Source organism: Cervus elaphus, chromosome 22 (assembly GCF_910594005.1).
Source record: "Cervus elaphus chromosome 22, mCerEla1.1, whole genome shotgun sequence".
In the NCBI taxonomy this organism is placed as follows: domain Eukaryota; kingdom Metazoa; phylum Chordata; class Mammalia; order Artiodactyla; family Cervidae; genus Cervus; species Cervus elaphus.
This window is the reverse complement of record NC_057836.1, coordinates 64819860-64890708: the sequence shown is the minus strand read 5'-3', so window position 1 is coordinate 64890708 and position 70849 is coordinate 64819860.

Below are 70849 nucleotides of genomic sequence, written 5' to 3'. Positions count from 1 at the left end.
GTGGGGAACTAGGTCTTTCTCTGTGGTCTCCACAGGGGATTCAGACATCCTTTCGTTTTGGGATATGCAAGACGAGCCTGCATTCTAGTCAGTGCAGGGATATCCGGCCTTATTTCGAGTCAGGGCATCGCAATGTCCATTCCACTTGAGGCCGCAAACTCAGGGTCCCTCTCACATACCTAGAGCTGCGAGAAGCCTCCTATTGAGGTGCTTGTGGTAAGGTTGTGTTCCTCTGGAGTCGAAGCCAGGGACTAACCTCTCATCTCGAGTTGATTATTGGTCCACGGAGCTCTTTCGTGCTGCTACAGTGACCTCAGGATCGCTCTAGAATTGAAACAGTGTTCTTGGGGTTTCTCTGGAGTGCCATCAAGGAAATCAAGGCTCCTTTCATGTTTGATGTGTAACTCGGAATTGTTTTGCATGCAGTGCAGGGGAATCGGGCCTCATCTCGCGCCGAGGGGGAAGTCTCATGGTTTTTCTCGAGTTGCGGCGGGAACCTGGTGTATATTCTCGAGTTACGACGGGAATGGCCCTTCCACCCACGTGTTTGTTCAGCGACGTCAGGACTCCTGCCTAGTTGCGAGGGACAACTCGGGATTCTCCTCGAGGCTTGGCAGGGCAATTGGGACGCCTCTCCAGCTGAGGTGGGAGACCAAGTGTCCCTTTCCACGTGCCACAGGAATTCTGGAACTCCTATCAAGTTTCACGAGGAGTCAGGCATCGTCTCCTTTGGAAGCACTGATCTCCGTGTACCTCTGGAGTTTTCAAAGGATGTGAGGCCTCCGGTCACGATGAGGTGGGGAACTAGGTCTTTCTCTGTGGTCTCCACAGGGGATTCAGTCATCCTTTCGTCTTAGGAGATGCAGGAGAAGCCTGCATAAAAGTCACTGCAGGGCTATCCGGCCTTATTTCAAGTCAGGGCATCGCAGTGTCCATTCCACTTGAGGCCGCAAAATTAGGGTCCCTCTCACATACCTAGAGCTGAGAGAAGCCTCCTCTTGAGGTGCTTCTGGTAAGGTGGTATTCCTCTGGAGTCGAAACCAGGGACTAACCTCTCATCTCGAGTTGATTTTTGGTCCACGGAGCTCTTTTGTGTTGCTACAGTGACCTCAGGATCACTCTAGCCTTGAAACAGTGTTCTTGGGGTTTCTCTGGAGTGCCATCAAGGAAATCAAGGCTCCTTTCATGTGTGATGTGCAACACGGAATTGCTCTGCACGCAGTGCAGGGGAATCGGGCCTCATCCCGCGGGGAGGGGGACGTCTCATGGTTTTTCTCGAGTTGCGGCGGGAACCTGGGCTATATTCTCGAGTTACGACGGGGATGGCCATTCCAGCCACGTGTTTGTTCAGCGACGTCAGGACTCCTGCCTAGTTGCGAGGGACAACTCGGGATTCTCCTCGAGGCTTGCAGGGCAATTGGGACGCCTCTCCAGCTGAGGCGGGAGACCAAGGGTCCCTTTCCACGTGCCACAGGAATCCTGGGACTCCTATCAAGTTTCACGAGGAGTCAGGCATCGTCTCCTTTGGAGGCACTGATCTCCGCGTACCTCTGGAGTTTTCAAAGGATGTGAGGCCTCTGGTCGCGATGAGGTGGGGAACTAGGTCTTTCTCTGTGGTCTCCACAGGGGATTCAGACATTCTTTCGTCTTGTGAGATGCAAGACGAGCCTGCATTCAAGTCACTGCAGGGATATCCGGCCTTATTTCGAGTCAGGGCATCGCGGTGTCCATTCCACTTGAGGCCCCAAACTCAGGGTCGCTCTCACATACCTAGAGCTGAGAGAAGCCTCCTCTTGAGGTGCTTGTGGTAAGGTGGTATTCCTCTGGAGTCGAAGCCAGGGACTACCCTCTCATCTCGAGTTGATTTTTGGTCCACGGAGCTCTTTAGTGTTGCTACAGTGACCTTAGGATCCCTCTAGCCTTGAAACAGTGTTCTTGGGGTTTCTCTGGAGTGCCATCAAGGAAATCAAGGCTCCTCTCATGTGTGATGTGCAACACGGAATTGTTCTGCACGCAGTGCAGGGTATCGGGCCTCATTTTGCGGCGAGGGGGAAGTCTCATGGTTTTTCTCGACTTGCAATGGGAACCTGGGGTATATTCTCAAGTTATGACGGGGAAGGCCCTTCCACCCACGTGTTTGTTCAGCGACGTCAGACTCCTGCCTAGTTGCGAGGGACAACTCGGGATTCTCCTCGAGGCTTGGCAGGGCAATTGGGACGCCTCTGCAGCTGAGGCGGGAGACCAAGGGTCCCTTTCCACGTGCCACAGGAATCCTGGGACTCCTATCAAGTTTCACGAGGAGTCAGGCATCGTCTCCTTTGGAGGCACTGATCTCCGCGTACCTCTGGAGTTTTCAAAGGATGTGAGGCCTCCGGTCGCGATGAGGTGGGGAACTAGGTCTTTCTCTGTGGTCTCCACAGGGGATAGAGACAACCTTTCGTCTTGGGAGATGCAGGACGAGCCTGCATAAAAGTCACTGCAGGGATATCCGGCCTTATTTCGAGTCAGGGCATCGCGGTGTCCATTCCACTTGAGGCTGCAAACTCAGGGTCCCTCTCACATACCTAGAGCTGAGAGAAGCCTCCTCTTGAGGTGCTTGTGGTAAGGAGGTATTCCTCTGGAGTCGAAGCCAGGGACGAACCTCTCATCTCGAGTTGATTTATGATCCACGGAGCTCTTTCGTGTTGCTCCAGTGACCTCAGGATCCCTCTAGCCTTGAAACAGTGTTCTTGGGGTTTCTCTGGAGTGCCATTAAGGAAATCAAGGCTCCTTTCATGTTTGATATGCAATACGGAATTGCTCTGCATGCAGTGCAGGGGAATCGGGCGTCATCTCACAGCGAGGGGGAAGTCTCATGGTTTTTCTCGAGTTCCGGCGAGAACCTGGGGTATATTCACGAGTTACGACGGGGATGGCCCTTCCACCCACGTGTTTATTCAGCGACGTCAGGCCTCCTGCCTACTTGCTATTGACAGCTCGGGATTCTCCTCGAGGCTTGGCAGGGCAATTGGAACGCCTCTCCAGCTGAGGCCGGAGACCAAGGGTCCCTTTTAATGTGCCACAGGAATCCTGGGACTCCTATCAAGTTTCACGAGGAGTCAGGCATCGTCTCCTTTAGAGGCTCTGATCTCCGCGTACCTCTGGAGTTTTCAAAGGATGTGATGCCTCCGGTCGCGATGATGTGGGGAACTAGGTCTTTCTCTGTGGTCTCCACAGGGGATTCAGACAACCTATCGTCTTGGGAGATGCAAAACGAGCCTGCATTCAAGTCACTGCAGGGATATCCGGCCTTATTTCGAGTCAGGGCATCGCAGTGTCCATTCCACTTGAGGCCGCAAACTCAGGGTTCCTCTCACATACCTAGAGCTGAGAGAAGCCTCCTCTTGAGGTGCTTGTGGTAAGGTGGTATTCCTCTGGAGTCGAAGCCAGGGACTAACCTCTCATCTCGAGTTGATTTTTGGTCCACGGAGCTCTTTCATGTTGCTACAGTGACCTCAGGATCCCTCTAGCCTTGAAACAGTGTTCTTGGGCTTTCTCTGGAGTGCCATCAAGGAAATCAAGGCTCCTTTCATGTGTGATGTGCAACACGGAATTTCTCTGCACGCAGTGCAGGGGAATCGGGCCTCATCTCGCGGCGAGGGGGAAGTCTCATGGTTTTTCTCGAGTTGCGGCGGGATCCTGGGGTATATTCTCGAGTTACGATGGGGATGGCCCTTCCACACACGTGTTTGTTCAGCGACGTCAGGACTCCTGCCTAGTTGCGAGGGACAACTCGGGATTCTCCTCGAGGCTTGGCAGGGCAATTGGGACGCCTCTCCAGCTGAGGCGGGAGACCAAGGGTCCCCTTCCACGTGCCACAGGAATCCTGGGACTCCTATCACGTTTCACGAGGAGTCAGGCATCGTCTCCTTTGGAGGCACTGATCTCCGCGTACCTCTGGAGTTTTCAAAGGATGTGAGGCTTCCGGTCGCGATGTGGTGGGGAACTAGGTCTTTCTCTGTTTTCTCCACAAGGGATTCAGACAACCTTTCGTCTTGGGAAATGCAAGACGAGCCTGCATTCAAGTCACTGCTGGGATATCCGGCCTTATTTCGAGGCAGGGCTTCGCAGTGTCCATTCCACTTGAGGCCGCAAACTCAGGGTCCCTCTCACATACCTAAAGCTGAGAGAAGCCTCCTCTTGAGGTGCTTGTGGTAAGGTGGTATACCTCTGGAGTCGAAGCCAGGGACTAACCTCTCATCTCGAGTTGATTTTTGGTTCACGGAGTTCTTTCATGTTGCTACAGTGACCTCAGGATCCCTCTATCCTTGAAACAGTGTTCTTGGGGTTTCACTGGAGTGCCATCAAGGAAATCAAGGCTCCTTTCATGTGTGATGTGCAACACGGAATTGCTCTGCACGCAGTGCAGGGGAATCGGGCCTCATCTCGCGGCGAGGGGGAAGTCTCATGGTTTTTCTCGAGTTGCGGCGGCAACATGGGGTATATTCTCGAGTTACGACGGGAATGGCCCTTCCACACACGTGTTTGTTCAGCGACGTCAGGACTCCTGCCTAGTTTCGAGGGACAACTCGGGATTCTCCTCGAGGCTTGGCAGGGCAATTGGGACGCCTCTCCAGCTGAGGCGGGAGACCAAGGGTCCCTTTCCACGTGCCACAGGAATCCTGGGACTCCTATCAAGTTTCACGAGGAGTCAGGCATCGTCTCCTTTGGAGGCACTGATCTCCGCGTACCTCTGGAGTTTCAAAGGATGTGACGCCTCCGGTCGCGATGAGGTGGGGAACTAGGTCTTTCTCTGTGGTCTCCACAGGGGATGCAGACATCCTTTCGTCTTGGGAGATGCAAGACGAGCCTGCATTCAAGTCACTGCAGGGATATCCGGCCTTATTTCGAGTCAGGGCATCGCAATGTCCATTCCACTTGAGGCCGCAAACTCAGGGTCCCTCTCACATACCTAGAGCTGAGAGAAGCCTCCTCTTGAGGTGCTGGTGGTAAGGTGGTATTTCTCTGGAGTCGAAGCCAGGGACTAACCTCTCATATCGAGTTGATTTTTGGTCCACGGAGCTCTTCCGTGTTGCTACAGTGACCTCAGGATCGCTCTAGCCTTGAAACAGTGTTCTTGGGTTTTCTCTGGAGTGCCATCAAGGAAATCAAGGCTCCTTTCATGTGTGATGTGCAACACGGAATTGCTCTGCACGCAGTGCAGGGGAATCGGGCCTCATCTCGCGGTGAGGGGGAAGACTCATGGTTTTTCTCGAGATGCGGCGGGAACCTGAGGTATATTCTCGAGTTACGACGGGGATGGTCCTTCCACCCACGTATTTGTTCAGCGACGTCAGGACCCCTGCCTAGTTGCGAGGGCCAACTCGGGTTTCTCCTCGAGGCATGGCAGAACAATTGGGACGCCTCTCCAGCTGAGGCGGGAGACCAAGAGTCCCTTTCCACGTGCCGCAGGAATCCTGGGACTCCTATCAAGTTTCACGAGGAGTCAGTCATCGTCTCCTTTGGAGGCACTGATCTCCGCGTACCTCTGGAGTTTTCAAAGGATGTGAGGCCTCCGGTCGCCATGAGGTGGGGAACTAGGTCTTTCTCTGTGGTCTCCACAGGGGATTCAGAAATCCTTTCATCTTGGGAGATGCAAGACGAGCCTGCATTCAAGTCACTGCAGGGATATCCGGCCTTATTTCGAGTCAGGGCATCGCGGTGTCCATTCCACTTGAGGCCGCAAACTCAGGGTCCCTCTCACATAGCTAGAGCTGAGAGAAGCCTCCTCTTGAGGTGCTTGTGGTAACGTGGTATTCCTCTGGAGTCGAAGCCAGGGACTAACCTCTCATCTCGAGTTGATTTTTGGACCACGGAGCACTTTCGTGGGGCTACAGTGACCTCAGGATCCCTCTAGCCTTGAAACAGTGTTCTTGGGGTTTCTCTGGAGTGCCATCAAGGAAATCAAGGCTCCTTTCATGTGTGATGTGCAACACGGAATTGCTCTGCACGCAGTGCAGGGGAATCGGGCCTCATCTCGCGGCGAGGGGGAAGTCTCATGGTTTTTTTCGAGTTGCTGCGGGAACCTGGGGTATATTCTCGAGTTACGACGGGGATGGCCCGTCCACCCACGTGTTTGTTCAGCGACGTCAGGACTCCTGCCTAGTTGCGAGGTACAACTCTGGATTCTCCTCGAGGCTTGGCAGGGCAATTGGGACCCCGCTCCAAGTGAGGCGGTAGGCCAAGGGTCCCTTTCCACGTGCCACAGGAATCCTGGGACTCCTATCAAGTTTCACGAGGAGTCAGGCATCGTCTCCTTTGGAGGCACTGATCTCCGCGTACCTCTGGAGTTTTCAAAGGATGTGAGGCCTCCGGTCGCCATGAGGGGGGAACTAGGTCTTTCTCTGTGGTCTTCACAGGGGATGCAGACATCCTTTCGTCTTGGGAAATGCAAGACGAGCCTGCATTCAAGTCACTGCAGGGATATCCGGCCTTATTTCGAGTCAGGGCATCGCAATGTCCATTCCACATGAGGCCGCAAACTCAGGGTCCCTCTCACATACCTAGAGCTGCGAGAAGCCTCCTCTTGAGGTGCTTGTGGTAAGGTGGTATTCCTCTGGAGTCGAAGCCAGGGACTAACCTTTCATCTCGAGTTGATTTTTGGTCCATGGAGCTCTTTCGTGTTGCTACAGTGACCTCAGGATCGCTCTAGCCTTGAAACAGTGTTCTTGGGGTTTCTCTGGAGTGCCATCAAGGAAATCAAGACTCCTTTCATGTGTGATGTGCAACACGAAATTGCTCTGCACGCAGTGCAGGGGAATCGGGCCTCATCTCGCGGCGAGGGGGAAGTCTCATGGTTTTTCTCGAGTTGCGGCGGGAACCTGGTGTATATTCTCGAGTTACGACGGGGATGGCCCTTCCACCCACGTGTTTGTTCAGCGACGTCAGGACTCCTGCCTAGTTGCGAGGGACAACTCGGGATTCTCCTCGAGGCTTGCAGGGCAATTGGGACGCCTCTCCAGCTGAGGCGGGAGACCAAGTGTCCCTTTCCACGTGCCACAGGAATCCTGGGACTCCTATCAAGTTTCACGAGGAGTCAGTCATTTTCTCCTTGGGAGGCACTGATATCTGCATACCTCTGGAGTTTTCAAAGGATGTGAGGCCCCCTGTCACGATTAGGTGTGGAACTAGGTCTTTCTCTGTGGTCTCCACAGGGGATTCAGACATCCTTTCGTCTTGGGAGATGCAAGACGAGCCTGCATTCAAGTCACTGCAGGGATATCCGGCCTTATTACGAGTCAGGGCATCGCGGTGTCCATTCCACTTGAGGCCGCAAACTCAGGGTCCCACTCACATACCTAGAGCTGAGAGAAGCCTCCTCTTGAGGTGCTTGTGGTAAGGTGATATTCCTCTGGAGTCGAAGTCAAGGACTAACCTCTCATCTCTAGTTGATTTTTGGTCCACGGAGCTCTTTCGTGTGGCTACAGTGACCTCAGGATCCCTCTAGCCTTGAAACAGTGTTCTTGGGGTTTCTCTGGAGTGCCATCAAGGAAATCAAGGCTCTTTTCATGTGTGATGTGCAACACGGAATTGCTCTGCACGCAGTCACGGGAATCGGGCCTCATCTCGCGGCGAGGGGGAATTCTCATGGTTTTTCTCGAGTTGCGGCGGAAACCTGGGGTATATTCTCGAGTTACGACGGGGATGGCCCTTCTACACACGTGCTTGTTCAGCGACGTCAGGACTCCTGCCTAGTTGTGAGGGACAACTCGGGATTCTCCTCGAGGCTTGGCAGGGCAATTGGGACCCTTCTCCAGCTGAGGCGGGAGACCAAGGGTCCCTTTCCACGTGCCACAAGAATCCTGGGACTCCTATCAAGTTTCACGAGGAGTCAGGCATCGTTTCCTTTGGAGGCACTGATCTCCGCGTACCTCTGGAGTTTTCAAAGGATGTGAGGCCTCCGGTCGCGATGAGGTGGGGAACTAGGTCTTTCTCTGTGGTCTCCACAGGGGATTCAGACATCCTTTCGTTTTGGGATATGCAAGACGAGCCTGCATTCTAGTCAGTGCAGGGATATCCGGCCTTATTTCGAGTCAGGGCATCGCAATGTCCATTCCACTTGAGGCCGCAAACTCAGGGTCCCTCTCACATACCTAGAGCTGCGAGAAGCCTCCTATTGAGGTGCTTGTGGTAAGGTTGTGTTCCTCTGGAGTCGAAGCCAGGGACTAACCTCTCATCTCGAGTTGATTATTGGTCCACGGAGCTCTTTCGTGCTGCTACAGTGACCTCAGGATCGCTCTAGAATTGAAACAGTGTTCTTGGGGTTTCTCTGGAGTGCCATCAAGGAAATCAAGGCTCCTTTCATGTTTGATGTGTAACTCGGAATTGTTTTGCATGCAGTGCAGGGGAATCGGGCCTCATCTCGCGCCGAGGGGGAAGTCTCATGGTTTTTCTCGATTTGCGGCGGGAACCTGGTGTATATTCTCGAGTTACGACGGGAATGGCCCTTCCACCCACGTGTTTGTTCAGCGACGTCAGGACTCCTGCCTAGTTGCGAGGGACAACTCGGGATTCTCCTCGAGGCTTGGCAGGGCAATTGGGACGCCTCTCCAGCTGAGGTGGGAGACCAAGTGTCCCTTTCCACGTGCCACAGGAATTCTGGAACTCCTATCAAGTTTCACGAGGAGTCAGGCATCGTCTCCTTTGGAAGCACTGATCTCCGTGTACCTCTGGAGTTTTCAAAGGATGTGAGGCCTCCGGTCACGATGAGGTGGGGAACTAGGTCTTTCTCTGTGGTCTCCACAGGGGATTCAGTCATCCTTTCGTCTTAGGAGATGCAGGAGAAGCCTGCATAAAAGTCACTGCAGGGCTATCCGGCCTTATTTCAAGTCAGGGCATCGCAGTGTCCATTCCACTTGAGGCCGCAAAATTAGGGTCCCTCTCACATACCTAGAGCTGAGAGAAGCCTCCTCTTGAGGTGCTTCTGGTAAGGTGGTATTCCTCTGGAGTCGAAACCAGGGACTAACCTCTCATCTCGAGTTGATTTTTGGTCCACGGAGCTCTTTTGTGTTGCTACAGTGACCTCAGGATCACTCTAGCCTTGAAACAGTGTTCTTGGGGTTTCTCTGGAGTGCCATCAAGGAAATCAAGGCTCCTTTCATGTGTGATGTGCAACACGGAATTGCTCTGCACGCAGTGCAGGGGAATCGGGCCTCATCCCGCGGGGAGGGGAACGTCTCATGGTTTTTCTCGAGTTGCGGCGGGAACCTGGGCTATATTCTCGAGTTACGACGGGGATGGCCATTCCAGCCACGTGTTTGTTCAGCGACGTCAGGACTCCTGCCTAGTTGCGAGGGACAACTCGGGATTCTCCTCGAGGCTTGCAGGGCAATTGGGACGCCTCTCCAGCTGAGGCGGGAGACCAAGGGTCCCTTTCCACGTGCCACAGGAATCCTGGGACTCCTATCAAGTTTCACGAGGAGTCAGGCATCGTCTCCTTTGGAGGCACTGATCTCCGCGTACCTCTGGAGTTTTCAAAGGATGTGAGGCCTCCGGTCGCGATGAGGTGGGGAACTAGGTCTTTCTCTGTGGTCTCCACAGGGGATAGAGACACCCTTTCGTCTTGGGAGATGCAGGACGAGCCTGCATAAAAGTCACTGCAGGGATATCCGGCCTTATTTCGAGTCAGGGCATCGCGGTGTCCATTCCACTTGAGGCTGCAAACTCAGGGTCCCTCTCACATACCTAGAGCTGAGAGAAGCCTCCTCTTGAGGTGCTTGTGGTAAGGAGGTATTCCTCTGGAGTCGAAGCCAGGGACGAACCTCTCATCTCGAGTTGATTTATGATCCACGGAGCTCTTTCGTGTTGCTCCAGTGACCTCAGGATCCCTCTAGCCTTGAAACAGTGTTCTTGGGGTTTCTCTGGAGTGCCATTAAGGAAATCAAGGCTCCTTTCATGTTTGATATGCAATACGGAATTGCTCTGCATGCAGTGCAGGGGAATCGGGCGTCATCTCACAGCGAGGGGGAAGTCTCATGGTTTTTCTCGAGTTCCGGCGAGAACCTGGGGTATATTCACGAGTTACGACGGGGATGGCCCTTTCACCCACGTGTTTATTCAGCGACGTCCGGCCTCCTGCCTACTTGCTATTGACAGCTCGGGATTCTCCTCGAGGCTTGGCAGGGCAATTGGAACGCCTCTCCAGCTGAGGCCGGAGACCAAGGGTCCCTTTTAATGTGCCACAGGAATCCTGGGACTCCTATCAAGTTTCACGAGGAGTCAGGCATCGTCTCCTTTAGAGGCTCTGATCTCCGCGTACCTCTGGAGTTTTCAAAGGATGTGATGCCTCCGGTCGCGATGATGTGGGGAACTAGGTCTTTCTCTGTGGTCTCCACAGGGGATTCAGACAACCTATCGTCTTGGGAGATGCAAAACGAGCCTGCATTCAAGTCACTGCAGGGATATCCGGCCTTATTTCGAGTCAGGGCATCGCAGTGTCCATTCCACTTGAGGCCGCAAACTCAGGGTTCCTCTCACATACCTAGAGCTGAGAGAAGCCTCCTCTTGAGGTGCTTGTGGTAAGGTGGTATTCCTCTGGAGTCGAAGCCAGGGACTAACCTCTCATCTCGAGTTGATTTTTGGTCCACGGAGCTCTTTCATGTTGCTACAGTGACCTCAGGATCCCTCTAGCCTTGAAACAGTGTTCTTGGGCTTTCTCTGGAGTGCCATCAAGGAAATCAAGGCTCCTTTCATGTGTGATGTGCAACACGGAATTTCTCTGCACGCAGTGCAGGGGAATCGGGCCTCATCTCGCGGCGAGGGGGAAGTCTCATGGTTTTTCTCGAGTTGCGGCGGGAGCCTGGGGTATATTCTCGAGTTACGATGGGGATGGCCCTTCCACACACGTGTTTGTTCAGCGACGTCAGGACTCCTGCCTAGTTGCGAGGGACAACTCGGGATTCTCCTCGAGGCTTGGCAGGGCAATTGGGACGCCTCTCCAGCTGAGGCGGGAGACCAAGGGTCCCCTTCCACGTGCCACAGGAATCCTGGGACTCCTATCACGTTTCACGAGGAGTCAGGCATCGTCTCCTTTGGAGGCACTGATCTCCGCGTACCTCTGGAGTTTTCAAAGGATGTGAGGCTTCCGGTCGCGATGTGGTGGGGAACTAGGTCTTTCTCTGTTGTCTCCACAGGGGATTCAGACAACCTTTCGTCTTGGGAAATGCAAGACGAGCCTGCATTCAAGTCACTGCTGGGATATCCGGCCTTATTTCGAGGCAGGGCTTCGCAGTGTCCATTCCACTTGAGGCCGCAAACTCAGGGTCCCTCTCACATACCTAAAGCTGAGAGAAGCCTCCTCTTGAGGTGCTTGTGGTAAGGTGGTATACCTCTGGAGTCGAAGCCAGGGACTAACCTCTCATCTCGAGTTGATTTTTGGTTCACGGAGTTCTTTCATGTTGCTACAGTGACCTCAGGATCCCTCTATCCTTGAAACAGTGTTCTTGGGGTTTCACTGGAGTGCCATCAAGGAAATCAAGGCTCCTTTCATGTGTGATGTGCAACACGGAATTGCTCTGCACGCAGTGCAGGGGAATCGGGCCTCATCTCGCGGCGAGGGGGAAGTCTCATGGTTTTTCTCGAGTTGCGGCGGCAACATGGGGTATATTCTCGAGTTACGACGGGAATGGCCCTTCCACACACGTGTTTGTTCAGCGACGTCAGGACTCCTGCCTAGTTTCGAGGGACAACTCGGGATTCTCCTCGAGGCTTGGCAGGGCAATTGGGACGCCTCTCCAGCTGAGGCGGGAGACCAAGGGTCCCTTTCCACGTGCCACAGGAATCCTGGGACTCCTATCAAGTTTCACGAGGAGTCAGGCATCGTCTCCTTTGGAGGCACTGATCTCCGCGTACCTCTGGAGTTTTCAAAGGATGTGAGGCCTCTGGTCGCGATGAGGTGGGGAACTAGGTCTTTCTCTGTGGTCTCCACAGGGGATTCAGACATCCTTTCGTCTTGGGAGATGCAAGAGGAGCCTGCATTCAAGTCACTGCAGGGATATCCGGCCTTATTTCGAGTCAGGGCATCGCGGTGTCCATTCCACTTGAGGCCGCAAACTCAGGGTCCCTCTCACATACCTAGAGCTGAGAGAAGCCTCCTCTTGAGGTGCTTGTGGTAAGGTGGTATTCCTCTGGAGTCGAAGCTAGGGACCAACCTCTCATCTCGATTTGATTTTTGGTCCACGGAGCTCTTTCGTGTTGCTACAGTGACCTCAGGATCCCACTAGCCTTGAAACAGTGTTCTTTGGGTTTCTCTGGAGTGCCATCAAGGAAATCAAGGCTCCTTTCATGTTTGATGTGCAACACGGAATTGCTCTGCATGCAGTGCAGGGGAATCGGGCCTCATCTCGCGGCGAAGGGGAAGTCTCATGGTTTTTCTCGAGTTGCGGCGAGAACCTGGGGTATATTCTCGAGTTACGAGGGGGATGGCCCTTCCACCCAAGTGTTTGTTCAGCGACGTCAGGACTCCTGCCTAGTTGCGAGGGACAACTCGGGATTCTCCTCGGGGCTTGGCAGGGCAATTGGGACGCCTCTCCAGCTGAGGCGGGAGACCAAGTGTCCCTTTCCACGTGCCACAGGAATTCTGGAACTCCTATCAAGTTTCACGAGGAGTCAGGCATCGTCTCCTTTGGAGGCACTGATCTCCGAGTACCTCTGGAGTTTTCAAAGGATGTGACTCCTCCGGTCGCGATGAGGTGGGGAACTAGGTCTTTCTCTGTGGTCTCCACAGGGGATTCAGACAACCTTTCGTCTTGGGAGATGCAAGACGAGCCTGCATTCAAGTCACTGCAGGGATATCCGGCCTTATTTCGAGGCAGGGCATCGCCGTGTCCATTCCACTTGAGGCCGCAAACTCAGGGTCCCTATCACATACCTAGAGCTGAGAAAAGCCTCCTCTTGAGGTGCTTGTGGTAAGGTGGTATTCCTCTGGAGTCGAAGCCAGGGACTAACCTCTCATCTCGAGTTGATTTTTGGTCCACGGAGCTCTTTCGTGTTGCTACAGTGACCTCAGGATCCCTCTAGCCTTGAAACAGTGTTCTTGGGGTTTCTCTGGAGGGCCATCAAGGAAATCAAGGCTCCTTTCATGTGTGATGTGCAACACGGAATTGCTCTACACGCAGTGCAGGGGAATCGGGCCTCATCTCGTGGCGAGGGGGAAGTCTCATGGTTTTTCTCGAGTTGCGGCGGGAACCTGGGGTATATTCTCGAGTTACGACGGGGATGGCCCTTCCACCCACGTGTTTGTTCAGCGACATCAGGACTCCTGCCTAGTTGCGAGGGACAACTCGGAATTCTCCTCGAGGCTTGGCAGGGCAATTGGGACGCCTCTCCAGCTGAAGCGGGAGACCAAGGGTCCCTTTCTACGTGCCACAGGAATCCTGGGACTCCTATCAAATTTCACGAGTAGTCAGGCATCGTCTCCTTTGGAGACACTGATCTCCGCGTACCTCTGGAGTTTTCAAAGGATGTGAGGCATCCGGTCGCGATGAGGTGGGGAACTAGGCTTTTCTCTGTGGTCTCCACAGGGGATTCAGACATCCTTTCGTCTTGGGAGATGCAAGACGAGCCTGCATTTAAGTCACTGCAGGGATATCCGGCCTTACTTTGCGTCAGGGCATCACAGTGTCCATTCCACTTGAGGCCGCAAACTCAGGGTCCCTCTCACATACCTAGAGCTGAGAGAAGCCTCCTCTTGAGGTGCTTGTGGTAAGGTGGTATTCCTCTGGAGTCGAAGCCAGGGACTACCCTCTCATCTCGTGTTGATTTTTGGTCCACGGAGCACTTTCGTGTGGCTACAGTGACCTCAGGATCTCTCTAGCCTTGAAACAGTGTTCTCGGGGTTTCTCTGGAGTGCCATTAAGGAAATCAAGGCTCCTTTCATGTGTGATGTGCAACACGGAATTGCTCTGCACGCAGTGCAGGGGAATCGGGCTTCATCTCGCGGCGAGGGGGAAGTCTCATGGTTTTTCTCGATTTGCGGTGGGAACCTTGGGTATATTCTCGAGTTACGACGGGGATGGCCCTTCCACACACGTGTTTGTTCAGTGACGACAGGACTCCTGCCTAGTTGCAAGGGACAACTCGGGATTCTCCTCGAGGCTTGGCAGGGCAATTGGGACGCCTCTCCAGCTGAGGCGGGAGACCAAGGGTCCCTTTCCACGTGCCACAGGAATCCTGGGACTCCTATCAAGTTTCACGAGGAGTCAGGCATCGTCTCCTTTGGAGGCACTGATCTCCGCGTACCTCTGGAGTTTTCAAAGGATGTGAGGCCTCCGGTCACTATGAGGTCGGGAAGTAGGTCTTTATCTGTGGTCTCCACAGGGTATTCAGTCATCCTTTCGTCTTGGGAGATGCAAGACGAGCCTGCATTCAAGTCACTGCAGGGATATCCGGCCTTATTTCGAGTCAGGGCATCGTGGTGTCCATTCCACTTGAGGCCGCAAACTCAGGGTCCCTCTCACATACCTAGAGCTGAGAGAAGCCTCCTCTTGAGGTGCTTGTGGTAAGGTGGTATTCCTCTGGAGTCGAAGCCAGGGACTAACCTCTCATCTCGAGTTGATTTTTGGTCCACGGAGCTCTTTCGTGTTACTACAGTGACCTCAGGATCCCTCTAGCCTGGAAACAGTGTTCTTGGGGTTTCTCTGGAATGCCATCAAGGAAATCTAGGTTCCTTTCATGTGTGATGTGCAACACGGAATTGCTCTGCACGCAGTGCAGGGGAATCGGCCCTCATCTCCCAGCGAGGGGGAAGTCTCATGGTTTTTCTCGAGTTGCGGCGGGACCCTGAGGTATATTCTCGAGTTACGACGGGGATGGCCCTTCCACCCACGTGTTTGTTCAGCGACGTTAGGACTCCTGCCTAGTTGCGAGGGACAACTCGGGATTCTCCTCGAGGCTTGGCAGGGCAATTGGGCCGCCTCTCCAGCTGAGGGGGGAGACCAAGGGTCCCTTTCCACGTGCCACAGGAATCCTGGGACTCCTATCAAGTTTCACGAGGAGTCAGGCATCGTCTCCTTCGGAGGCACTGATCTCCACGTACCTCTGGAGTTTTCAAAGGATGTGAGGCCTCCGGTAGCAATGAGGTGGGGAATTAGGCTTTTCTCTGTGGTCTCCACAGGGGATTCAGACATCCTTTCGTCTTGGGAGATGCAAGACAAGCCTGCATTCAAGTCACTGCAGGGATATCCGGCCTTATTTCGCGTCAGGGCTTCGCAGTGTCGATTCCACTTGCGGCCGCAAAATCAGGGTCCCTCTCACATACCTAGAGGTGAGAGATGCCTCCTCTTGAGGTGCTTGTGGTAAGGTGGTATTCCTCTGGAGTCGAAGCCAGGGACTAACCTCTCATCTCGAGTTGATTTTTGTCCACGGAGCACTTTCCTGTTGCTACAGTGACCTCAGGATCCCTCTAGCCTTGAAACAGTGTTCTTGGGGTTTCTCTGGAGTGCCATCAAGGAAATCAAGGCTCCTTTCACGTGTGATGTGCAACACGGAATTGCTCTGCACACAGTGCAGGGGAATCGGGCCTCATCTCGCGGCGAGGGGGAAGTCTCATGGTTTTTCTCGAGTTGCGGCGGGAACCTGGGGTATATTCTCGAGTTACGACGGGGATGGCCCTTCCACACATGTGTTTGTTCAGCGACGTCAGGACACCTGCCTAGTTGCGAGGGAAACTCGGGATTCTCCTCGAGGCTTGGCAGGGCAATTGGGACGCCTCTCCAGATGAGGCGGGAGACCAAGGGTCCCTTTCCATGTGCCACAGGAATCCTGGGACTCCTATCAAGTTTCACAAGGAGTCAGGCATCGTCTCCTTTGGAGGCACTGATCTCCGCGTACCTCTGGAGTTTTCAAAGGATGTGAGGCCTCCGGTCACGGTGAGGTGGGGAACTAGGTCTTTCTCTGTGGTCTCCACAGGGGATTCAGACATCCTTTCGTATTGGGAGATGCAAGACGAGCCTGCATTCAAGTCACTGCAGGGATATCCGGCCTGATTTCGAGTCAGGGCATCGCGGTGTCCTTTGCACTTGAGGCCGCAAACTCAGGGTCCCTCTCACATACCTAGAGTTGAGAGAAGCCTCCTCTTGAGGTGCTTGTGGTAAGGTGGTATTCCTCTGGAGTCGAAGCCAGGGACTAACCTCTCATCTCGAGTTGATTTTTGGTCCACGGAGCTCTTTCCTGTTGCTACAGTGACCTCAGGATGCCTCTAGCCTTGAAACAGTGTTCTTGGGGTTTCTCTGGAGTGCCATCAAGGAAATCAAGGCTCCTTTCATGTGTGATGTGCAACACGGAATTGCTCTGCACGCAGTGCAGGGGAATCGGGCCTCATCTCGCGGCGAGGGGGAAGTCTCATGGTTTTTCTCGAGATGCGGCGGGTACCTGAGTTATATTCTCGAGTTACGACGGGGATGGTCCTTCCACCCACGTGTTTGTTCAGCGACGTCAGGACCCCTGCCTAGTTGCGAGGGACAACTCGGGATTCTCCTCGAGGCTTGGCAGAACAATTGGGATGCCTCTCCAGTTGAGGCGGGACACCAAGAGTCCCTTTCCACGTGCCGCAGGAATCCTGGGACTCCTATCAAGTTTCACGAGGAGTCAGGCATCGTCTCCTTTGGAGGCACTGATCTCCGCGTACCTCTGGAGTTTTCAAAGGATGTGAGGCCTCCGGTCGCCATGAGGTGGGGAACTAGGTCTTTCTCTGTGGTCTCCACAGGGGATTCAGACATCCTTTCGTCTTGGGAGATGCAAGACGAGCCTGCATTCAAGTCACTGCAGGGATATCCGGCCTTATTTCGAGTCAGGGCATCGCGGTGTCCATTCCACTTGAGATCGCAAACTCAGGGTCCCTCTCACATACCTAGAGCTGAGAGAAGCCTCCTCTTGAGGTGCTTGTGGTAAGGTGGTATTCCTCTGGAGTCGAAGCCAGGGACTAACCTCTCATCTCGAGTTGATTTTTGGTCCACGGAACACTTTCGTGGGGCTACAGTGACCTCAGGATCCCTCTAGCCTTGAAACAGTGTTCTTGGGGTTTCTCTGGAGTGCCATCAAGGAAATCAAGGCTCCTTTCATGTTTGATGTGCAACACGGAATTGCTCTGCACGCAGTCCAGGGGAATCGGGCCTCATCTCGCGGCGAGGGGGAAGTTTCATGGTTTTTTTCGAGTTGCGGCGGGAACCTGGGGTATATTCTCGAGTTACGACGGGGATGGCCCTTCCACCCACGTGTTTGTTCAGCGACGTCAGGACTCCTGCCTAGTTGCGAGGGACAACTCGGGATTCTCCTCGAGGCTTGGCAGGGCAATTGGGACGCCTCTCCAGCTGAGGTGGGAGACCAAGGGTCCCTTTCCACGTGCCACAGGAATCCTGGGACTCCTATCAAGTTTCACGAGGAGTCAGGCATCGTCTCCTTTGGAGGCACTGATCTCTGCGTACCTCTGGAGTTTTCAAAGGATGTGAGGCTTCCGGTCGCGATGAGGTGGGGAACTAGGTCTTTCTCTGTGGTCTCCACATGGGATTCAGACATCCTTTCGTTTTGGGATATGCAAGACGAGCCTGCATTCAAGTCAGTGCAGGGATATCCGGCCTGATTTCGAGTCAGGGCATCGCGGTGTCCATTCCACTTGAGGCCGCAAACTCAGGGTCCCTCTCACATACCTAGAGTTGAGAGATGCCTCCTCTTGAGGTGCTTGTGGTAAGGTGGTATTCCTCTGGAGTCGAAGCCAGGGACTAACCTCTCATCTCGAGTTGATTTTTGGTCCACGGAGCTCTTTCCTGTTGCTACAGTGACCTCGGGATCCCTCTAGCCTTGAAACAGTGTTCTTGGGGTTTCTCTGGAGTGCCATCAAGGAAATCAAGGCTCCTTTCATGTGTGATGTGCAACACGGAATTGCTCTGCACGCAGTGCAGGGGAATCGGGCCTCATCTCGCGGCGAGGGGGAAGTCTCATGGTTTTTCTCGAGATGCGGCGGGAACCTGAGGTATATTCTCGAGTTACGACGGGGATGGTCCTTCCACCCACGTGTTTGTTCAGCGACGTCAGGACCCCTGCCTAGTTGCGAGGGACAACTCGGGATTCTCCTCGAGGCTTGGCAGAACAATTGGGACGCCTCTCCAGCTGAGGCGGGACACCAAGAGTCCCTTTCCACGTGCCGCAGGAATCCTGGGACTCCTATCAAGTTTCACGAGGAGTCAGGCATCGTCTCCTTTGGAGGCACTGATCTCCGCGTACCTCTGGAGTTTTCAAAGGATGTGAGGCCTCCGGTCGCCATGAGGTGGGGAACTAGGTCTTTCTCTGTGGTCTCCACAGGGGATTCAGACATCCTTTCGTCTTGGGAGATGCAAGACGAGCCTGCATTCAAGTCACTGCAGGGATATCCGGCCTTATTTCGAGTCAGGGCATCGCGGTGTCCATTCCACTTGAGATCGCAAACTCAGGGACCCTCTCACATACCTAGAGCTGAGAGAAACCTCCTCTTGAGGTGCTTGAGGTAAGGTGGTATTCCTCTGGAGTCGAAGCCAGGGACTAACCTCTCATCTCGAGTTGATTTTTGGTCCACGGAGCACTTTCGTGGGGCTACAGTGATCTCAGGATCCCTCTAGCCTTGAAACAGTGTTCTTGGGGTTTCTCTGGAGTGCCATCAAGGAAATCAAGGCTCCTTTCATGTTTGATGTGCAACACGGAATTGCTCTGCACGCAGTGCAGGGGAATCGGGCCTCATCTCGCGGCGAGGGGGAAGTCTCATGGTTTTTTTCGAGTTGCGGCGGGAACCTGGGGTATATTCTCGAGTTACGACGGGGATGGCCCTTCCACCCACGTGTTTGTTCAGCGACGTCAGGACTCCTGCCTAGTTGCGAGGGACAACTCGGGATTCTCCTCGAGGCTTGGCAGGGCAATTGGGACCCCTCTCCAGGTGAGGCGGTAGGCCAAGGGTCCGTTTCCACGTGCCACAGGAATCCTGGGACTCCTATCAAGTTTCACGAGGAGTCAGGCATCGTCTCCTTTGGAGGCACTGATCTCCGCGTACCTCTGGAGTTTTCAAAGGATGTGAGGCCTCCGGTCGCGATGAAGTGGGGAACTAGGTCTTTCTCTGTGGTCTCCACAGGGGATTCAGACATCCTTTCGTTTTGGGATATGCAAGACGAGCCTGCATTCAAGTCAGTGCAGGGATATCCGGCCTTATTTCGAGTCAGGGCATCGCAATGTCCATTCCACTTGAGGCCGCAAACTCAGGGTCCCTCTCACATACCTAGAGCTGAGAGAAGCCTCCTATTGAGGTGCTTGTGGTAAGGTTGTATTCCTCTGGAGTCGAAGCCAGGGACTAACCTCTCATCTCGAGTTGATTTTTGGTTCACGGAGCTCTTTCGTGTTGCTACAGTGACCTCAGGATCGCTCTAGCCTTGAAACAGTGTTCTTGGGGTTTCTCTGGATTGCCATCAAGGAAATCAAGGCTCCTTTCATGTTTGATGTGCAACACGGAATTGTTTTGCATGCAGTGCAGGGGAATCAGGCCTCATCTCGCGGCGAGGGGGAAGTCTCAGGGTTTTTCTCGAGTTGCGGCGGGAACCTGGTGTATATTCTCGAGTTACGACGGGAATGGCCCTTCCACCCACGTGTTTGTTCAGCGACGTCAGGACTCCTGCCTAGTTGCGAGGGACAACTCGGGATTCTCCTCGAGGCTTGGCAGGGCAATTGGGACGCCTCTCCAGCTGAGGTGGGAGACCAAGTGTCCCTTTCCACGTGCCACAGGAATCCTGGGACTCCTATCAAGTTTCACGAGGAGTCAGGCATCGTCTCCTTTGGAGGCACTGATCTCCGCGTACCTCTGGAGTTTTCAAAGGATGTGAGGCCTCCGGTCACGATGAGGTGGGGAACTAGGTCTTTCTCTGTGGTCTCCACAGGGGATTCAGTCATCCTTTCATCTTAGGAGATGCAGGACATGCCTGCATAAAAGTCACTGCAGGGATATCCGGCCTTATTTCGAGTCAGGGCATCGCGGTGTCCATTCCACTTGAGGCCGCAAACTCAGGGTCCCTCTCACATACCTAGAGCTGAGAGAAGCCTCCTCTTGAGGTGCTTGTGGTAAGGTGGTATTCCTCTGGAGTCGAAGCCAGGGACTAACCTCTCATCTCGAGTTGATTTTTGGTCCACGGAGCTCTTTTGTGTTGCTACAGTGACCACAGGATCGCTCTAGCCTTGAAACAGTGTCCTTGGGGTTTCTCTGGAGTGCCATCAAGGAAATCAAGGCTCCTTTCATGTGTGATGTGCAACACGGAATTGCTCTGCACGCAGTGCAGGGGAATCGGGCCTCATCTCGCGGCGAGGGGGACGTCTCATGGTTTTTCTCGAGTTGCGGCGGGAACCTGGGCTATATTCTCGAGTTACGACGGGGATGGCCCTTCCAGCCACGTGTTTGTTCAGCGACGTCAGGACTCCTGCCTAGTTGCGAGGGACAACTCGGGATTCTCCTCGAGGCTTGCAGGGCAATTGGGACGCCTCTCCAGCTGAGGCGGGAGACCAAGGGTCCCTTTCCACGTGCCACAGGAATCCTGGGACTCCTATCAAGTTTCACGAGGAGTCAGGCATCGTCTCCTTTGGAGGCACTGATCTCCACGTACCTCTGGAGTTTTCAAAGGATGTGAGGCCTCCGGTCGCGATGAGGTGGCGACTAGGTCTTTCTCTGTGGTCTCCACAGGGGATTCAGACATCCTTTCGTCTTGGGAGATGCAAGACGAGCCTGCATTCAAGTCACTGCAGGGATATCCGGCCTTACTTGGCGTCAGGGCATCACAGTGTCCATTCCACTTGAGGCCGCAAACTCAGGGTCCCTCTCACATACCTAGAGCTGAGAGAAGCCTCCTCTTGAGGTGCTTGTGGTAAGGTGGCATTCCTCTGGAGTCGAAGCCAGGGACTACCCTCTCATCTCGAGTTGATTTTTGGTCCACGGAGCTCTTTCGTGTTACTACAGTGACCTCAGGATCCCTCTAGCCTGGAAACAGTGTTCTTGGGGTTTCTCTGGAGTGCCATCAAGGAAATCAAGGCTCCTTTCGTGTGTGATGTGCAACACGGAATTGCTCTGCACGCAGTGCAGGGGAATCGGGCCTCATCTCGCGGCGAGGGGGAAGTCTCATGGTTTTTCTCGATTTGCGGTGGGAACCTGGGGTATATTCTCGAGTTACGACGGGGATGGCCCTTCCACCCACGTGTTTGTTCAGCGACGTCAGGACTCCTGCCTAGTTGCGAGGGACAACTCGGGATTCTCCTCGAGGCTTGGCAGGGCAATTGGGCCGCCTCTCCAGCTGAGGCGGGAGACCAAGGGTCCCTTTCCACGTGCCACAGGAATCCTGGGACTCCTATCAAGTTTCACGAGGAGTCAGGCATCGTCTCCTTTGGAGGCACTGATCTCCACGTACCTATGGAGTTTTCAAAGGATGTGAGGCCTCCTGTCGCAATGAGGAAGGGAACTAGGCTTTTCTCTGTGGTCTCCACAGGGGATTCAGACATCCTTTCGTCTTGGGAGATGCAAGACAAGCCTGCATTCAAGTCACTGCAGGGATATCCGGCCTTATTTCGCGTCAGGGCTTCGCAGTGTCGATTCCACTTGAGGCCGCAAAATCAGCGTCTCTCTCACATACCTAGAGCTGAGAGATGCCTCCTCTTGAGGTGCTTGTGGTAAGGTGGTATTCCTCTGGAGTAGAAGCCAGGGACTAACCTCTCATCTCGAGTAGATTTTTGTCCACGGAGCACTTTCGTGTTGCTACAGTGACCTCAGGATCCCTCTAGCTTTGAAACAGTGTTCTTGGGGTTTCTCTGGAGTGCCATCAAGGAAATCAAGGCTCCTTTCACGTGTGATGTGCAACACGGAATTGCTCTGCACACAGTGCAGGGGAATCGGGCCTCATCTCGCGGCGAGGAGGAAGTCTCATGGTTTTTCTCGAGTTGCGGCGGGAACCTGGGGTATATTCTCGAGTTACGACGGGGATGGCCCTTCCACACATGTGTTTGTTCAGCGACGTCAGGACTCCTGCCTAGTTGCGAGGGAAACTCGGGATTCTCCTCGAGGCTTGGCAGGGCAATTGGGACGCCTCTCCAGATGAGGCGGGAGACCAAGGGTCCCTTTCCATGTGCCACAGGAATCCTGGGACTCCTATCAAGTTTCCCGAGGAGTCAGGCATCGTCTCCTTTGGAGGCACTGATCTCCGCGTACCTCTGGAGTTTTCAAAGGATGTGAGGCCTCCGGTCACGATGAGGTGGGGAACTAGGTCTTTCTCTGTGGTCTCCACAGGGGATTCAGACATCCTTTCGTCTTGGGAGATGCAAGACGAGCCTGCATTCAAGTCACTGCAGGGATATCCGGCCTTACTTCGAGTCAGGGCATCGCAGTGTCCATTCCACTTGAGGCCGCAAACTCAGGGTCCCTCTCACATACCTAGAGCTGAGAGAAGCCTCCTCTTGAGGTGCTTGTGGTAAGGTGGTATTCCTCTGGAGTCGAAGCCAGGGACTAACCTCTCATCTCGAGTTGAGTTTTGGTCCACGGAGCTCTTTCGTGTTGCTACAGTGACCTCAGGATCGCTCTAGCCTTAAAACAGTGTTCTTGGGGATTCTCTGGAGTGCCATCAAGGAAATCAAGACTCCTTTCACGTGTGATGTGCAACACAAAATTGCTCTGCACGCAGTGCAGGGGAATCGGGCCTCATCTCGCGGCGAGGGGGAAGTCTCATGGTTTTTCTCGAGTTGCGGCGGGAACCTGGGGTATATTCTCGAGTTACGACGGGGATGGCCCTTCCACCCACGTGTTTGTTCAGCGACGTCAGGACTCCTGCCTAGTTGCGAGGGACAACTCGGGATTCTCCTCGAGGCTTGGCAGGGCAATTGGGACGCCTCTCCAGCTGAGGCGGGAGACCAAGGGTCCCTTTCCCCGTGCCACAGGAATTCTGGGACTCCTATCAAGTTTCACGAGGAGTCAGGCATCGTCTCCTTTGGAGGCACTGATCTCCACGTACCTCTGGAGTTTTCAAAGGATTTGAGGCCTCCGGTCGCGATGAGGTGGGGAACTAGGCTTTTCTCTGTGGTCTCCACAGGGGATTCAGACATCCTTTCGTCTTGGAGATGCAAGACGAGCCTGCATTCAAGTCACTGCAGGGATATCCGGCCTTATTTCGAGTCAGGGCATCGCAGTGTCGATTCCACTTGAGGCCGCAAACTCAGGGTCCCTCTCACATAGCTAGAGCTGAGAGAAGCCTCCTCTTGAGGTGCTTGTGGTAAGGTGGTATTCCTCTGGAGTCGAAGCCAGGGACTAACCTCTCATCTCCAGTTGATTTGTGGTCCACGGACCTCTTTCGTGTTGCTACAGTAACCTCAGGATCGCTCTAGCCTTAAAACAGTGTTCTTGGGGTTTCTCTGGAGTGCCATCAAGGAAATCAAGGCTCCTTTAATGTGTGATGTGCAACACGGAATTGCTCTGCACGCAGTGCAGGGTAATCCGGCCTCATCTCGCGGCGAGGGGGAAGTCTCATGGTTTTTATCGAGTTGCGGCGGGAACCTGGGGTATATTCTCGAGTTACAACGGGGATGGCCCTTCCAGCCACGTGTTTGTTCAGCGACGTCAGGACTCCTGCCTAGTTGCGAGGGACAACTCGGGATTCTCCTCGAGGCTTGGCAGGGCAATTGGGACACTTCACCAGCTGAGGTGGAAGACCAAGCGTCCCTTTCCTCGTGCCACAGGAATCCTGGGACTCCTATGAAGTTTCACGAGGAGTCAGGCATCGTGTCCTTTGGAGCCACTGATCTCCGTGTACCTCTGGAGTTTCAAAGGATGTGACGCCTCCGGTCGCGATGAGGTGGGGAACTAGGTCTTTCTCTGTGGTCTCCACAGGGGATTCAGACATCCTTTCGTCTTGGGAGATGCAAGACGAGCCTGCATTCAAGTCACTGCAGGGATATCCGGCCTTATTTCGAGTCAGGGCATCGCAATGTCCATTCCACTTGAGGCCGCAAACTCAGGGTCCCTCTCACATACCTAGAGCTGAGAGAAGCCTCCTCTTGAGGTGCTGGTCGTAAGGTGGTATTCCTCTGGAGTCGAAGCCAGGGACTAACCTCTCATCTCGAGTTGATTTTTGGTCCACGGAGCTCTTTCGTGTTGCTACAGTGACCTCAGGATCGCTCTAGCCTTGAAACAGTGTTCTTGGGTTTTCTCTGAAGTGCCATCAAGGAAATCAAGGCTCCTTTCATGTGTGATGTGCAACACGGAATTGCTCTGCACGCAGTGCAGGGGAATCGGGCCTCATCTCGCGGCGAGGGGGAAGTCTCATGGTTTTTCTCGAGTTGCGGCGGGAACCTGGGGTATATTCTCGAGTTACGACGGGGATGGCCCTTCCACACACGTGTTTGTTCAGCGACGTCAGGACTCCTGCCTAGTTGCGAGGGAAACTCGGGATTCTCCTCGAGGCTTGGCAGGGCAATTGGAACGCCTCTCCAGATGAGGCGGGAGACCAAGGGTCCCTTTCCATGTGCCACAGGAATCCTGGGACTCCTATCAAGTTTCACGAGGAGTCAGGCATCGTCTCCTTTGGAGGCACTGATCTCCGCGTACATCTGGAGTTTTCAAAGGATGTGAGGCCTCCGGTCGCCATGAGGTGGGGAACTAGGTCTTTCTCTGTGGTCTCCACAGGGGATTCAGACATCCTTTCGTCTTGGGAGATGCAAGACGAGCCTGCATTCAAGTCACTGCAGGGATATCCGGCCTTATTTCGAGTCAGGGCATCGCGGTGTCCATTCGACTTGAGATGGCAAACTCAAGGTCCCTCTCACATACCTAGAGCTGAGAGAAGCCTCCTCTTGAGTTGCTTGTGGTAAGGTGGTATTCCTCTGGAGTCGAAGCCAGGGACTAACCTCTCATCTCGAGTTGATTTTTGATCCACGGAGCACTTTCGTGGGGCTACAGTGACCTCAGGATCGCTCTAGCCTTGAAACAGTGTTCTTGGGGTTTCTCTGGAGTGCCATTAAGGAAATCAAGGCTCCTTTCATGTTTGATGTGCAACACGGAATTGCTCTGCACGCAGTGCAGGGGAATCGGGCCTCATCTCGCGGCGAGGGGGAAGTCTCATGGTTTTTTTCGAGTTGCGGCGGGAACCTGGGGTATATTCTCGAGTTACGACGGGGATGGCCCTTCCACCCACGTGTTTGTTCAGCGACGTCAGGACTCCTGCCTAGTTTCGAGGGACAACTCGGGATTCTCCTCGAGGCTTGGCAGGGCAATTGGGACCCCTCTCCAGGTGAGGCGGTAGGCCAAGGGTCCGTTTCCACGTGCCACAGGAATCCTGGGACTCCTATCAAGTTTCACGAGGAGTCAGGCATCGTCTCCTTTGGAGGCACTGATCTCCGCGTACCTCTGGAGTTTTCAAAGGATGTGAGGCCTCCGGTCGCGATGGGGTGGGGAACTAGGTCTTTCTCTGTGGTCTCCACAGGGGATTCAGACATCCTTTCGTTTTGGGAGATGCAAGACGAGCCTGCATTCAAGTCAGTGCAGGGATATCCGGCCTTATTTCGAGTCAGGGCATCGCAATGTCCATTCCACTTGAGGCCGCAAACTCAGGGTCCCTCTCACATACCTAGAGCTGAGAGAAGCCTCCTCTTGAGGTGCTTGTGGTAAGGTGGTATTCCTCTGGAGTCGAAGCCAGGGACTAACCTCTCATCTCGAGTTGATTTTTGGTCCACGGAGCTCTTTTGTGTTGCTACAGTGACAACAGGATCGCTCTAGCCTTGAAACAGTGTCCTTGGGGTTTCTCTGGAGTGCCATCAAGGAAATCAAGGCTCCTTTCATGTGTGATGTGCAAGACGGAATTGCTCTGCACGCAGTGCAGGGGAATCGGGCCTCATCTCGCGGCGAGGGGGAAGTCTCATGGTTTTTCTCGAGTTGCGGCGGGAACCTGGCCTATATTCTCGAGTTACGACGGGGATGGCCCTTCCAGCCACGTGTTTGTTCAGCGACGTCAGGACTCCTGCCTAGTTGAGAGGGACAACTCGGGATTCTCCTCGAGGCTTGCAGGGCAATTGGGACGGCTCTCCAGCTGAGGCGGGAGACCAAGGGTCCCTTTCCACGTGCCACAGGAATCCTGGGACTCCTATCAAGTTTCACGAGGAGTCAGGCATCGTCTCCTTTGAAGGCACTGATCTCCACGTACCTCTGGAGTTTTCAAAGGATGTGAGGCCTCCGGTCGCGATGAGGTGGCGACTAGGTCTTTCTCTGTGGTCTCCACAGGGGATTCAGACATCCTTTCGTCTTGGGAGATGCAAGACGAGCCAGCATTCAAGTCACTGCAGGGATATCCGGCCTTACTTGGCGTCAGGGCATCGCAGTGTCCATTCCACTTGAGGCCGCAAACTCAGGGTCCCTCTCACATACCTAGAGCTGAGAGAAGCCTCCTCTTGAGGTGCTTGTGGTAAGGTGGCATTCCTCTGGAGTCGAAGCCAGGGACTACCCTCTCATCTCGAGTTGATTTTTGGTCCACGGAGCTCTTTCTTGTTGCTACAGTGACCTCAGGATCTCTCTAGCCTTGAAACAGTGTTCTTGAGGTTTCTCTGGAGTGCCATTAAGGAAATCAAGGCTCCTTTCATGTGTGATGTGCAACACGGAATTGCTCTGCACGCAGTGCAGGGGAATTGGGCCTCATCTCGCGGCGAGGGGGAAGTCTCATGGTTTTTCTCGATTTGCGGTGGGAACCTGGGGTATATTCTCGAGTTACGACGGGGATGGCCCTTCCACCCACGTGTTTGTTCAGCGACGTCAGGACTCCTGCCTAGTTGCGAGGGACAACTCGGGATTCTCCTCGAGGCTTGGCAGGGCAATTGGGCCGCCTCTCCAGCTGAGGCGGGAGACCAAGGGTCCCTTTCCACGTGCCACAGGAATCCTGGGACTCCTATCAAGTTTCACGAGGAGTCAGGCATCGTCTCCTTTGGAGGCACTGATCTCCACGTACCTCTGGAGTTTTCAAAGGATGTGAGGCCTCCTGTCGCAATGAGGTGGGGAACTAGGCTTTTCTCTGTGGTCTCCACAGGGGATTCAGACATCCTTTCGTCTTGGGAGATGCAAGACAAGCCTGCATTCAAGTCACTGCAGGGATATCCGGCCTTATTTCGCGTCAGGGCTTCGCAGTGTCGATTCCACTTGAGGCCGCAAAATCAGGGTCCCTCTCACATACCTAGAGCTGAGAGATGCCTCCTCTTGAGGTGCTTGTGGTAAGGTGGTATTCCTCTGGAGTAGAAGCCAGGGACTAACCTCTCATCTCGAGTAGATTTTTGTCCACGGAGCACTTTCGTGTTGCTACAGTGACCTCAGGATCCCTCTAGCTTTGAAACAGTGTTCTTGGGGTTTCTCTGGAGTGCCATCAAGGAAATAAAGGCTCCTTTCACGTGTGATGTGCAACACGGAATTGCTCTGCACACAGTGCAGGGGAATCGGGCCTCATCTCGCGGCGAGGAGGAAGTCTCATGGTTTTTCTCGAGTTGCGGCGGGAACCTGGGGTATATTCTCGAGTTACGACGGGGATGGCCCTTCCACACATGTGTTTGTTCAGCGACGTCAGGACTCCTGCCTAGTTGCGAGGAAAACTCGGGATTCTCCTCGAGGCTTGGCAGGGCAATTGGGACGCCTCTCCAGATGAGGCGGGAGACCAAGGGTCCCTTTCCATGTGCCACAGGAATCCTGGGACTCCTATCAAGTTTCACAAGGAGTCAGGCATCGTCTCCTTTGGAGGCACTGATCTCCGCGTACCTCTGGAGTTTTCAAAGGATGTGAGGCCTCCGGTCACGATGAGGTGGGGAACTAGGTCTTTCTCTGTGGTCTCCACAGGGGATTCAGTCATCCTTTCGTATTGGGAGATGCAAGACGAGCCTGTATTCAAGTCACTGCAGGGATATCCGGCCTTACTTCGAGTCAGGGCATCGCAGTGTCCATTCCACTTGAGGCCGCAAACTCAGGGTCCCTCTCACATACCTAGAGCTGAGAGAAGCCTCCTCTTGAGGTGCTTGTGGTAAGGTGGTATTCCTCTGCAGTCGAAGCCAGGGAGTAACCTCTCATCTCGAGTTGATTTTTGGTTCACAGAGCCCTTTCGTGTTGCTCCAGTGACCTCAGGATCGCTCTAGCCTTGAAACAGTATTCTTGGGGTTTCTCTGGAGTGCCATCAAGGAAATCAAGGCTCCTTTCATGTGTGATGTGCAACACGGAATTGCTCTGCACGCAGTGCAGGGGAATCGGGCCTCATTTCGCAGCGAGGGGGAAGTCTCATGGTTTTTCTCGAGTTGCGGCGGAAACCTGGGGTATATTCTCGAGTTACGACGGGGATGGCCCTTCCACCCACGTGTTTGTTCAGCGACGTCAGGACTCTTGCCTAGTTGCGAGGTACAACTCGGGATTCTCCTCGAGGCTTGGCAGGGCAATTGGGACGCCTCTCCAGCTGAGGCGGGAGACCAAGGGTCCCTTTCCACGTGCCACAGGAATCCTGGGACTCCTATCAAGTTTCACGAGGAGTCAGGCATCGTCTCCTTTGGAGGCACTGATCTCCACGTACCTCTGGGGTTTTCAAAGGATGTGAGGCCTCCGGTCGCCATGATGTGGGGAACTAGGTCTTTCTCTGTGGTCTCGACAGGGGATTCAGACATCCTTTCGTCTTGGGAGATGCAAGACGAGCCTGCATTCAAGTCACGGCAGCGATATCCGGCCTTACTTCGCGTCAGGGCATCGCAGTGTCCATTCCACTTGAGGCCGCAAACTCAGGATCCCTCTCACATACCTAGAGCTGAAAGAAGCCTCCTCTTGAGGTGCTTGTGGTAAGGTGGTATTCCTCTGGAGTCGAAGCAAGGGACTACCCTCTCATCTCGAGTTGATTTTTGGTCCACGGAGCTCTTTCGTGTGGCTACAGTGACCTCAGGATCCCTCTAGCCTTGAAACAGTGTTCTTGGGGTTTCTCTGGAGTGTCATTAAGGAAATCAAGGCTCCTTTCATGTGTGATGTGCAACACGGAATTGCTCTGCACGCAGTGCAGGGGAATCGGGCCTCATCTCGCGGCGAGGGGGAAGTCTCATGGTTTTTCTCGATTTGCGGTGGGAACCTGGGGTATATTCTCGAGTTACGACGGGGATGGCCCTTCCACCCACGTGTTTGTTCAGCGACGTCAGGACTCCTGCCTAGTTGCGAGGGACAACTCGGGATTCTCTTCGAGGCTTGGCAGGGCAATTGGGACGCCTCTCCAGCTGAGGCGGGAGACCAAGGGTCCCTTTCCACGTGCCACAGAAATCCTGGGACTCCTATCAAGTTTCACGAGGAGTCAGGCATCGTCTCCTTTGGAGGCACTGATCTCCGCGTACCTCTTGAGTTTTCAAAGGATGTGAGGCCTCCGGTCGCGATGAGGTGGGGAACTAGGTCTTTCTCTGTGGTCTCCACAGGGGATTCAGACATCCTTTCGTCTTGGGATATGCAAGACGAGCCTGCATTTAAGTCAGTGCAGGGATATCCGGCCTTATTTCGAGTCAGGGCATTGCAATGTCTATTCCACTTGAGGCCGCAAACTCAGTGTCCCTCTCACATACATTGATCTGCGAGAAGCCTCCTCTTGAGGTGCTTGTGGTAAGGTGGTATTCCTCTGGAGTCGAAGCCAGGGACTAACCTCTCATCTCGAGTTGATTTTTGGTCCACGGAGCTCTTTCGTGTTGCTACAGTGACCTCAGGATCGCTCTAGCCTTAAAACAGTGTTCTTGGGGATTCTCTGGAGTGCCATCAAGGAAATCAAGACTCCTTTCACGTGTGATGTGCAACACAGAATTGCTCTGCACGCAGTGCAGGAGAATCGGGCCTCATCTCGCGGCGAGGGGGAAGTCTCATGGTTTTTCTCGAGTTGCGGCGGGAACCTGAGGTATATTCTCGAGTTACGACGGGGATGGCCCTTCCACCCACGTGTTTGTTCAGCGACGTTAGGACTCCTGCCTAGTTGCGAGGGACAACTCGGGATTCTCCTCGAGGCTTGGCAGGGCAATTGGGACGCCTCTCCAGCTGAGGCGGGAGACCAAGGGTCCCTTTCCACGTGCCACAGGAATCCTGGGACTCCTATCAAGTTTCACGAGGAGTCAGGCATCGTCTCCTTTGGAGGCACTGATCTCCACGTACCTCTGGAGTTTTCAAAGGATTTGAGGCCTCCGGTCGCGATGAGGTGGGGAACTAGGCTTTTCTCTGTGGTCTCCACAGGGGATTCAAACATCCTTTCGTCTTGGGAGATGCAAGACGAGCCTGCATTCAAGTCACTGCAGGGATATCCGGCCTTATTTCGAGTCAGGGCATCCCAGTGTCGATTCCACTTGAGGCCGCAAACTCAGGGTCCCTCTCACATAGCTAGAGCTGAGAGAAGCCTCCTCTTGAGGTGCTTGTGGTAAGGTGGTATTCCTCTGGAGTCGAAGCCAGGGACTAACCTCTCATCTCGAGTTGATTTTTGGTCCACGGAGCTCTTTCTTGTTGCTACAGTGACCTCAGGATCGCTCTAGCCTTAAAACAGTGTTCTTGGGGTTTCTCTGGAGTGCCATCAAGGAAATCAAGGCTCCTTTAATGTGTGATGTGCAACACGGAATTGCTCTGCACGAAGTGCAGGGTAATCCGGCCTCATCTCGCGGCGAGGGGGAAGTCTCATGGTTTTTATCGAGTTGCGGCGGGAACCTGGGGTATATTCTCGAGTTACAACGGGGATGGCCCTTCCAGCCACGTGTTTGTTCAGCGATGTCAGGACTCCTGCCTAGTTGCGAGGGACAACTCGGGATTCTCCTCGAGGCTTGGCAGGGCAATTGGGACACTTCACCAGCTGAGGCGGAAGACCAAGCTTCCCTTTCCTCGTGCCACAGGAATCCTGGGACTCCTATGAAGTTTCACGAGGAGTCAGGCATCGTGTCCTTTGGAGGCACTGATCTCCGCGTACCATTGGAGTTTCAAAGGATGTGACGCCTCCGGTCGCGATGAGGTGGGGAACTAGGTCTTTCTCTGTGGTCTCCACAGGGGATGCAGACATCCTTTCGTCTTGGGAGATGCAAGACGAGCCTGCATTCAAGTCACTGCAGGGATATCCGGCCTTATTTCGAGTCAGGGCATCGCAATGTCCATTCCACTTGAGGCCGCAAACTCAGGGTCCCTCTCACATACCTAGAGCTGAGAGAAGCCTCCTCTTGAGGTGCTGGTGGTAAGGTGGTATTCCTCTGGAGTCGAAGCCAGGGACTAACCTCTCATCTCGAGTTGATTTTTGGTCCACGGAGCTCTTTCGTATTGCTACAGTGACCTCAGGATCGCTCTAGCCTTGAAACAGTGTTCTTGGGTTTTCTCTGGAGTGCCATCAAGGAAATCAAGGCTCCTTTCATGTGTGATGTGCAACACGGAATTGCTCTGCACGCAGTGCAGGGGAATCGGGCCTCATCTCGTGGTGAGGGGGAAGTCTCATGGTTTTTCTCGAGATGCGGCGGGAACCTGAGGTATATTCTCGAGTTACGACGGGGATGGTCCTTCCACCCACGTATTTGTTCAGCGACGTCAGGACCCCTGCCTAGTTGCGAGGGACAACTCGGGATTCTCCTCGAGGCATGGCAGAACAATTGGGACGCCTCTCCAGCTGAGGCGGGAGACCAAGAGTCCCTTTCCACGTGCCGCAGGAATCCTGGGACTCCTATCAAGTTTCACGAGGAGTCAGTCATCGTCTCCTTTGGAGGCACTGATCTCCGCGTACCTCTGGAGTTTTCAAAGGATGTGAGGCCTCCGGTCGCCATGAGGTGGGGAACTAGGTCTTTCTCTGTGGTCTCCACAGGGGATTCAGAAATCCTTTCATCTTGGGAGATGCAAGACGAGCCTGCATTCAAGTCACTGCAGGGCTATCCGGCCTTATTTCGAGTCAGGGCATCGCGGTGTCCATTCCACTTGAGATCGCAAACTCAGGGTCCCTCTCACATACCTAGAGCTGAGAGAAGCCTCCTCTTGAGGTGCTTGTGGTAAGGTGGTATTCCTCTGGAGTCGAAGCCAGGGACTAACCTCTCATCTCGAGTTGATTTTTGGTCCATGGAGCTCTTTCGTGTTGCTACAGTGACCTCAGGATCGCTCTAGCCTTGAAACAGTGTTCTTGGGGTTTCTCTGAAGTGCCATCAAGGAAATCAAGGCTCCTTTCATGTGTGATGTGCAACACGAAATTGCTCTGCACGCAGTGCAGGGGAATCGGGCCTCATCTCGCAGCGAGGGGGAAGTCTCATGGTTTTTCTCGAGTTGCGGCGGGAACCTGCGGTATATTCTCGAGTTACGACGGGGATGGCCCTTCCACCCACGTGTTTGTTCAGCGACGTCAGGACGCCTGCCTAGTTGTGAGGGACAACTCGGGATTCTCCTCGAGGCTTGGCAGGGCAATTGGAACGCCTCTCCAGCTGAGGCCGGAGACCAAGGGTCCCTTTTAACGTGCCACAGGAATACTGGGACTCCTATCAAGTTTCACGAGGAGTCAGGCATCGTCTCCTTTAGAGGCTCTGATCTCCGCGTACCTCTGGAGTTTTCAAAGGATGTGAGGCCTCCGGTCGCGATGATGTGGGGAACTAGGTCTTTCTCTGTGGTCTCCACAGGGGATTCAGACAACCTATCGTCTTGGGAGATGCAAGACGAGCCTGCATTCAAGTCACTGCAGGGATATCCGGCCTTATTTCGAGTCAGGGCATCGCAGTGTCCATTCCACTTGAGGCCGCAAACTCAGGGTCCCTCTCACATAGCTAGATCTGAGAGAAGCCTCCTCTTGAGGTGCTTGTGGTAAGGTGGTATTCCTCTGGAGTCGAAGCCAGGGACTAACCTCTCATCTCGAGTTGATTTTTGGTCCACCGAGCTCTTTCATGTTGCTACAGTGACCTCAGGATCCCTCTAGCCTTGAAACAGTGTTCTTGGGGTTTCTCTGGAGTGCCATCAAGGAAATCAAGGCTCCTTTCATGTGTGATGTGCAACACGGAATTTCTCTGCACGCAGTGCAGGGGAATCGGGCCTCATCTCGCGGCGAGGGGGAAGTCTCATGGTTTTTCTCGAGTTACGGCGGGAGCCTGGGGTATATTCTCGAGTTACGATGGGGATGGCCCTTCCACACACGTGTTTGTTCAGCGACGTCAGGACTCCTGCCTAGTTGCGATGGACAACTCGGGATTCTCCTCGAGCCTTGGCAGGGCAATTGGGACGCCTCTCCAGCTGAGGCGGGAGACCAAGGGTCCCTTTCCACGTGCCACAGGAATCCTGGGACTCCTATCAAGTTTCACGAGGAGTCAGGCATCGTCTCCTTTGGAGGCACTGATCTCCGCGTACCTCTGGAGTTTTCAAAGGATGTGAGGCCTCCGGTCGCGATGTGGTGGGGAACTAGGTCTTTCTCTGTTGTCTCCACAGGGGATTCAAACAACCTTTCGTCTTGGGAAATGCAAGACGAGCCTGCAATCAAGTCACTGCTGGGATATTCGGCCTTATTTCGAGGCAGGGCTTCGCAGTGTCCATTCCACTTGAGGCCGCAAACTCAGGGTCCCTCTCACATACCTAAAGCTGAGAGAAGCCTCCTCTTGAGGTGCTTGTGGTAAGGTGGTATACCTCTGGAGTCGAAGCCAGGGACTAACCTCTCATCTCGAGTTGATATTTGGTCCACGGAGTTCTTTCCTGTTGCTACAGTGACCTCAGGATCCCTCTATCCTTGAAACAGTGTTCTTGGGGTTTCACTGGAGTGCCATCAAGGAAATCAAGGCTCCTTTCATGTGTGATGTGCAACACGTAATTGCTCTGCACGCAGTGCAGGGGAATCGGGCCTCATCTCGCGGCGAGGGGGAAGTCTCATGGTTTTTCTCGAGTTGCGGCGGCAACATGGGGTATATTCTCGAGTTACGACGGGAATGGCCCTTCCACCCACGTGTTTGTTCAGCGACGTCAGGACTCCTGCCTAGTTGGGAGGGACAACTCGGGATTCTCCTCGAGGCTTGGCAGGGCAATTGGGCCGCCTCTCCAGCTGAGGCGGGAGACCAAGGGTCCCTTTCCACGTGCCACAGGAATCCTGGGACTCCTATCAAGTTTCACGAGGAGTCAGGCATCGTCTCCTTTGGAGGCACTGATCTCCGCGTACCTCTGGAGTTTTCAAAGGATGTGAGGCCTCCGGTCGCGATGAGGTGGGGAACTAGGTCTTTCTCTGTGGTCTCCACAGGGGATTCAGACAACCTTTCGTCTTGGGAGATGCAAGACGAGCCTGCATTCAAGTCAGTGCAGGGATGTCCGGCCTTATTTCGAGGCAGGGCATCGCCGTGTCCATTCCACTTGAGGCCGCAAACTCAGGGTCCCTATCACATACCTAGAGCTGAGAAAAGCCTCCTCTTGAGGTGCTTGTGGTAAGGTTGTATTCCTCTGGAGTCGAAGCCAGGGACTAACCTCTCATCTCGAGTTGATTTTTGGTCCACGGAGCTCTTTCGTGTTGCTACAGTGACCTCAGGATCCCTCTAGCCTTGAAACAGTGTTCTTGGGGTTTCTCTGGAGTGCCATCAAGGAAATCAAGGCTCCTTTCATGTGTCATGTGCAACACGGAATTGCTCTGCACGCAGTGCAGGGGAATCGGGCCTCATCTCGTGGCGAGGGGGAAGTCTCATGGTTTTTCTCGAGTTGCGGCGGGAACCTGGGGTATATTCTCGAGTTACGACGGGGATGGCCCTTCCACCCACGTGTTTGTTCAGCGACATCAGGACTCCTGCCTAGTTGCGAGGGACAACTCGGGATTCTCCTCGAGGCTTGGCAGGGCAATTGGGACGCCTCTCCAGCTGAAGCGGGAGACCAAGGGTCCCTTTCTACGTTCCACAGGAATCCTGGGACTCCTATCAAATTTCACGAGGAGTCAGGCATCGTCTCCTTTGGAGACACTGATCTCCGCGTACCTCTGGAGTTTTCAAAGGATGTGAGGCCTCCGGTCGCGATGAGGTGGGGAACTAGGTCTTTCTCTGTGGTCTCTACAGGGGATTCAGACATCCTTTCATCTTGGGAGATGCAAGACGAGCCTGCATTCAAGTCACTGCAGCGATATCCGGCCTTATTTCGAGTCAGGGCATCGCGGTGTCCATTTCACTTGAGGCCGCAAACTCAGGGTCCCTCTCACATACCTAGAGCTGCGAGAATCCTCCTCTTGAGGTGCTTGTGGTAAGGTTGTATTCCTCTGGAGTCGAAGCCAGGGACTAACCTCTCATCTCGAGTTGATTTTTGGTCCACAGAGCTCTTTCGTGTTGCTACAGTGACCTCAGGATCCCTCTAGCCTTGAAACAGTGTTCTTGGGGTTTCTCTGGAGTGCCATCAAGGAAATCAAGGCTCCTTTCATGTGTGATGTGCAACACGGAATTGCTCTGCACGCAGTGCAGGGGAATCGGGCCTCATCTCGCGGCGAGGGGGAAGTCTCATGGTTTTTCTCGAGTTGCGGCGGGAACCTGGGGAATATTCTCGAGTTACGACGGGGATGGCCCTTCCACCCACGTGTTTGTTCAGCGACGTCAGGACTCCTGCCTAGTTGCGAGGGACAACTCGGGATTCTCCTCGAGGCTTGGCAGGGCAATTGGGACGCCTCTCCAGCTGAGGCGGGAGACCAAGGGTCCCTTTCCACGTGCCACAGGAATCATGGGACTCCTATCAAGTTTCACGAGGAGTCAGGCATCGTCTCCTTTGGAGGCACTGATCTCCACGTACCTCTGGAGTTTTCAAAGGATGTGAGGCCTCCGGTCGCGATGCGGTGGGGAACTAGGCTTTTCTCTGTGGTCTCCTCAGGGGATTCAGACATCCTTTCGTCTTGGGAGATGCAAGACGAGCCTGCATTCAAGTCACTGCAGGGATATCCGGCCTTACTTTGTGTCAGGGCATCGCAGTGTCCATTCCACTTGAGGCCGCAAACTCAGGGTCCCTCTCACATACCTAGAGCTGAGAGAAGCCTCCTCTTGAGGTGCTTGTGGTAAGGTGGTATACCTCTGGAGTCGAAGCCAGGGACTACCCTCTCATCTCGAGTTGATTTTTGGTCCACGGAGCTCTTTTGTGTGGCTACAGTGACCTCAGGATCTCTCTAGCCTTGAAACAGTGTTCTTGGGGTTTCTCTGGAGTTCCATTAAGGAAATCAAGGCTACTTTCATGTGTGATGTGCAACACGGAATTGCTCTGCACGCAGTGCAGCGAATCGGGCCTCATCTCGCGGCGAGGGGGAAGTCTCATGGTTTTTCTCGAGTTGCGGAGGGAACCTCGGGTATATTCTTGAGTTACGACGGGGATGGCCCTTCCACCCACGTGTTTGTTCAGTGACGTCAGGACTCCTGCCTAGTTGCGAGGGACAACTCGGGTTTCTCTTCGAGGCTTGGCAGGGCAATTGGGACGCCTCTCCAGCTGAGGCGGGAGACCAAGGGTCCCTTTCCACGTGCCACAGGAATCCTGGGACTCCTATCAAGTTTCACGAGGAGTCAGGCATCGTCTCCTTTGGAGGCACTGATCTCCACGTACCTCTGGAGTTTTCAAAGGATGTGAGGCCTCCGGTCGCGATGCGGTGGGGAACTAGGCTTTTCTCTGTGGTCTCCTCAGGGGATTCAGACATCCTTTCGTCTTGGGAGATGCAAGACGAGCCTGCATTCAAGTCACTGCAGGGATATCCGGCCTTACTTTGTGTCAGGGCATCGCAGTGTCCATTCCACTTGAGGCCGCAAACTCAGGGTCCCTCTCACATACCTAGAGCTGAGAGAAGCCTCCTCTTGAGGTGCTTGTGGTAAGGTGGTATTCCTCTGGAGTCGAAGCCAGGGACTACCCTCTCATCTCGAGTTGATTTTTGGTCCACGGAGCTCTTTCGTGTGGCTACAGTGACCTCAGGATCTCTCTAGCCTTGAAACAGTGTTCTTGGGGTTTCTCTGGAGTTCCATTAAGGAAATCAAGGCTACTTTCATGTGTGATGTGCAACACGGAATTGCTCTGCACGCAGTGCAGCGAATCGGGCCTCATCTCGCGGCGAGGGGGAAGTCTCATGGTTTTTCTCGAGTTGCGGAGGGAACCTCGGGTATATTCTTGAGTTACGACGGGGATGGCCCTTCCACCCACGTGTTTGTTCAGTGACGTCAGGACTCCTGCCTAGTTGCGAGGGACAACTCGGGTTTCTCTTCGAGGCTTGGCAGGGCAATTGGGACGCCTCTCCAGCTGAGGCGGGAGACCAAGCGTCCCTTTCCACGTGCCACAGGAATCCTGGGACTCCTATCAAGTTTCACGAGGAGTCAGGCATCGTCTCCTTTGGAGGCACTGATCTCCGCGTACCTCTGGAGTTTTCAAAGGATGTGAGGCCTCCGGTCGCGATGAGGTGGGGAACTAGGTCTTTCTCTGTGGTCTCCACAGGGGATTCAGACATCCTTACGTCTTGGGAGATGCAAGACGAGCCTGCATTCAAGTCGCTGCAGGGATATCCGGCCTTATTTCGAGTCAGGGCATCGCGGTGTCCATTCCACTTGAGGCCGCAAACTCAGGGTCCCTCTCACATACCTAGAGCTGAGAGAAGCCTCCTCTTGAGGTGCTTGTGGTAAGGTGGTATTCCTCTGGAGTCGAAGCCAGGGACTAACCTCTCATCTCGAGTTAATTTTTGGTCCACAGAGCTCTTTTGTGTTGCTACAGTGACCTCAGGATCCCTCTAGCCTTGAAACAGTGTTCTTGGGGTTTCTCTGGAGTGCCATTAAGGAAATCAAGGCTCCTTTCATGTGTGATGTGCAACACGGAATTGCTCTGCATGCAGTGCAGGGGAATCGGGCCTCATCTCGCGGCGGGGGGGAAGTCTCATGGTTTTTATCCAGTTGCGGAGGGAACCTCGGGTATATTCTCGAGTTACAACGGGGATGGCCCTTCCAGCCACGTGTTTGTTCAGCGACGTCAGGACTCCTGCCTAGTTGCGAGGGACAACTCGGGATTCTCCTCGAGGCTTGGCAGGGCAATTGGGACGCCTCTCCAGCTGAGGCGGGAGACCAAGAGTCCCTTTCCACGTGCCACAGGAATCCTGGGACTCCTATCAAATTTCACGAGGAGTCAGGCATCGTCTCCTTTGGAGACACTGATCTCCGCGTACCTCTGGAGTTTTCAAAGGATGTGAGGCCTCCGGTCGCGATGAGGTGTGGAACTAGGTCTTTCTCTGTGGTCTCCACAGGGGATTCGGACATCCTTTCGTCTTGGGAGATGCAGGACGAACCAGCATTCAAGTCACTGCAGGGATATCCGGCCTTATTTCGAGTCAGGGCATCCCAATGTCCATTCCACTTGAGGCCGCAAACTCAGGGTCCCTCTCACATACCTAGAGCTGCGAGAAGCCTCCTATTGAGGTGCTTGTGGTAAGGTTGTATTCCTCTGGAGTCGAAGCCAGGGACTAACCTCTCATCTCGAGTTGATTTTTGGTCCACGGAGCTCTTTCGTGTTGCTCCAGTGACCTCAGGATCGCTCTAGACTTGAAACAGTGTTCTTGGGGTTACTCTGGAGTGCCATCAAGGAAATCAAGGCTCCTTTCATGTGTGATGTGCAACACGGAATTGCTCTGCACGCAGTGCAGGGGAATAGGGCCTCATCGCGCGGCGAGGGGGACGTCTCATGGTTTTTCTCGAGTTGGGGCGGGAACCTGGGGTATATTCTCGAGTTACGACGGGGATGGCCCTTCCAGCCACGTGTTTGTTCAGCGACGTCAGGACTCCTGCCAAGTTGCGAGGGCCAACTCGGGTTTCTCCTCGAGGCTTGCAGGGCAATTGGGACGCATCTCCAGCTGAGGCGGGAGACCAAGGGTCCCTTTCCACGTGCCACAGGAATCCTGGGACTCCTATCAAGTTTCACGAGGAGTCAGGCATCGTCTCCTTTGAAGGCACTGATGTCCACGTACCTCTGGAGTTTTCAAAGGATGTGAGGCCTCCGGTCGCGATGAGGTGGGGAACTAGGATTTTCTCTGTGGTCTCCACAGGGGATTCAGACATCCTTTCGTCTTGGGAGATGCAAGACGAGCCTGCATTCAAGTCACTGCAGGGATATCCGGCCTTACTTTGCATCAGGGCATCACAGTGTCCATTCCACTTGAGGCCGCAAACTCAGGGTCCCTCTCACATACCTAGAGCTGAGAGAAGCCTCCTCTTGAGGTGCTTGTGGTAAGGTGGTATTCCTCTGGATTCGAAGCCAGGGACTACCCTCTCATCTCGTGTTGATTTTTGGTCCACGGAGCTCTTTCGTGTGGCTACAGTGACCTCAGGATCTCCCTAGCCTTGAAACAGTGTTCTTGGGGTTTCTCTGGAGTGCCATTAAGGAAATCAAGGCTCCTTTCATGTGTGATGTGCAACACGGAATTGCTCTGCACGCAGTGCAGGGGAATCGGGCTTCATCTCGCGGCGAGGGGGAAGTCTCATGGTTTTTCTCGATTTGCGGTGGGAACCTTGGGTATATTCTCAAGTTACGACGGGGATGGCCCTTCCACACACGTGTTTGTTCAGCGACGACAGGACTCCTGCCTAGTTGCAAGGGACAACTCGGGATTCTCCTCGAGGCTTGGCAGGGCAATTGGGACACCTTTCCAGCTGAGGCGGGAGACCAAGGGTCCCTTTCCACGTGCCACAGGAATCCTGGGACTCCTATCAAGTTTCACGAGGAGTCAGGCATCGTCTCCTTTGGAGGCACTGATCTCCGCGTACCTCTGGAGTTTTCAAAGGATGTGAGGCCTCCGGTCACGATGAGGTGGGGAACTAGTTCTTTATCTGTGGTCTGCACAGGGTATTCAGACATCCTTTCGTCTTGGGGAGATGCAAGACGAGCCTGCATTCAAGTCACTGCAGGGATATCCGGCCTTATTTCGAGTCAGGGCATCGTGGTGTCCATTCCACTTGAGGCCGCAAACTCAGGGTCCCTCTCACATACCTAGAGCTGAGAGAAGCCTCCTCTTGAGGTGCTTGTGGTAAGGTGGTATTCCTCTGGAGTCAAAGCCAGGGACTAACCTCTCATCTCGAGTTGATTTTTGGTCCACGGAGCTCTTTCGTGTTGCTACAGTGACCTCAGGATCCCTCTAGCCTTGAAACAGTGTTCTTGGGGTTTCTCTGGAGTGCCATCAAGGAAATCAAGGCTCCTTTCATGTGTGATGTGCAACACGGAATTGCTCTGCACGCAATGCAGGGGAATCGGGCCTCATTTTGCAGCGAGGGGGAAGTCTCATGGTTTTTCTCGACTTGCGGCGGGAACCTGGGTTATATTCTCGAGTTACGACGGGGATGTCCCTTCCACCCACGTTTTTGTTCAGCGACGTCAGGACGCCTGCCTAGTTGCGAGGGACAACTCGGGATTCTCCTCGAGGCTTGGCAGGGCAATTGGGACGCCTCTCCAGCTGAGGCGGGAGACCAAGGGTCCCTTTCCACCTGCCACAGGAATCCTGGGACTCCTATGAAGTTTCACGAGGAGTCAGGCATCGTCTCCTTTGGAGGCACTGATCTACGCGTACCTCTGGAGTTTTCAAAGGATGTGAGGCCTCCGGTCGCGATGAGGTGGAGAACTAGGTCTTTCTCTGTGGTCTCCACAGGGGATTCAGACATCCTTTCATCTTGGCAGATGCAAGACGAGCCTGCATTCAAGTCGCTGCAGGGATAACCGGCCTTATTTCGCGTCAGGGCATCGCGGTGTCCATTCCACTTGAGGCCGCAAACTCAGGGTCCCACTCACATACCTAGAGCTGAGAGAAGCCTCCTCTTGAGGTGGTTGTGGTAAGGTGCTATTCCTCTGGAGTCGAAGCCAGGGACTAACCTCTCATCTCGAGTTGATTTTTGGTCCACGGAGCTCTTTCGTGTTGCTACAGTGACCTCAGGATCCCTCTAGCCTTGAAACAGTGTTCTTGGGGTTTCTCTGGAGTGCCATCAAGGAAATCAAGGCTCCTTTCATGTGTGATGTGCAACACGGAATTGCTCTGCACGCAGTGAAGGGTATCGGGCCTCATTTTGCGGCGAGGGGGAAGTCTCATGGTTTTTCTCGAGTTGCGATGGGAACCTGGGGTATATTCTCGAGTTACGACGGGGATGGCCCTTCCACCCACGTGTTTGTTCACTGCCGTCAGACTCCTGCCGAGTTGCAAGGGACAACTCGGGATTTTCCTCGAGGCTTGGCAGGGAAATTGGGACGCCTCTCCAGCTGAGGCGGGAGACCAAGGGTCCCTTTCCACGTGCCACAGGAATCCTGGGACTCCTATCAAGTTTCACGAGGAGTCAGGCATCGTCTCCTTTGGAGGCACTGATCTACGCGTACCTCTGGAGTTTTCAAAGGATGTGAGGCCTCCGGTCGCGATGAGGTGGGGAACTAGGTCTTTCTCTGTGGTCTCCACAGGGGATTCAGACATCCTTTCATCTTGGGAGATGCAAGACGAGCCTGCATTCAAGTCACTGCAGGGCTATCCGGCCTTATTTCGAGTCAGGGCATCGCGGTGTCCATTCCACTTGAGATCGCAAACTCAGGGTCCCTCTCACATACCTAGAGCTGAGAGAAGCCTCCTCTTGAGGTGCTTGTGGTAAGGTGGTATTCCTCTGGAGTCGAAGCCAGGGACTAACCTCTCATCTCGAGTTGATTTTTGGTCCATGGAGCTCTTTCGTGTTGCTACAGTGACCTCAGGATCGCTCTAGCCTTGAAACAGTGTTCTTGGGGTTTCTCTGGAGTGCCATCAAGGAAATCAAGACTCCTTTCATGTGTGATGTGCAACACGAAATTGCTCTGCACGCAGTGCAGGGGAATCGGGCCTCATCTCGCAGCGAGGGGGAAGTCTCATGGTTTTTCTCGAGTTGCGGCGGGAACCTGGGGTATATTCTCGAGTTACGACGGGGATGGCCCTTCCACCCACGTGTTTGTTCAGCGACGTCAGGACGCCTGCCTAGTTGTGAGGGACAACTCGGGATTCTCCTCGAGGCTTGGCAGGGTAATTGGGACGCCTCTCCAGCTGAGGTGTGAGACCAATGGTCCCTTTCCACGTGCCACAGGAATCCTGGGACTCCTATCAAGTTCACTAGGAGTCAGTCATTTTCTCCTTGGGAGGCACTGACATCTGCATACCTCTGGAGTTTTCAAAGGATGTGAGGCCCCCTGTCACGATTAGGTGGGGAACTAGGTCTTTCTCTGTGGTCTCCACAGGGGATTCAGACATCCTTTCGTCTTGGGAGATGCAAGACGAGCCTGCATTCAAGTCACTGCAGGGATATCCGGCCTTATTTCGAGTCAGGGCATCGCGGTGTCCATTCCACTTGAGGCCGCAAACTCAGGGTCCCACTCACATACCTAGAGTTGAGAGAAGCCTCCTCTTGAGGTGCTTGTGGTAAGGTGATATTCCTCTGGAGTCGAAGTCAAGGACTAACCTCTCATCTCTAGTTGATTTTTGGTCCACGGAACTCTTTCGTGTGGCTACAGTGACCTCAGGATCCCTCTAGCCTTGAAACAGTGTTCTTGGGGTTTCTCTGGAGTGCCATCAAGGAAATCAAGGCTCTTTTCATGTGTGATGTGCAACACGGAATTGCTCTGCACGCAGTGCAGGGGAATCGGGCCTCATCTCGCGGCGAGGGGGAAGTCTCATGGTTTTTCTCGAGTTGCGGCGGAAACCTGGGGTATATTCTCGAGTTACGACGGGGATGGCCCTTCCACACACGTGCTTGTTCAGCGACGTCAGGAATCCTGCCTAGTTGCGAGGGACATCTCGGGATTCTCCTCGAGGCTTGGCAGGGCAATTGGGACGCCTCTCCAGCTGAGGCGGGAGACCAAGGGTCCCTTTCCACGTGCCACAAGAATCCTGGGACTCCTATCAAGTTTCACGAGGAGTCAGGCATCGTTTCCTTTGGAGGCACTGATCTCCGCGTACCTCTGGAGTTTTCAAAGGATGTGAGGCCTCCGGTCGCGATGAGGTGGGGAACTAGGTCTTTCTCTGTGGTCTCCACAGGGAATTCAGACATCCTTTCGTTTTGGGATATGCAAGACGAGCCTTCATTCAAGTCAGTGCAGGGATATCCGGCCTTATTTCGAGTCAGGGCATCGCAATGTCCATTCCACTTGAGGCCGCAAACTCAGGGTCCCTCTCACATACCTAGAGCTGCGAGAAGCCTCCTATTGAGGTGCTTGTGGTAAGGTTGTATTCCTCTGGAGTCGAAGCCAGGGACTAACCTCTCATCTCGAGTTAATTATTGGTCCACGGAGCTCTTTCGTGCTGCTACAGTGACCTCAGGATCGCTCTAGCCTTGAAACAGTGTTCTTGGGGTTTCTCTGGAGTGCCATCAAGGAAATCAAGGCTCCTTTCATGTTTGATATGCAATACGGAATTGCTCTGCATGCAGTGCAGGGGAATCGGGCCTCATCTCACGGCGAGGGGGAAGTCTCATGGTTTTTCTCGAGTTCCGGCGAGAACCTGGGGTATATTCACGAGTTTCGACGGGGATGGCCCTTCCACCCACGTGTTTATTCAGCGACATCAGGCCTCCTGCCTACTTGCTATTGACAGCTCGGGATTCTCCTCGAGGCTTGGCAGGGCAATTGGAACGCCTCTCCAGCTGAGGCCGGAGACCAAGGGTCCCTTTTAACGTGCCACAGGAATACTGGGACTCCTATCAAGTTTCACGAGGAGTCAGGCATCGTCTCCTTTAGAGGCTCTGATCTCCGCGTACCTCTGGAGTTTTCAAAGGATGTGAGGCCTCCGGTCGCGATGATGTGGGGAACTAGGTCTTTCTCTGTGGTCTCCACAGGGGATTCAGACAACCTATCGTCTTGGGAGATGCAAGACGAGCCTGCATTCAAGTCACTGCAGGCATATCCGGCCTTATTTCGAGTCAGGGCATCGCAGTGTCCATTCCACTTGAGGCCGCAAACTCAGGGTCCCTCTCACATAGCTAGATCTGAGAGAAGCCTCCTCTTGAGGTGCTTGTGGTAAGGTGGTATTCCTCTGGAGTCGAAGCCAGGGACTAACCTCTCATCTCGAGTTGATTTTTGGTCCACCGAGCTCTTTCATGTTGCTACAGTGACCTCAGGATCCCTCTAGCCTTGAAACAGTGTTCTTGGGGTTTCTCTGGAGTGCCATCAAGGAAATCAAGGCTCCTTTCATGTGTGATGTGCAACACGGAATTTCTCTGCACGCAGTGCAGGGGAATCGGGCCTCATCTCGCGGCGAGGGGGAAGTCTCATGGTTTTTCTCGAGTTACGGCGGGAGCCTGGGGTATATTCTCGAGTTACGATGGGGATGGCCCTTCCACACACGTGTTTGTTCAGCGACGTCAGGACTCCTGCCTAGTTGCGATGGACAACTCGGGATTCTCCTCGAGCCTTGGCAGGGCAATTGGGACGCCTCTCCAGCTGAGGCGGGAGACCAAGGGTCCCTTTCCACGTGCCACAGGAATCCTGGGACTCCTATCAAGTTTCACGAGGAGTCAGGCATCGTCTCCTTTGGAGGCACTGATCTCCGCGTACCTCTGGAGTTTTCAAAGGATGTGAGGCCTCCGGTCGCGATGTGGTGGGGAACTAGGTCTTTCTCTGTTGTCTCCACAGGGGATTCAAACAACCTTTCGTCTTGGGAAATGCAAGACGAGCCTGCAATCAAGTCACTGCTGGGATATTCGGCCTTATTTCGAGGCAGGGCTTCGCAGTGTCCATTCCACTTGAGGCCGCAAACTCAGGGTCCCTCTCACATACCTAAAGCTGAGAGAAGCCTCCTCTTGAGGTGCTTGTGGTAAGGTGGTATACCTCTGGAGTCGAAGCCAGGGACTAACCTCTCATCTCGAGTTGATATTTGGTCCACGGAGTTCTTTCCTGTTGCTACAGTGACCTCAGGATCCCTCTATCCTTGAAACAGTGTTCTTGGGGTTTCACTGGAGTGCCATCAAGGAAATCAAGGCTCCTTTCATGTGTGATGTGCAACACGTAATTGCTCTGCACGCAGTGCAGGGGAATCGGGCCTCATCTCGCGGCGAGGGGGAAGTCTCATGGTTTTTCTCGAGTTGCGGCGGCAACATGGGGTATATTCTCGAGTTACGACGGGAATGGCCCTTCCACCCACGTGTTTGTTCAGCGACGTCAGGACTCCTGCCTAGTTGGGAGGGACAACTCGGGATTCTCCTCGAGGCTTGGCAGGGCAATTGGGCCGCCTCTCCAGCTGAGGCGGGAGACCAAGGGTCCCTTTCCACGTGTCACAGGAATCCTGGGACTCCTATCAAGTTTCACGAGGAGTCAGGCATCGTCTCCTTTGGAGGCACTGATCTCCGCGTACCTCTGGAGTTTTCAAAGGATGTGAGGCCTCCGGTCGCGATGAGGTGGGGAACTAGGTCTTTCTCTGTGGTCTCCACAGGGGATTCAGACAACCTTTCGTCTTGGGAGATGCAAGACGAGCCTGCATTCAAGTCAGTGCAGGGATGTCCGGCCTTATTTCGAGGCAGGGCATCGCCGTGTCCATTCCACTTGAGGCCGCAAACTCAGGGTCCCTATCACATACCTAGAGCTGAGAAAAGCCTCCTCTTGAGGTGCTTGTGGTAAGGTGGTATTCCTCTGGAGTCGAAGCCAGGGACTAACCTCTCATCTCGAGTTGATTTTTGGTCCACGGAGCTCTTTCGTGTTGCTACAGTGACCTCAGGATCCCTCTAGCCTTGAAACAGTGTTCTTGGGGTTTCTCTGGAGTGCCATCAAGGAAATCAAGGCTCCTTTCATGTGTCATGTGCAACACGGAATTGCTCTGCACGCAGTGCAGGGGAATCGGGCCTCATCTCGTGGCGAGGGGGAAGTCTCATGGTTTTTCTCGAGTTGCGGCGGGAACCTGGGGTATATTCTCGAGTTACGACGGGGATGGCCCTTCCACCCACGTGTTTGTTCAGCGACATCAGGACTCCTGCCTAGTTGCGAGGGACAACTCGGGATTCTCCTCGAGGCTTGGCAGGGCAATTGGGACGCCTCTCCAGCTGAAGCGGGAGACCAAGGGTCCCTTTCTACGTTCCACAGGAATCCTGGGACTCCTATCAAATTTCACGAGGAGTCAGGCATCGTCTCCTTTGGAGACACTGATCTCCGCGTACCTCTGGAGTTTTCAAAGGATGTGAGGCCTCCGGTCGCGATGAGGTGGGGAACTAGGTCTTTCTCTGTGGTCTCTACAGGGGATTCAGACATCCTTTCATCTTGGGAGATGCAAGACGAGCCTGCATTCAAGTCACTGCAGCGATATCCGGCCTTATTTCGAGTCAGGGCATCGCGGTGTCCATTTCACTTGAGGCCGCAAACTCAGGGTCCCTCTCACATACCTAGAGCTGCGAGAATCCTCCTCTTGAGGTGCTTGTGGTAAGGTGGTATTCCTCTGGAGTCGAAGCCAGGGACTAACCTCTCATCTCGAGTTAATTTTTGGTCCACGGAGCTCTTTTGTGTTGCTACAGTGACCTCAGGATCCCTCTAGCCTTGAAACAGTGTTCTTGGGGTTTCTCTGGAGTGCCATCAAGGAAATCAAGGCTCCTTTCATGTGTGATGTGCAACACGGAATTGCTCTGCATGCAGTGCAGGGGAATCGGGCCTCATCTCGCGGCGGGGGGGAAGTCTCATGGTTTTTATCCAGTTGCGGAGGGAACCTCGGGTATATTCTCGAGTTACAACGGGGATGGCCCTTCCAGCCACGTGTTTGTTCAGCGACGTCAGGACTCCTGCCTAGTTGCGAGGGACAACTCGGGATTCTTCTCGAGGCTTGGCAGGGCAATTGGGACGCCTCTCCAGCTGAGGCGGGAGACCAAGAGTCCCTTTCCACGTGCCACAGGAATCCTGGGACTCCTATCAAATTTCACGAGGAGTCAGGCATCGTCTCCTTTGGAGACACTGATCTCCGCGTACCTCTGGAGTTTTCAAAGGATGTGAGGCCTCCGGTCGCGATGAGGTGTGGAACTAGGTCTTTCTCTGTGGTCTCCACAGGGGATTCGGACATCCTTTCGTCTTGGGAGATGCAAGACGAGCCTGCATTCAAGTCACTGCAGGGATATCCGGCCTTACTTTGCGTCAGGGCATCACAGTGTCCATTCCACTTGAGGCCGCAAACTCAGGGTCCCTCTCACATACCTAGAGCTGAGAGAAGCCTCCTCTTGAGGTGCTTGTGGTAAGGTGGTATTCCTCTGGATTCGAAGCCAGGGACTACCCTCTCATCTCGTGTTGATTTTTGGTCCACGGAGCTCTTTCGTGTGGCTACAGTGACCTCAGGATCTCCCTAGCCTTGAAACAGTGTTCTTGGGGTTTCTCTGGAGTGCCATTAAGGAAATCAAGGCTCCTTTCATGTGTGATGTGCAACACGGAATTGCTCTGCACGCAGTGCAGGGGAATCGGGCTTCATCTCGCGGCGAGGGGGAAGTCTCATGGTTTTTCTCGATTTGCGGTGGGAACCTTGGGTATATTCTCAAGTTACGACGGGGATGGCCCTTCCACACACGTGTTTGTTCAGCGACGACAGGACTCCTGCCTAGTTGCAAGGGACAACTCGGGATTCTCCTCGAGGCTTGGCAGGGCAATTGGGACACCTTTCCAGCTGAGGCGGGAGACCAAGGGTCCCTTTCCACGTGCCACAGGAATCCTGGGACTCCTATCAAGTTTCACGAGGAGTCAGGCATCGTCTCCTTTGGAGGCACTGATCTCCGCGTACCTCTGGAGTTTTCAAAGGATGTGAGGCCTCCGGTCACGATGAGGTGGGGAACTAGTTCTTTATCTGTGGTCTGCACAGGGTATTCAGACATCCTTTCGTCTTGGGAGATGCAAGACGAGCCTGCATTCAAGTCACTGCAGGGATATCCGGCCTTATTTCGAGTCAGGGCATCGTGGTGTCCATTCCACTTGAGGCCGCAAACTCAGGGTCCCTCTCACATACCTAGAGCTGAGAGAAGCCTCCTCTTGAGGTGCTTGTGGTAAGGTGGTATTCCTCTGGAGTCAAAGCCAGGGACTAACCTCTCATCTCGAGTTGATTTTTGGTCCACGGAGCTCTTTCGTGTTGCTACAGTGACCTCAGGATCCCTCTAGCCTTGAAACAGTGTTCTTGGGGTTTCTCTGGAGTGCCATCAAGGAAATCAAGGCTCCTTTCATGTGTGATGTGCAACACGGAATTGCTCTGCACGCAATGCAGGGGAATCGGGCCTCATTTTGCAGCGAGGGGGAAGTCTCATGGTTTTTCTCGACTTGCGGCGGGAACCTGGGGTATATTCTCGAGTTACGACGGGGATGTCCCTTCCACCCACGTTTTTGTTCAGCGACGTCAGGACGCCTGCCTAGTTGCGAGGGACAACTCGGGATTCTCCTCGAGGCTTGGCAGGGCAATTGGGACGCCTCTCCAGCTGAGGCGGGAGACCAAGGGTCCCTTTCCACCTGCCACAGGAATCCTGGGACTCCTATGAAGTTTCACGAGGAGTCAGGCATCGTCTCCTTTGGAGGCACTGATCTACGCGTACCTCTGGAGTTTTCAAAGGATGTGAGGCCTCCGGTCGCGATGAGGTGGGGAACTAGGTCTTTCTCTGTGGTCTCCACAGGGGATTCAGACATCCTTTCGTCTTGGGAGATGCAAGACGAGCCTGCATTCAAGTCACTGCAGGGATATCCGGCCTTATTTCGAGTCAGGGCATCGCAGTGTCGATTCCACTTGAGGCCGCAAACTCAGGGTCCCTCTCACATAGCTAGATCTGAGAGAAGCCTCCTCTTGAGGTGCTTGTGGTAAGGTGGTATTCCTCTGGAGTCGAAGCCAGGGACTAACCTCTCATCTCGAGTTGATTTTTGGGCCACGGAGCTCTTTCGTGTTACTACAGTGACCTCAGGATCCCTCTAGCCTGGAAACAGTGTTCTTGGGGTTTCTCTGGAGTGCCATCAAGGAAATCAAGGCTCTTTCCATGTGTGATGTGCAACACGGAATTGCTCTGCACGCAGTGCAGGGGAATCGGCCCTCATCTCCCAGCGAGGGGGAAGTCTCATGGTTTTTCTCGAGTTGCGGCGGGAACCTGAGGTATATTCTCGAGTTACGACTGGGATGGCCCTTCCACCCACGTGTTTGTTCAGCGACGTCAGAACTCCTGACTAGTTGCGAGGGACAACTCGGGATTCTCCTCGAGGCTTGGCAGGGCAATTGGGACGCCTCTCCAGCTGAGGCGGGAGACCAAGTGTCCCTTTCCACGTGCCACAGGAATCCTGGGACTCCTATCAAGTTTCACGTGGAGTCAGGCATCGTCTCCTTTGGAGGCACTGATCTCCGCGTACCTCTGGAGTTTTCAAAGGATGTGAGGCCTTCGGTCGCGATGAGGTGGGGAACTAGGTCTTTCTCTGTGGTCTCCACAGGGGATTCAGACATCCTTTCGTCTTGGGAGATGCAAGACGAGCCTGCATTCAAGTCACTGCAGGGATAACCGGCCTTATTTCGAGTCAGGGTATCGCGGTGTCCATTCCACTTGAGGCCACAAACTCAGGGTCCCACTCACATACATAGAGCTGAGAGAAGCCTCCTCTTGAGGTGCTTGTGGTAAGGTGGTATTCCTCTGGAGTCGAAGCCAGGGACTAACCTCTCATCTCGAGTTGATTTTTGGTCCACGGAGCTCTTTCGTGTTGCTACAGTGACCTCAGGATACCTCTAGCCTTGAAACAGTGTTCTTGGGGTTTCTCTGGAGTGCCATCAAGGAAATCAAGGCTCCTTTCATGTGTGATGTGCAACACGGAATTGCTCTGCACGCAATGCAGGGGAATCGGGCCTCATTTTGCAGCGAGGGGGAAGTCTAATGGTTTTTCTCGAGTTGCGGCGGGAACCTGGGGTATATTCTCGAGTTACGACGGGGATGTCCCTTCCACCCACGTTTTTGTTCAGCGACGTCAGGACGCCTGCCTAGTTTCGAGGGACAACTCGGGATTCTCCTCGAGGCTTGGCAGGGCAATTGGGACGCCTCTCCAGCTGAGGCGGGAGACCAAGGGTCCCTTTCCACGTGCCACAGGAATCCTGGAACTCCTATCAAGTTTCAGGAGGAGTCAGGCATCGTCTCCTTTGGAGGCACTGATCTCCGCGTACCTCTGGAGTTTTCAAAGGATGTGAGGCCTCCGGTCGCGATGAGGTGGGGAACTAGGTCTTTCTCTGTGGTCTCCACAGGGGATTCAAACATCCTTTCGTCTTGGGAGATGCAAGACGAGCCGGCATTCAAGTCACTGCAGGGATATCCGGCCTTATTTCGAGTCAGGGCATCGCGGTGTACATTCCACTTGAGGCCGCAAACTCAGGGTCCCTCTCCCATACCTAGAGCTGAGAGAAGCCTCCTCTTGAGGTGCTTGTGGTAAGGTGGTATTCCTCTGGAGCCGAAGCCAGGGACTAACCTCTCATCTCGAGTTGATTTTTGGGCCACGGAGCTCTTTCGTGTTGCTACAGTGACCTCAGGATCCCTCTAGCCTGGAAACAGTGTTCTTGGGGTTTCTCTGGAGTGCCATCAAGGAAATCAAGGCTCTTTCCATGTGTGATGTGCAACACGGAATTGCTCTGCACGCAGTGCAGGGGAATCGGCCCTCATCTCCCAGCGAGGGGGAAGTCTCATGGTTTTTCTCGAGTTGCGGCGGGAACCTGAGGTATATTCTCGAGTTACGACGGGGATGGCCCTTCCACCCACGTGTTTGTTCAGCGACGTCAGGACTCCTGACTAGTTGCGAGGGACAACTCGGGATTCTCCTCGAGGCTTGGCAGGGCAATTGGGACGCCTCTCCAGCTGAGGAGGGAGACCAAGTGTCCCTTTCCACGTGCCACAGGAATCCTGGGACTCCTATCAAGTTTCACGTGGAGTCAGGCATCGTCTCCTTTGGAGGCACTGATCTCCGCGTACCTCTGGAGTTTTCAAAGGATGTGAGGCCTCCGGTCGCGATGAGGTGGGGAACTAGGTCTTTCTCTGTGGTCTCCACAGGGGATTCAGACATCCTTTCGTCTTGGGAGATGCAAGACGAGCCTGCATTCAAGTCACTGCAGGGATATCCGGCCTTATTTCGAGTCAGGGTATCGCGGTGTCCATTCCACTTGAGGCCACAAACTCAGGGTCCCACTCACATACATATAGCTGAGAGAAGCCTCCTCTTGAGGTGCTTGTGGTAAGGTGGTATTCCTCTGGAGTCGAAGCCAGGGACTAACCTCTCATCTCGAGTTGATTTTTGGTCCACGGAGCTCTTTCGTGTTGCTACAGTGACCTCAGGATACCTCTAGCCTTGAAACAGTGTTCTTGGGGTTTCTCTGGAGTGCCATCAAGGAAATCAAGGCTCCTTTCATGTGTGATGTGCAACACGGAATTGCTCTGCACGCAATGCAGGGGAATCGGGCCTCATTTTGCAGCGAGGGGGAAGTCTAATGGTTTTTCTCGAGTTGCGGCGGGAACCTGGGGTATATTCTCGAGTTACGACGGGGATGTCCCTTCCACCCACGTTTTTGTTCAGCGACGTCAGGACGCCTGCCTAGTTTCGAGGGACAACTCGGGATTCTCCTCGAGGCTTGGCAGGGCAATTGGGACGCCTCTCCAGCTGAGGCGGGAGACCAAGGGTCCCTTTCCACGTGCCACAGGAATCCTGGGACTCCTATCAAGTTTCAGGAGGAGTCAGGCATCGTCTCCTTTGGAGGCACTGATCTCCGCGTACCTCTGGAGTTTTCAAAGGATGTGAGGCCTCCGGTCGCGATGAGGTGGGGAACTAGGTCTTTCTCTGTGGTCTCCACAGGGGATTCAAACATCCTTTCGTCTTGGGAGATGCAAGACGAGCCTGCATTCAAGTCACTGCAGGGATATCCGGCCTTATTTCGAGTCAGGGCATCGCGGTGTACATTCCACTTGAGGCCGCAAACTCAGGGTCCCTCTCACATACCTAGAGCTGAGAGAAGCCTCCTCTTGAGATGCTTGTGGTAAGGTGGTATTCCTCTGGAGCCGAAGCCAGGGACTAACCTCTCATCTCGAGTTGATTTTTGGTCCACGGAGCTCTTTCGTGTTGCTACAGTGACCTCAGGATACCTCTAGCCTTGAAACAGTGTTCTTGGGGTTTATCTAGAGTGCCATCAAGGAAATCAAGGCTCCTTTCATGTGTGATGTGCAACACGGAATTGCTCTGCATGCAGTGCAGGGTATCGGGCCTCATTTTGCGGCGAGGGGGAAGTCTCATAGTTTTTCTCGAGTTGCGATCGGAACCTGGGGTATATTCTCGAGTTACGACGGGCATGGCCCTTCCACCCACGTGTTTGTTCAGCGACGTCAGACTCATTCCTAGTTGCGAGCGACAACTCGGGATTCTCCTCGAGGCTTGGGAGGGCAATTGGGACGCCTCTCCAGCTGAGGCGGGAGACCAAGTGTCCCTTTCCACGTGCCATAGGAATTCTGGGACTCCTATCAAGTTTCACGAGGAGTCAGGCATCGTCTCCTTTGGAGGCACTGATCTCTACGTACCTCTGGAATTTTCAAAGGATGTGAGGCCTCCGGTCGCGATGAGGTGGGGAACTAGGTGTTTCTCTGTGGTCTCCACAGGGGATTCAGACATTCTTTCGTCTTGGGAGATGCAAGAGGAGCCTGCATTCAAGTCACTGCAGGGATATCCGGCCTTACTTCGAGTCAGGGCATCGCGGTGTACATTCCACTTGAGGCCGCAAAATCAGGGTCCCTCTCACATACCTAGAGCTGAGAGAAGCCTCCTCTTGAGGTGCTTGTGGTAAGGTGGTATTCCTCTGGAGTCGAAGCCAGGGACTAACCTCTCATCTCGAGTTGATTTTGGTCCACGGAGCTCCTTCGTGTTGCTACAGTGACCTCAGGATCCCTCTAGCCTTGAAACAGTGTTCTTGGGGTTTCTCTGGAGTGCCGTCAAGGAAATCAAGGCTCCTTTCATGTGTGATGTGCAGCACGGAATTGCTCTGCATGCAGTGCAGGGTATCGGGCCTCATTTTGCGGCGAGGGGGAAGTCTCATGGTTTTTCTCGAGTTGCGATGGGAACCTGGGGTATATTCTCGAGTTACGACGGGGATGGCCCTTCTACCCACGTGTTTGTTCAGCGACGTCAGACTCCTGCCTAGTTGCGAGGGACAACTCGGGATTCTCTTCGAGGCTTGGCAGGGCAATTGGGACGCCTCTCCAGCTGAGGCGGGAGACCAAGGGTCCCTTTCCACGTGCCGCAGGAATTCTGGGACTCCTATCAAGTTTCACGAGGAGTCAGGCATCGTCTCCTTTGGAGGCACTCATCTCCACGTACCTCTCGAGTTTTCAAAGGATGTGAGGCCGCCGGTCGCGATGAGGTGGGGGACTAGGTCTTTCTCTGTGGTCTCCACAGGGGATTCAGACATCCTTTCGTCTTGGGAGATGCAAAACGAGTCTGCATTCAAGTCACTGCAGGGATTTCCGGCCTTATTTCCAGGCAGGGCATCGCAGTGTCCATTCCATTTAAGGCCGCAAACTCAGGGTCCCTCTCACATACCTAGAGCTGAGAGAAGCCTCCTCTTGAGGTGCTTGTGGTAAGGTGGTATTCCTCTGGAATCGAAGCCAGGGACTAACCTCTCATCTCGAGTTGATTTTTGGTCCATGGAGCTCTTTCTTGTTGCTACAGTGACCTCAGGATCCCTCTAGCCTTGAAACAGTGTTCTTGGGGTTTCTCTGGAGTGCCATCAAGGAAATCAAGGCTCCTTTCATGTGTGATGTGCAACACGGAATTGCTCTGCACGCAGTGCAGGGGAATCGGGCCTCATCTCGCGGCGAGGGGGAAGTCTCATGGTTTTTCTCGAGTTGCGGCGGGAACCTGGGGTATATTCTCGAGTTACGACGGGGATGGCCCTTCCACCCACGTGTTTGTTCACTGCCGTCAGACTCCTGCCGAGTTGCAAGGGACAACTCGGGATTTTCCTCGAGGCTTGGCAGGGAAATTGGGACGCCTCTCCAGCTGAGGCGGGAGACCAAGGCTCCCTTTCCACGTGCCACAGGAATCCTGGGACTCCTATGAAGTTTCACGAGGAGTCAGGCATCGTCTCCTTTGGAGGCACTGATCTACGCGTACCTCTGGAGTTTTCAAAGGATGTGAGGCCTCCGGTCGCGATGAGGTGGGGAACTAGGTCTTTCTCTGTGGTCTCCACAGGGGATTCAGACATCCTTTCGTCTTGGGAGATGCAAGACGAGCCTGCATTCAAGTCACTGCAGGGATATCTGGCCTTATTTCGAGTCAGGGCATCGCAGTGTCGATTCCACTTGAGGCCGCAAACTCAGGGTCCCTCTCACATAGCTAGATCTGAGAGAAGCCTCCTCTTGAGGTGCTTGTGGTAAGGTGGTATTCCTCTGGAGTCGAAGCCAGGGACTAACCTCTCATCTCGAGTTGATTTTTGGTCCACGGAGCTCTTTCGTGTTACTACAGTGACCTCAGGATCCCTCTAGCCTGGAAACAGTGTTCTTGGGGTTTCTCTGGAGTGCCATCAAGGAAATCAAGGCTCTTTCCATGTGTGATGTGCAACACGGAATTGCTCTGCACGCAGTGCAGGGGAATCGGCCCTCATCTCCCAGCGAGGGGGAAGTCTCATGGTTTTTCTCGAGTTGCGGCGGGAACCTGAGGTATATTCTCGAGTTACGACGGGGATGGCCCTTCCACCCACGAGTTTGTTCAGCGACGTCAGGACTCCTGCCTAGTTCCGAGGGACAACTCGGGATTCTCCTCGAGGCTTGGCAGGGCAATTGGGACGCCTCTCCAGCTGAGGCGGGAGACCAAGGGTCCCTTTCCACGTGCCACAGGAATCCTGGGACTCCTATGAAGTTTCACGAGGAGTCAGGCATCGTCTCCTTTGGAGGCGCTGATCTACGCGTACCTCTGGAGTTTTCAAAGGATGTGAGGCCTCCGGTCGCGATGAGGTGGAGAACTAGGTCTTTCTCTGTGGTCTCCACAGGGGATTCAGACATCCTTTCATCTTGGCAGATGCAAGACGAGCCTGCATTCAAGTCACTGCAGGGATAACCGGCCTTATTTCGCGTCAGGGCATCGCAGTGTCCATTCCACTTGAGGCCGCAAATTCAGGGTCCCTCTCACATACCTAGAGCTGAGAGAAGCCTCCTCTTGAGGTGGTTGTGGTAAGGTGCTATTCCTCTGGAGTCGAAGCCAGGGACTAACCTCTCATCTCGAGTTGATTTTTGGTCCACGGAGCTCTTTCGTGTTGCTACAGTGACCTCCGGATCCCTCTAGCCTTGATACAGTGTTCTGGGGGTTTCTCTGGAGTGCCATCAAGGAAATCAAGGCTCCTTTCATGTGTGATGTGCAACACGGAATTGCTCTGCACGCAGTGCAGGGGATACGGGCCTTATCTCTCGGCGAGGGGGAAGTCTCATGGTTTTTCTCGAGTTGCGGCGGGAACCTGGGGTATATTCTCGAGTTACGACGGGAATGGCCCTTCCACACACGTGTTTGTTCAGCGACGTAAGGACTCCTGACTAGTTGCGAGGGACAACTCGGGATTCTCCTCGAGGCTTGGCAGGGCAATTGGGACGCCTCTCCAGCTGAGGCGGGAGACCAAGTGTCCCTTTCCACGTGCCACAGGAATCCTGGGACTCCTATCAAGTTTCACGTGGAGTCAGGCATCGTCTCCTGTGGAGGCACTGATCTCCGCGTACCTCTGGAGTTTTCAAAGGATGTGAGGCCTCCGGTCGCGATGAGGTCGGGAACTAGGTCTTTCTCTGTGGTCTCCACAGGGGATTCAGACATCCTTTCGTCTTGGGAGATGCAAGACGAGCCTGCATTCAAGTCACTGCAGGGATAACCGGCCTAATTTCGAGTCAGGGCATCGCGGTGTCCATTCCACTTGAGGCCACAAACTCAGGGTCCCACTCACATACATAGAGCTGAGAGAAGCCTCCTCTTGAGGTGCTTTTGGTAAGGTGGTATTCCTCTGGAGTCGAAGCCAGGGACTAACCTCTCATCTCGAGTTGATTTTTGGTCCACGGAGCTCTTTCGTGTTGCTACAGTGACCTCAGGATACCTCTAGCCTTGAAACAGTGTTCTTGGGGTTTCTCTGGAGTGCCATCAAGGAAATCAAGGCTCCTTTCATGTGTGATGTGCAACACGGAATTGCTCTGCATGCAATGCAGGGGAATCGGGCCTCATTTTGCAGCGAGGGGGAAGTCTAATGGTTTTTCTCGAGTTGCGGCGGGAACCTGGGGTATATTCTCGAGTTACGACGGGGATGTCCCTTCCACCCACGTTTTTGTTCAGCGACGTCAGGACGCCTGCCTAGTTTCGAGGGACAACTCGGGATTCTCCTCGAGGCTTGGCAGGGCAATTGGGACGCCTCTCCAGGTGAGGCGGGAGACCAAGGGTCCCTTTCCACGTGCCACAGGAATCCTGGGACTCCTATCAAGTTTCAGGATGAGTCAGGCATCGTCTCCTTTGGAGGCACTGATCTCCGCGTACCTCTTCAGTTTTCAAAGGATGTGAGGCCTCCGGTCGCGATGAGCTGGGGAACTAGGTCTTTCTCTGTGGTCTCCACAGGGGATTCAAACATCCTTTCGTCTTGGGAGATGCAAGACGAGCCTGCATTCAAGTCACTGCAGGGATATCCGGCCTTATTTCGAGTCAGGGCATCGCGGTATACATTCCACTTGAGGCCGCAAACTCAGGGTCCCTCTCACATACCTAGAGCTGAGAGAAGCCTCCTCTTGAGGTGCTTGTGGTAAGGTGGTATTCCTCTGGAGTCGAAGCCAGGGACTAACCTCTCATCTCGAGTTGATTTTTGGTCCACGGAGCTCTTTCGTGTTGCTACAGTGACCTCAGGATACCTCTAGCCTTGAAACAGTGTTCTTGGGGTTTATCTAGAGTGCCATCAAGGAAATCAAGGCTCCTTTCATGTGTGATGTGCAACACGGAATTGCTCTGCATGCAGTGCAGGGTATCGGGCCTCATTTTGCGGCGAGGGGGAAGTCTCATAGTTTTTCTCGAGTTGCGATCGGAACCTGGGGTATATTCTCGATTTACGACGGGCATGGCCCTTCCACCCACGTGTTTGTTCAGCGACGTCAGACTCATTCCTAGTTGCGAGCGACAACTCGGGATTCTCCTCGAGGCTTGGGAGGGCAATTGGGACGCCTCTCCAGCTGAGGCGGGAGACCAAGGGTCCCTTTCCACGTGCCATAGGAATTCTGGGACTCCTATCAAGTTTCACGAGGAGTCAGGCATCGTCTCCTTTGGAGGCACTGATCTCTACGTACCTCTGGAATTTTCAAAGGATGTGAGGCCTCCGGTCGCGATGAGGTGGGGAACTAGGTGTTTCTCTGTGGTCTCCACAGGGGATTCAGACATTTTTTCGTCTTGGGAGATGCAAGAGGAGCCTGCATTCAAGTCACTGCAGGGATATCCGGCCTTACTTCGAGTCAGGGCATCGCGGTGTACATTCCACTTGAGGCCGCAAAATCAGGGTCCCTCTCACATACCTAGAGCTGAGAGAAGCCTCCTCTTGAGGTGCTTGTGGTAAGGTGGTATTCCTCTGGAGTCGAAGCCAGGGACTGACCTCTCATCTCGAGTTGATTTTTGGTCCACGGAGCTCCTTCGTGTTGCTACAGTGACCTCAGGATCCCTCTAGCCTTGAAACAGTGTTCTTGGGGTTTTTCTGGAGTGCCGTCAAGGAAATCAAGGCTCCTTTCATGTGTGATGTGCAGCACGGAATTGCTCTGCATGCAGTGCAGGGTATCGGGCCTCATTTTGCGGCGAGGGGGAAGTCTCATGGTTTTTCTCGAGTTGCGATGGGAACCTGGGGTATATTCTCGAGTTACGGCGGGGATGGCCCTTCTACCCACGTGTTTGTTCAGCGACGTCAGACTCCTGCCTAGTTGCGAGGGACAACTCGGGATTCTCTTCGAGGCTTGGCAGGGCAATTGGGACGCCTCTCCAGCTGAGGCGGGAGACCAAGGGTCCCTTTCCACGTGTCACAGGAATTCTGGGACTCCTATCAAGTTTCACGAGGAGTTAGGCATTGTCTCCTTTGGAGGCACTCATCTCCACGTACCTCTCGAGTTTTCAAAGGATGTGAGGCCGCCGGTCGCGATGAGGTGGGGAACTAGGTCTTTCTCTGTGGTCTCCACAGGGGATTCAGACATCCTTTCGTCTTGGGAGATGCAAAACGAGTCTGCATTCAAGTCACTGCAGGGATTTCCGGCCTTATTTCGAGGCAGGGCATCGCAGTGTCCATTCCATTTAAGGCCGCAAACTCAGGGTCCCTCTCACATACCTAGAGCTGAGAGAAGCCTCCTCTTGAGGTGCTTGTGGTAAGGTGGTATTCCTCTGGAATCGAAGCCAGGGACTAACCTCTCATCTCGAGTTGATTTTTGGTCCATGGAGCTCTTTCTTGTTGCTACAGTGACCTCAGGATCCCTCTAGCCTTGAAACAGTGTTCTTGGGGTTTCTCTGGAGTGCCATCAAGGAAATCAAGGCTCCTTTCATGTGTGATGTGCAACACGGAATTGCTCTGCACGCAGTGCACGGGAATCGGGCCTCATCTCGCGGCGAGGGGGAAGTCTCAGGGTTTTTCTCGAGTTGCGGCGGGAACCTGGGGTATATTCTCGAGTTACGACGGGGATGGCCCTTCCACCCACGTGTTTGTTCCCTGCCGTCAGACTCCTGCCGAGTTGCAAGGGACAACTCGGGATTTTCCTCGAGGCTTGGCAGGGAAATTGGGACTCCTCTCCAGCTGAGGCGGGAGACCAAGGGTCCCTTTCCACGTGCCACAGGAATCCTGGGACTCCTATCAAGTTTCACGAGGAGTCAGGCATCGTCTCCTTTGGAGGCACTGATCTCCGCGTACCTCTGGAGTTTTCAAAGGATGTGAGGCCTCCGGTCGCGATGAGGTGGGGAACTAGGTCTTTCTCTGTGGTCTCCACAGGGGATTCAGACATCCTTTCGTCTTGGGAGATGCAAGACGAGCCTGCATTCAAGTCACTGCAGGGATATCCGGCCTTATTTCGAGTCAGGGCATCGCAGTGTCGATTCCACTTGAGGCCGCAAACTCAGGGTCCCTCTCACATACCTAGATCTGAGAGAAGCCTCCTCTTGAGGTGCTTGTGGTAAGGTGGTATTCCTCTGGAGTCGAAGCCAGGGACTAACCTCTCATCTCGAGTTGATTTTTGGGCCACGGAGCACTTTCGTGTTACTACAGTGACCTCAGGATCCCTCTAGCCTGGAAACAGTGTTCTTGGGGTTTCTCTGGAGTGCCGTCAAGGAAATCTAGGTTCCTTTCATGTGTGATGTGCAACACGGAATTGCTCTGCACGCAGTGCAGGGGAATCGGCCCTCATCTCCCAGCGAGGGGGAAGTCTCATGGTTTTTCTCGAGTTGCGGCGGGAACCTGAGGTATATTCTCGAGTTACGACGGGGATGGCCCTTCCACCCACGTGTTTGTTCAGCGACGTCAGGACTCCTGCCTAGTTGCGAGGGACAACTCGGGATTCTCCTCGAGGCTTGGCAGGGCAATTGGGACGCCTCTCCAGCTGAGGCGGGAGACCAAGGGTCCCTTTCCACGTGCCACAGGAATCCTGGGACTCCTATGAAGTTTCACGAGGAGTCAGGCATCGTCTCCTTTGGAGGCGCTGATCTACGCGTACCTCTGGAGTTTTCAAAGGATGTGAGGCCTCCGGTCGCGATGAGGTGGAGAACTAGGTCTTTCTCTGTGGTCTCCACAGGGGATTCAGACATCCTTTCATCTTGGCAGATGCAAGACGAGCCTGCATTCAAGTCACTGCAGGGATAACTGGCCTTATTTCGCGTCAGGGCATCGCAGTGTCCATTCCACTTGAGGCCGCAAATTCAGGGTCCCTCTCACATACCTAGAGCTGAGAGAAGCCTCCTCTTGAGGTGGTTGTGGTAAGGTGCTATTCCTCTGGAGTCGAAGCCAGGGACTAACCTCTCATCTCGAGTTGATTTTTGGTCCACGGAGCTCTTTCGTGTTGCTACAGTGACCTCCGGATCCCTCTAGCCTTGATACAGTGTTCTGGGGGTTTCTCTGGAGTGCCATCAAGGAAATCAAGGCTCCTTTCATGTGTGATGTGCAACACGGAATTGCTCTGCACGCAGTGCAGGGGATACGGGCCTTATCTCTCGGCGAGGGGGAAGTCTCATGGTTTTTCTCGAGTTGCGGCGGGAACCTGGGGTATATTCTCGAGTTACGACGGGAATGGCCCTTCCACACACGTGTTTGTTCAGCGACGTAAGGACTCCTGACTAGTTGCGAGGGACAACTCGGGATTCTCCTCGAGGCTTGGCAGGGCAATTGGGACGCCTCTCCAGCTGAGGCGGGAGACCAAGTGTCCCTTTCCACGTGCCACAGGAATCCTGGGACTCCTATCAAGTTTCACGTGGAGTCAGGCATCGTCTCCTGTGGAGGCACTGATCTCCGCGTACCTCTGGAGTTTTCAAAGGATGTGAGGCCTCCGGTCGCGATGAGGTCGGGAACTAGGTCTTTCTCTGTGGTCTCCACAGGGGATTCAGACATCCTTTCGTCTTGGGAGATGCAAGACGAGCCTGCATTCAAGTCACTGCAGGGATAACCGGCCTAATTTCGAGTCAGGGCATCGCGGTGTCCATTCCACTTTAGGCCACAAACTCAGGGTCCCACTCACATACATAGAGCTGAGAGAAGCCTCCTCTTGAGGTGCTTTTGGTAAGGTGGTATTCCTCTGGAGTCGAAGCCAGGGACTAACCTCTCATCTCGAGTTGATTTTTGGTCCACGGAGCTCTTTCGTGTTGCTACAGTGACCTCAGGATACCTCTAGCCTTGAAACAGTGTTCTTGGGGTTTCTCTGGAGTGCCATCAAGGAAATCAAGGCTCCTTTCATGTGTGATGTGCAACACGGAATTGCTCTGCATGCAATGCAGGGGAATCGGGCCTCATTTTGCAGCGAGGGGGAAGTCTCATGGTTTTTCTCGAGTTGCGGCGGGAACCTGGGGTATATTCTCGAGTTACGACGGGGATGTCCCTTCCACCCACGTTTTTGTTCAGCGACGTCAGGACGCCTGCCTAGTTTCGAGGGACAACTCGGGATTCTCCTCGAGGCTTGGCAGGGCAATTGGGACGCCTCTCCAGGTGAGGCGGGAGACCAAGGGTCCCTTTCCACGTGCCACAGGAATCCTGGGACTCCTATCAAGTTTCAGGATGAGTCAGGCATCGTCTCCTTTGGAGGCACTGATCTCCGCGTACCTCTTCAGTTTTCAAAGGATGTGAGGCCTCCGGTCGCGATGAGCTGGGGAACTAGGTCTTTCTCTGTGGTCTCCACAGGGGATTCAAACATCCTTTCGTCTTGGGAGATGCAAGACGAGCCTGCATTCAAGTCACTGCAGGGATATCCGGCCTTATTTCGAGTCAGGGCATCGCGGTATACATTCCACTTGAGGCCGCAAACTCAGGGTCCCTCTCACATACCTAGAGCTGAGAGAAGCCTCCTCTTGAGGTGCTTGTGGTAAGGTGGTATTCCTCTGGAGTCGAAGCCAGGGACTAACCTCTCATCTCGAGTTGATTTTTGGTCCACGGAGCTCTTTCGTGTTGCTACAGTGACCTCAGGATACCTCTAGCCTTGAAACAGTGTTCTTGGGGTTTATCTAGAGTGCCATCAAGGAAATCAAGGCTCCTTTCATGTGTGATGTGCAACACGGAATTGCTCTGCATGCAGTGCAGGGTATCGGGCCTCATTTTGCGGCGAGGGGGAAGTCTCATAGTTTTTCTCGAGTTGCGATCGGAACCTGGGGTATATTCTCGATTTACGACGGGCATGGCCCTTCCACCCACGTGTTTGTTCAGCGACGTCAGACTCATTCCTAGTTGCGAGCGACAACTCGGGATTCTCCTCGAGGCTTGGGAGGGCAATTGGGACGCCTCTCCAGCTGAGGCGGGAGACCAAGGGTCCCTTTCCACGTGCCATAGGAATTCTGGGACTCCTATCAAGTTTCACGAGGAGTCAGGCATCGTCTCCTTTGGAGGCACTGATCTCTACGTACCTCTGGAATTTTCAAAGGATGTGAGGCCTCCGGTCGCGATGAGGTGGGGAACTAGGTGTTTCTCTGTGGTCTCCACAGGGGATTCAGACATTTTTTCGTCTTGGGAGATGCAAGAGGAGCCTGCATTCAAGTCACTGCAGGGATATCCGGCCTTACTTCGAGTCAGGGCATCGCGGTGTACATTCCACTTGAGGCCGCAAAATCAGGGTCCCTCTCACATACCTAGAGCTGAGAGAAGCCTCCTCTTGAGGTGCTTGTGGTAAGGTGGTATTCCTCTGGAGTCGAAGCCAGGGACTGACCTCTCATCTCGAGTTGATTTTTGGTCCACGGAGCTCCTTCGTGTTGCTACAGTGACCTCAGGATCCCTCTAGCCTTGAAACAGTGTTCTTGGGGTTTTTCTGGAGTGCCGTCAAGGAAATCAAGGCTCCTTTCATGTGTGATGTGCAGCACGGAATTGCTCTGCATGCAGTGCAGGGTATCGGGCCTCATTTTGCGGCGAGGGGGAAGTCTCATGGTTTTTCTCGAGTTGCGATGGGAACCTGGGGTATATTCTCGAGTTACGGCGGGGATGGCCCTTCTACCCACGTGTTTGTTCAGCGACGTCAGACTCCTGCCTAGTTGCGAGGGACAACTCGGGATTCTCTTCGAGGCTTGGCAGGGCAATTGGGACGCCTCTCCAGCTGAGGCGGGAGACCAAGGGTCCCTTTCCACGTGTCACAGGAATTCTGGGACTCCTATCAAGTTTCACGAGGAGTTAGGCATTGTCTCCTTTGGAGGCACTCATCTCCACGTACCTCTCGAGTTTTCAAAGGATGTGAGGCCGCCGGTCGCGATGAGGTGGGGAACTAGGTCTTTCTCTGTGGTCTCCACAGGGGATTCAGACATCCTTTCGTCTTGGGAGATGCAAAACGAGTCTGCATTCAAGTCACTGCAGGGATTTCCGGCCTTATTTCGAGGCAGGGCATCGCAGTGTCCATTCCATTTAAGGCCGCAAACTCAGGGTCCCTCTCACATACCTAGAGCTGAGAGAAGCCTCCTCTTGAGGTGCTTGTGGTAAGGTGGTATTCCTCTGGAATCGAAGCCAGGGACTAACCTCTCATCTCGAGTTGATTTTTGGTCCATGGAGCTCTTTCTTGTTGCTACAGTGACCTCAGGATCCCTCTAGCCTTGAAACAGTGTTCTTGGGGTTTCTCTGGAGTGCCATCAAGGAAATCAAGGCTCCTTTCATGTGTGATGTGCAACACGGAATTGCTCTGCACGCAGTGCACGGGAATCGGGCCTCATCTCGCGGCGAGGGGGAAGTCTCAGGGTTTTTCTCGAGTTGCGGCGGGAACCTGGGGTATATTCTCGAGTTACGACAGGGATGGCCCTTCCACCCACGTGTTTGTTCAGCGACGTCAGGACTCCTGCCTAGTTGCGAGGGACAACTCGGGATTCTCCTCGAGGCTTGGCAGGGCAATTGGGACGCCTCTCCAGCTGAGGCAGGAGACCAAGGGTCCCTTTCCACGTGCCACAGGAATCCTGGGACTCCTATCAAGTTTCACGTGGAGTCAGGCATCGTCTCCTGTGGAGACACTGATCTCCGCGTACCTCTGGAGTTTTCAAAGGATGTGAGGCCTCCGGTCGCGATGAGGTGGGGAACTAGGTCTTTCTCTGTGGTCTCCACAGGGGATTCAGACATCCTTTCTTCTTGGGAGATGCAAGACAAGCCTGCATTCATGTCACTGCAGGGATAACCGGCCTTATTTCGAGTCAGGGTATCGCGGTGTCCATTCCACTTGAGGCCGCAAATTCAGGGTCCCACTCACATACCTAGAGCTGAGAGAAGCCTCCTCTTGAGGTGCTTGTGGTAAGGTGGTATTCCTCTGGAGTCGAAGCCAGGGACTAACCTCTCATCTCGAGTTGATTTTTGGTCCACGGAGCTCTTTCGTGCTGCTACAGTGACCTCAGGATCCCTCTAGCCTTGAAACAGTGTTCTTGGGGTTTCTCTGGAGTGCCATCAAGGAAATCAAGGCTCCTTTCATGTGTGATGTGCAACACGGAATTGCTCTGCACGCAGTGAAGGGTATCGGGCCTCATTTTGCGGCGAGGGGGAAGTCTCATGGTTTTTCTCGAGTTGCGATGGGAACCTGGGGTATATTCTCGAGTTACGACGGGGATGGCCCTTCCACCCACGTGTTTGTTCCCTGCCGTCAGACTCCTGCCGAGTTGCAAGGGACAACTCGGGATTTTCCTCGAGGCTTGGCAGGGAAATTGGGACTCCTCTCCAGCTGAGGCGGGAGACCAAGGGTCCCTTTCCACGTGCCACAGGAATCCTGGGACTCCTATCAAGTTTCACGAGGAGTCAGGCATCGTCTCCTTTGGAGGCACTGATCTCCGCGTACCTCTGGAGTTTTCAAAGGATGTGAGGCCTCCGGTCGCGATGAGGTGGGGAACTAGGTCTTTCTCTGTGGTCTCCACAGGGGATTCAGACATCCTTTCGTCTTGGGAGATGCAAGACGAGCCTGCATTCAAGTCACTGCAGGGATATCCGGCCTTATTTCGAGTCAGGGCATCGCAGTGTCGATTCCACTTGAGGCCGCAAACTCAGGGTCCCTCTCACATACCTAGATCTGAGAGAAGCCTCCTCTTGAGGTGCTTGTGGTAAGGTGGTATTCCTCTGGAGTCGAAGCCAGGGACTAACCTCTCATCTCGAGTTGATTTTTGGGCCACGGAGCACTTTCGTGTTACTACAGTGACCTCAGGATCCCTCTAGCCTGGAAACAGTGTTCTTGGGGTTTCTCTGGAGTGCCGTCAAGGAAATCTAGGTTCCTTTCATGTGTGATGTGCAACACGGAATTGCTCTGCACGCAGTGCAGGGGAATCGGCCCTCATCTCCCAGCGAGGGGGAAGTCTCATGGTTTTTCTCGAGTTGCGGCGGGAACCTGAGGTATATTCTCGAGTTACGACGGGGATGGCCCTTCCACCCACGTGTTTGTTCAGCGACGTCAGGACTCCTGCCTAGTTGCGAGGGACAACTCGGGATTCTCCTCGAGGCTTGGCAGGGCAATTGCGACACCTCTCCAGCTGAGGCGGGAGACCAAGGGTCCCTTTCCACGTGCCACAGGAATCCTGGGACTCCTATGAAGTTTCACGAGGAGTCAGGCATCGTCTCCTTTGGAGGCACTGATCTACGCGTACCTCTGGAGTTTTCAAAGGATGTGAGGCCTCCGGTCGCGATGAGGTGGGGAACTAGGTCTTTCTCTGTGGTCTCCACAGGGGATTCAGACATCCTTTCATCTTGGCAGATGCAAGACGAGCATGCATTCAAGTCACTGCAGGGATAACCGGCCTTATTTCGCGTCAGGGCATCGCAGTGTCCATTCCACTTGAGTCCGCAAATTCAGGGTCCCTCTCACATACCTAGAGCTGAGAGAAGCCTCCTCTTGAGGTGGTTGTGGTAAGGTGCTATTCCTCTGGAGTCGAAGCCAGGGACTAACCTCTCATCTCGAGTTGATTTTTGGTCCACGGAGCTCTTTCGTGTTGCTACAGTGACCTCCGGATCCCTCTAGCCTTGATACAGTGTTCTTGGGGTTTCTCTGGAGTGCCATCAAGGAAATCAAGGCTCCTTTCATGTGTGATGTGCAACACGAAATTGCTCTGCACGCAGTGCAGGGGATACGGGCCTTATCTCTCGGCGAGGGGGAAGTCTCATGGTTTTTCTCGAGTTGCGGCGGGAACCTGGCGTATATTCTCGAGTTACGACGGGAATGGCCCTTCCACACACGTGTTTGTTCAGCGACGTAAGGACTCCTGACTAGTTGCGAGGGACAACTCGGGATTCTCCTCGAGGCTTGGCAGGGCAATTGGGACGCCTCTCCAGCTGAGGCGGAAGACCAAGTGTCCCTTTCCACGTGCCACAGGAATCCTGGGACTCCTATCAAGTTTCACGTGGAGTCAGGCATCGTCTCCTGTGGAGGCACTGATCTCCGCGTACCTCTGGAGTTTTCAAAGGATATGAGGCCTCCGATCGCGATGAATTGGGGAACTAGGTCTTTCTCTGTGGTCTCCACAGGGGATTCAGATATCCTTTCGTCTTGGGAGATGCAAGACGAGCCTGCATTCAAGTCACTGCAGGGATAACCGGCCTTATTTCGAGTCAGGGTATCGCGGTGTCCATTCCACTTGAGGCCACAAACTCAGGGTCCCACTCACATACATAGAGCTGAGAGAAGCCTCCTCTTGAGGTGCTTGTGGTAAGGTGGTATTCCTCTGGAGTCGAAGCCAGGGACTAACCTCTCATCTCGAGTTGATTTTTGGTCCACGGAGCTCTTTCGTGTTGCTACAATGACCTCAGGATACCTCTAGCCTTGAAACAGTGTTCTTGGGGTTTCTCTGGAGTGCCATCAAGGAAATCAAGGCTCCTTTCATGTGTGATGTGCAACACGGAATTGCTCTGCATGCAGTGCAGGGTATCGGGCCTCATTTTGCGGCGAGGGGGAAGTCTCATAGTTTTTCTCGAGTTGCGATGGGAACCTGGGGTATATTCTCGAGTTACGACGGGCATGGCCCTTCCACCCACGTGTTTGTTCAGCGACGTCAGGACTCTTGCCTAGTTGCGAGGGACAACTCGGGATTCTCCTCGAGGCATGGCAGGGCAATTGGGACGCCTCTCCAGCTGAGGCGGGAGACCAAGGGTCCCTTTCCACGTGCCACAGGAATCCTGGGACTCCTATCAAGTTTCACGTGGAGTCAGGCATCGTCTCCTGTGGACGCACTGATCTCCGCGTACCTCTGGAGTTTTCAAAGGATGTGAGGCCTCCGGTCGCGATGAGGTGGGGACCTAGGTCTTTCTCTGTGGTCTTAACAGGGGATTCAGACATCCTTTCGTCTTGTGAGATGCAAGACGAGCCTGCATTCAAGTCACTGCAGTGATATCCGGCTTTATTTCCAGTCAGGGTATCGCGGTGTACATTCCACTTGAGGCCTCAAAATCAGGGTCCCTCTCACATACCTAGAGCTGAGAGAAGCCTCCTCTTGAGGTGCTTGTGGTAAGGTGGTATTCCTCTGGAGTTGAAGCCAGGGACTAACCTCTCATCTCGAGTTGATTTTTGGTCCACTGAGCTCTTTCTTGTTGCTACAGTGACCTCAGGATCCCTCTAGCCTTGAAACAGTGTTCTTGGGGTTTCTCTGGAGTGCCATCAAGGAAATCAAGGCTCCTTTCATGTGTGATGTGTAACACGGAATTGCTCTGCATGCAGTGCAGGGTATCGGGCCTCATTTTGTGGCGAGGGGGAAGTCTCATGGTTTTTCTCGAGTTGCGATGGGAACCTGGGGTATATTCTCGAGTTACGACGGGGATGGCCCTTCCACCCACGTGTTTGATCAGCGACGTCAGACTCCTGCCTAGTTGCGAGGGACAACTCGGGATTCTCTTCGAGGCTTAGCAGGGCAATTGGGACGCCTCTCAAGCTGAGGCGGGAAACCAAGGGTCCCTTTCCACGTGCCACAGGAATTCTGGGACTCCTATCAAGTTTCACGAGGAGTCAGGCATTGTCTCCTTTGGAGGCACTGATCTCCACGTACCTCTCGAGTTTTCAAAGGATGTGAGGCCGCCGGTCGCGATGAGGTGGGGAACTAGGTCTTTCTCTGTGGTCTCCACAGGGGATTCAGACATCCTTTCGTCTTGGGAGATGCAAGACGAGCCTGCATTCAAGTCACTGCAGGGATAACCGGCCTTATTTCGAGTCAGTGTATCGCGGTGTCCATTCCACTTGAGGCCGCAAACTCAGGGTCCCACTCACATACCTAGAGCTGAGAGAAGCCTCCTCTTGAGGTGCTTGTGGTAAGGTGGTATTCCTCTGGAGTCGAAGCCAGGGACTAACCTCTCATCTCGAGTTGATTTTTGGTCCACGGAGATCTTTCGTGTTGCTACAGTGACCTCAGGATCCCTCTAGCCTTGAAACAGTGTTCTTGGGGTTTCTCTGGAGTGCCATCAAGGAAATCAAGGCTCCTTTCATGTGTGATGTGCAACACGGAATTGCTCTGCACGCAGTGAAGGTTATCGGGCCTCATTTTGCGGCGACGGGGAAGTCTCATGGTTTTTCTCGAGTTGCGATGGGAACCTGGGGTATATTCTCGAGTTACGACGGGGATGGCCCTTCCACCCACGTGTTTGTTCAGCGCCGTCAGACTCCTGCCTAGTTGCAAGGGACAACTCGGGATTCTCCTCGAGGCTTGGCAGGGCAATTGGGTCGCCTCTCCAGCTGAGGCGGGAGACCAAGGGTCCCTTTCCACGTGCCACAGGAATCCTGGGACTCCTATCAAGTTTCACGAGGAGTCAGGCATCGTCTCCTTTGGAGGCACTGATCTCCGCTACCTCTGGAGTTTTCAAAGGATGTGAGGCCTCCGGTCGCGATGAGGTGGGGAACTAGGTCTTTCTCTGTGGTCTCCACAGGGGATTCAGACATCCTTTCGTCTTGGGAGATGCAAGAGGAGCCTGCATTCAAGTCACTGCAGGGATATCCGGCCTTATTTCGCGTCAGGGCATCGCAGTGTCCATTCCACTTGAGGCCGCAAAATCAGGGTCCCTGTCACATACCTAGAGCTGAGAGAAGCCTCCTCTTGAGGTGCTTTTGGTAAGGTGGTATTCCTCTGGAGTCGAAGCCAGGGACTAACCTCTCATCTCGAGTTGATTTTTGGTCCACGGAGCTCTTTCGTGTTGCTACAGTGACCTCAGGATCCCTCTAGCCTTGAAACAGTGTTCTTGGGGTTTCTCTGGAGTGCCATCAAGGAAATCAAGGCTCCTTTCATGTGTGATGTGCAACACGGAATTGCTCTGCACGCAGTGCAGGGTATCGGGCCTCATTTTGCGGCGAGGGGGAAGTCTCATGGTTTTTCTCGAGTTGCGATGGGAACCTGGGGTATATTCTCGAGTTACGACGGGGATGGCCCTTCCACCCACGTGTTTGTTCAGCGACGTCAGACTCCTGCCTAGTTGCGAGGGACAACTCGGGATTTTCTTCGAGGCTTAGCAGGGCAATTGGGACGCCTATCCAGCTGAGGCGGGAGACCAAGGGTCCCTTTCCACGTGCCACAGGAATTCTGGGACTCCTATCAAGTTTCACGAGGAGTCAGGCATTGTCTCCTTTGGAGGCACTGATCTCCACGTACCTCTCGAGTTTTCAAAGGATGTGAGGCCGCCGGTCGCGAAGAGGTGGGGAACTAGGTCTTTCTCTGTGGTCTCCACAGGGGATTCAGACATCCTTTCGTCTTGGGAGATGCAAAACGAGTCTGCATTCAAGTCACTGCAGGGATTTCCGGCCTTATTTCGAGGCAGGGCATCGCAATGTCCATTCCATTTGAGGCCGCAAACTCAGGGTCCCTTTCACATACCTACAGCTGAGAGAAGCCTCCTCTTGAGGTGCTTGTGGAAAGGTGGTATTCCTCTGGAATCGAAGCCAGGGACTAACCTCTCATCTCCAGTTGATTTTTGGTCCACGGAGCTCTTTCGTGTTGCTACAGTGACCTCAGGATCCCTCTAGCCTTGAAACAGTGTTCTTGGGGTTTCTCTGGAGTGCCATCAAGGAAATCAAGGCTCCTTTCATGTGTGATGTGCAACACGGAATTGCTCTGCACGCAGTGCAGGGGAATCGGGCCTCATCTCGCGGCGAGGGGGAAGTCTCATGGTTTTTCTCGAGTTGCGGCGGGAACCTGGGGTATATTCTCGAGTTACGACGGGGATGGCCCTTCCACACACGTGTTTGTTCAGCGACGTCAGGACTCCTGCCTAGTTGGGAGGGACAACTCGGGATTCTCCTCGAGGCTTGGCAGGGCAATTGGGACGCCTCTCCAGCTGAGGCGGGAGACCAAGGGTCCCTTTCCACGTGCCACAGGAATCCTGGGACTCCTATCAAGTTTCACGTGGAGTCAGGCATCGTCTCCTGTGGACGCACTGATCTCCGCGTACCTCTGGAGTTTTCAAAGAATGTGAGGCCTCCGGTCGCGATGAGGTGGGGACCTAGGTCTTTCTCTGTGGTCTCCACAGGGGATTCAGACATCCTTTCGTCTTGTGAGATGCAAGACGAGCCTGCATTCAAGTCACTGCAGTGATATCCGGCTTTATTTCCAGTCAGGGCATCGCGGTGTACATTCCACTTGAGGCCTCAAAATCAGGGTCCCTCTCACATACCTAGAGCTGAGAGAAGCCTCCTCTTGAGGTGCTTGTGGTAAGGTGGTATTCCTCTGGATTCGAAGCCAGGGACTAACCTCTCATCTCGAGTTGATTTTTGGTCCACTGAGCTCTTTCGTGTTGCTACAGTGACCTCAGGATCCCTCTAGCCTTGAAACAGTGTTCTTGGGGTTTCTCTGGAGTGCCATCAAGGAAATCAAGGCTCCTTTCATGTGTGATGTGCAACACGGAATTGCTCTGCATGCAGTGCAGGGTATCGGGCCTCATTTTGCGGCGAGGGGGAAGTCTCATGGTTTTTCTCGAGTTGCGATGGGAACCTGGGGTATATTCTCGAGTTACGACGGGGATGGCCCTTCCACCCACGTGTTTGTTCAGCGACGTCAGACTCCTGCCTAGTTGCGAGGGACAACTCGGGATTCTCTTCGAGGCTTAGCAGGGCAATTGGGACGCCTCTCCAGCTGAGGCGGGAGACCAAGGGTCCCTTTCCACGTGCCACAGGAATTCTGGGACTCCTATCAAGTTTCACGAGGAGTCAGGCATCGTCTCCTTTGGAGGCACTGATCTCCGCGTACCTCTGGAGTTTTCAAAGGATGTGAGGCCTCCGGTCGCGATGAGGTGGGGAACTAGGTCTTTCTCTGTGGTCTCCACAGGGGATTCAGACATCCTTTCGTCTT